This window comes from Armigeres subalbatus, unplaced genomic scaffold (assembly GCF_024139115.2).
Source record: "Armigeres subalbatus isolate Guangzhou_Male unplaced genomic scaffold, GZ_Asu_2 Contig1293, whole genome shotgun sequence".
In the NCBI taxonomy this organism is placed as follows: Eukaryota; Metazoa; Arthropoda; class Insecta; order Diptera; family Culicidae; genus Armigeres; species Armigeres subalbatus.
The window spans coordinates 8,024-80,112 of NW_026942060.1; the positions used below are offsets into that span (position 1 = coordinate 8,024).

General features: G+C 41.2%; 7 protein-coding genes across 7 annotated transcripts; 3 read left to right on the plus strand and 4 right to left on the minus strand.

Annotated features, from left to right (window-relative positions):
• Positions 1–5,778: 5,778 nt before the first annotated feature.
• LOC134202591 (uncharacterized) lies at positions 5,779–6,898 on the minus strand. The gene has a single exon (XM_062677608.1). The coding sequence runs from the start codon at positions 6,838–6,840 to the stop codon at positions 5,788–5,790; it is 1,053 nt and encodes a 350-aa protein (XP_062533592.1). The 5' UTR covers positions 6,841–6,898; the 3' UTR covers positions 5,779–5,787.
• A 337-nt stretch (positions 6,899–7,235) lies between these two features.
• LOC134202586 (origin recognition complex subunit 5-like) lies at positions 7,236–8,857 on the plus strand. The gene is made up of 2 exons (XM_062677603.1): positions 7,236–7,931; positions 7,985–8,857. Exons 1-2 carry the CDS (start codon positions 7,297–7,299, stop codon positions 8,784–8,786), a joined length of 1,437 nt encoding a protein of 478 aa, XP_062533587.1. The 5' UTR covers positions 7,236–7,296; the 3' UTR covers positions 8,787–8,857.
• LOC134202587 (DNA polymerase subunit gamma-2, mitochondrial-like) lies at positions 8,814–9,950 on the minus strand. Its single transcript, XM_062677604.1, has 2 exons — positions 9,200–9,950; positions 8,814–9,103 (listed from the first exon to the last, which is right to left on the minus strand). Exons 1-2 carry the CDS (start codon positions 9,948–9,950, stop codon positions 8,814–8,816), a joined length of 1,041 nt encoding a protein of 346 aa, XP_062533588.1.
• Positions 9,950–10,630, minus strand: LOC134202588 (glutamyl-tRNA(Gln) amidotransferase subunit C, mitochondrial-like). The gene has a single exon (XM_062677605.1). The coding sequence runs from the start codon at positions 10,484–10,486 to the stop codon at positions 9,950–9,952; it is 537 nt and encodes a 178-aa protein (XP_062533589.1). The 5' UTR covers positions 10,487–10,630.
• Positions 10,631–25,860: 15,230 nt separating this feature from the next.
• On the plus strand, positions 25,861–27,875 carry LOC134202594 (GPI transamidase component PIG-T-like). The gene is made up of 2 exons (XM_062677611.1): positions 25,861–26,138; positions 26,200–27,875. The coding sequence occupies exons 1-2, from the start codon at positions 25,967–25,969 to the stop codon at positions 27,765–27,767; spliced, it is 1,740 nt and encodes a 579-aa protein (XP_062533595.1). The 5' UTR covers positions 25,861–25,966; the 3' UTR covers positions 27,768–27,875.
• LOC134202595 (gastrula zinc finger protein XlCGF57.1-like) lies at positions 27,789–29,718 on the minus strand. Its single transcript, XM_062677612.1, has 2 exons — positions 29,512–29,718; positions 27,789–29,446 (listed from the first exon to the last, which is right to left on the minus strand). The coding sequence occupies exons 1-2, from the start codon at positions 29,674–29,676 to the stop codon at positions 27,893–27,895; spliced, it is 1,719 nt and encodes a 572-aa protein (XP_062533596.1). The 5' UTR covers positions 29,677–29,718; the 3' UTR covers positions 27,789–27,892.
• Positions 29,719–62,774: 33,056 nt separating this feature from the next.
• LOC134202592 (carnitine O-acetyltransferase-like) lies at positions 62,775–66,292 on the plus strand. The gene is made up of 2 exons (XM_062677610.1): positions 62,775–63,192; positions 64,322–66,292. Exon 2 carries the CDS (start codon positions 64,338–64,340, stop codon positions 66,183–66,185), a length of 1,848 nt encoding a protein of 615 aa, XP_062533594.1. The 5' UTR covers positions 62,775–63,192; positions 64,322–64,337; the 3' UTR covers positions 66,186–66,292.
• Positions 66,293–72,089: the final 5,797 nt, after the last annotated feature.

Consider the following 72,089-nt stretch of genomic DNA (forward strand, 5'->3'; position numbering starts at 1 on the left):
AGATATACATCTGTTGAAATCGATCCCGTTTGGATATGTCTTCGTAGAGTTGCTGGGAAATGGATTAGTGCACATACGATGCAGTGTGCCAGCCAAGAGGTTGGCATGACTTATAAAGCACATCGTATTCTACGTGAGACACGTTGTACAGAAGATCGGTATGTGGCAGTTCCTGACGGGGTTCGATTAACTATGAAGATACGCTGTGGAAACTTTGCCTGCACTTCGACTAACTCAACATGAAGTGTATCTCAGCAATTGATAAAGACTTTCGCAAACTTTGCGTTGGTGAGCAACAAAAGGAGAAATTCCGAAATGATGTAGTAAGGATACCCTCGAAGGATTTGTACTATTTGCTTCTAACATAGCTCGCTAGGGAGATTTATAGCATCGAGTTAATTCTAGAGAGCATCTATTTTTTAAACAATTCATGTTGAATAAGTGGAGAATAAATAATTATCATCATTATTTTTCATCATATAAAATGCTTTCCACAAAACCATCACAATCCGAGTTATTCTTCAGCGCTCAGAAGATTTCCATCTAACATGCATTCGACCCTGCTGCGACAGAAAGAGCATGACTGTCAACTACGAAACGAAATGAAAACAGAGAGAATTTTCTCTCTGGCAAAGAGAGCGTGACGCTTGTCAGTTTTGTTTTGTTGAATTTCTCCCTGAATTCCAGTTATAGCCTATTCGCCATTAATGACATAATAATTGGCGTTTCAGGGTAAATACGCTTTATGATGTCATTATTTACGTAATATTCCATACATTTTGCGCTGTCAAAAGATACCCGCTAAAAAGAGTTATGAAGAATTTATTACGAACAATTATTACGAGAGAGCTTTCGTAATAGCCTATTCAGATTACGCCATTAATGACATAATAATTGGCGTTTCAGGGTAAATACGCTTTATGATGTCATTATTTACGTAATATTCCATACATTTTGCACTGTCAAAAGATACCCGCTAAAAAGAGTCATAAAGAATTTATTACGAACAATTATTACGAGAGAGCTTTCGTTCTAACTGGGATGCAGGGAGAAATTCAACAAAACAAAACTGACAAGCGTCACGCTCTCTTTGCCAGAGAAAAAATTCTCTCTGTTTTCATTTCGTTTCGTAGTTGACAGTCATGCTCTTTCTGTCGCAGCAGGGTCGAATGCAGGTGGGTGGCACGACGCCATGTTTTTGCAGCCAACATCTCAGTGTAAAATTCATGATAGTATGTGTTTTGTTTACAAACATCACATTTGATTCTCATTAGGATACAGAACTGTCAGTGGGATACGGTCGCGCAATGTTGGCTGCAAAACAAGCCTATTGTGTGAGATAGGGATGCCACCGGGCTAGTCGAATGCATGTTAGATGGAAATCTTCTGAGCGCTGAAGAATAACTCGGATTGTGATGGTTTTGTGGAAAGCATTTTATATGATGAAAAATAATGATGATAATTATTTATTCTCCACTTATTCAACATGAATTGTTTAAAAAACAGATGCTCTCTAGATTTAACATGAAGTATTTAACTTAAACCTAGATTTAATAGAACAAATCGAATAAATTTTCAAAGTTCAAGGGCCAATGCGGAAGACAATTTAAAACGTAGGAATGGTTGTAAAAAGAATATATTTGATGAATAAACATGATTTCATAAATTGTTTCAATTCTGCTCCTTGAATGGCTTAATATACTTTGGATTTCAACATTTTTCACGTGGGACAACTGTACGATTTGAATGGGTTGTATATATAAAGTAGAATAACCTTAAATAAAACATGGATTGGTAATGCATTAATTCATCCAAAATCCAGTTTAAATTATATCACATTCACACGATTCGATTTTGTTAGAAGCTGTATCATTGATTGTCGAGTAGAACGCAATGGTTCAGTTTCCATTTTTGAAGAAAAAAAAATAAATTGCTGAGTTGCCCTTCATACATGGAGATACTGGTGGAAATACATTTTAGTTCGATAATATTTCTTGAAAATTGGTCCAATCGTCCTTTTTTTATTTATTTGTGAGAATTCCCAAAAGTATCTAAATTTTCCTATCAAATCTCCGTTCGATCATAGTACAGAATCAAAATACTTTTTAAACTTAAAAATAAATTGAGGAATAGTCTGATTCCCCGGAGAACGGCGCACCCAACTAATGAATGTAGCTTCGCTCATTATCCTTAATGAGAGCTTCAAATATTCTTCGAAAATCCCTTTTCATATTTTTTTTTATATTTTTTTTTTTCGTAGAAACTTTGTTCAGAAAAAAATGTTCGATTGTCGCCACACAAATGCTTGATTTCGCAAATTAAATTTTAAAACTCTCCTTGAATTCAACCCTGTATTAGCGTGCAAATGAGGAAACATGGAAACGTCAAGATATATTATCTTGCTGCAGTCTGAACACCTCGTAATAATGGATCAATCAATAAGCAAAAACTGCCGCTATGAAACGAACAGATCGAGCCACCGTAGACATGTTCTGTCAAAACAACACGAATAGAAATATGCGTATACAGTGTCGCCGATGTTTCGATGCGGTGAGTGCAAAATGAGTTACCTTGATTGATCCATTGGATACCCTCTCACTTAACAAAGTCATAAATAGCCCAATCTGAATAGGCTATTAATATTGTCTGTTTCCTTGGTAACAAAACGCGCCGACCATTTTTTAGGCACTATCAAAATCGTCGCCAACATCTTTATTCTTAAATTATGTTAGTTTTATTAGAAAATAATGTCAATCTGCATTAAAAACATCAGGGCTCAATTTTGGGAAATAATGTGATTATTTAGTATATAAAATTTTGTTCACAGTTGATTTGACAGATCTTATGGCCATTACTGCTGGCGACGATTTTGGCGTCAATTTGTTTTGCGGTGATTTCAAATCGTCGCGGCCGATAAGGTGGGAAATTGATATTGTGCATTTAGACCAAAACTGTTTATATGACGCTGATGAACTGGCAGCCAGACCCACTTCCGACGAGATTCACACGGAAAAATAAAATAAATATGCAGCACTGCACGGTGTTATCTGTCACAAAATCGAGCTTGTTTTGTCGCTGACAACGTCGCTGGCACCAAATTGAAGTTCGGAAGTCGATTTCCACACTTCCGAACGCTTTTCCGACAATGTGTTGGTAGCAAAGTCAAATTTTGTTCTGACGTTCATGATGTCGGAAGTAAGTTCGGAAGTAAAACGTCGGAAGTCGGAATACAATTTAGTGCTGGCGACCAGAGCTCAAAATATTCATCTTCATGAAGCAACTTCGGTCCGAATATTGACAAACATCGCATGAATATTCAAAACATAGAATGACATAGTCAGACGACTACTCCACGAACTCATTCATTCGACTGTCACTGAATGTGTTCACTATATGCAGAAAAAAACATAATTATCATTGTTTATGTTGATGTTTACCGCTGAAAGTGCCTCGAGGATGATAATCGGATTCAGTCCTGTGTGATAAATCACTTTACTCATTTGAAACGTGTTCAGATTTCAAATAATTTATCAATTTGTAAAATGTGCATAAATATTCAATGACTAATATTCAACTGAATATTGACTGTCCAGAGCCGACTATGAATGTGTCGGAAGTGAACTGACAAATGAAGAAAAATGGACTTCACTAAAAAATTTCGATTATTTCACACTCTGCTGGCGACACAATAATATCAATTCTTTGTTTATAAATCAGAGGTTTATTATAATCTTCAAGAAAAAAGACTGAGAAGTCACCCAAATATGGGTGAAATTTACCAATAAATTGCTCCTGTTTAGGTACCTATATATAGGTAAACTGGATTTACCCATAAATTGGTAATGACCAGTTCACCCATAGGGCACTGCACGGAAACATCTCTTTCTCTTTCGTTCCTCATAAATTTTGACGTTTACTGGCCTTGTTGTTTTCTAATTTCTTTGCAGCGAGAAAGAGACAAAGCAGTCCGTGCAATGCCCTATAGAGCTTGCTGACGTTTAATCATCTTTCTCTTTCAAGCACAAAGGCAGGATAGGATTTGTTTTCATCGGGAAACGTTTCCCGATGAAAACAAATCCTATCCTGCCTACGCGCTTGAAAGAGAAAGATGTTTAAACGTCAGCAACCCTTATATTGACACATTCACTGAAACGTATACACCGCACTTGCTGCTCATCTTGTCCATTTAAATGCCGCTCCAATGTTGCCAACATTTTTCTTGGAGTTTGGTACATATTTGTAAAAAAATCAGGAATGCTGGAAACACTGATTTGTTGAATGAAAACCAAAATAAACAGCTGTCAACTCAATTACTATAGAACCAAGTGTTTACCATTTTCTGCTAGTGCGATTCCGGACGTATTCAACATATTTATTTACTGAATATCTAGTAAGTTAAACATCACATTACAAATGGCAAGAACTGACAGATTTTCTATTTCCTATCTATAGTAAATAATGGATAATTCCTTCGGAAATCCCGAAGATAATCTGTGCGCGGAAGAGGAGGAATACTTAGACGACTCACTGGGTGATGGAGATCCATTGGCTGCTGAATGGGAATCGGCGGAACTGTATGCTGATGCTTTCAGTATGCCAGATGTAGATGTGGACGTCGAAGCAGCCAGCGAGAAGAACCAATCTGACCCGGAAAATTAAAGCCCAGGTTGAGGAAGACCCAGAACGAAAGAAGTTTTTTTTCTTAGCTGATTATGTAGTTAAAAGTATACCAGACAGAAGAGCGGTTTGTGCATCAATCTGAAGAAAAATGTGCCTGAAAATGTATCAGGAAACACCCTCTCTGAAGTTTTGCAGTGTATTTGAATTTTATTGAGCCACACCTTTGCCGCGAAATAGATGTCAGCGAATCTGATGGCATCAAGGTGTCTTGGCTGCAAAAGAAAAACCCGAGACATTCTCAAAATTTGTGTACCTGAAAGACACGAAGAGGAAGAACTTGGTTAAGATTGACCAGCTGGGAGAGGGGAAAATTATGCTGAACTGGCGAGAGAAGACAATGAATGTGTTCGTGTTTGCTTATTCACACTCGATATGTTCAGTGGCTATTTGGGACGAAGTGAATAAGTGTCTTCTTCAACCAGCGAAACCCGATAGAGCAGGAGCTCCCAGTAATGTCAACCTGGATGAACTGATTCGAGAGCTGAAGGAACAAAACTCTCATCTTGAAAGCCATGATTCCGGATGGGTACAATGGGCAACAGCTATACACGCAACTCCAGCTCACCTCCAGGAGGAAATGAAGAAACAAATGCCGCCAGCTGACATGCGGGGAATGTTTTGGTCTCTACCCACTTCTGAAAGTACCCGTTTGGAATGCACACGGCAAGGACTGACAGTAGCACAAAATATTGTGGACAACCTGTCTTCAAGCGTACTAGAGCTTTGCGATAAAGCAGATCAGCTGATGACATTTGCATTCGAAGTTAAATTGATGGCGCAAGGGATGAAAGAGAAGCTGAACATTTGTCGTGACATGGTGAGCGGCATGCAAACCTCGACTGCTCCACAAGAAACGATTCTTAGCCGATCACTACGCGAACAAGTAGGGGATATGATGGATTTTGACCATGTGTGAATAAAGTATTTTGTGATATCATACTTCTGACTTCTAAATAAATGAATTATTAAACATATATTTATTGGGATTTACTCTGCACAAAGAATTCGATTCAGGTTTTTCTCGAAAATATATCCCGATGTTTTGATCATTAACATGAAGTGTAGGAGGAAGTGGGTCAAAGTGTCCAGTATGAATGGTCGCTCAAATTAAAAGTCTTCCATTGAATGGCTCAAACCTATATTTGGATCGAAATGACCACCAGTGATGTAACCACATTTATGGAACAAATTTGTGCACGAATAATTCCTGAATTTTGCAAATGTTTCGGTGATTGTGATAGAAAGTGGTTTTTTACTATTTTCAATATAGTTACGCTTCATGTGTTTTTTACACAAACCAAATATAATTTCGATGGGATTGAACATAGGGCAATATGCGGGCAAAAATACAGGTAAAATTCCCATTGATCGAAGGTACAATATGATGTTTTTGTCACAATGAATTCTGGCACCATCCATAATCCATATGGAATGGTGTCCAGGATACGTTTCTACCTTTCGACTCTCAATAGCAAACTTTACAATGCACTCAAAAAACTTTTTCCGAGTAAATGTACCCTCGGTTCTGTATGACTCCAGCATACCCGTTTGACCCAAGAAGCAAAGATAGGATTCACGTGGCCTCCGATTAAATTCTCCACGATAGAGAACTTTCTGTCCTTTGACACCATACCCATGGCTCCGAAGCATGTCTCTGGAGTCAAACGAAACTTCATCCAGAAAAACCAATTGATGAAATTCCCAGTTGATGGAATCCAGCTCATCGGCGTACTTCAGAATATCCACTTTCCGAATCTGTATAGCTCGCCTCTCGATTTTCTTCCAAGTGAGTCCTGCCGTATGAAGTATCCGGATAATGGAAGCAGCACTGATTGTAGCATTGAAACGTTTCTGGAAGCGATCTCGTGCTTCATCGATGAAGAGAACAGGTTCGTAGTAATACAAATCTAATAGCCACTGCCGCTGGGCTACACCAAATCGTCTGTAAACCACCTTCCGTTGCTTCCGAGCAAAAGATCCATCCCGTTCATACTGGTGAATCCACTTGCACACGATGGATTTTGACTTGCCGTATATTTTGGCCAAAGAAGCTCGATCCATTCCCAAGAAATAGAAACCATAAAGACAGTGATATACTGTGTTCACACTGGCATGCCGATGCTGGACATGGGTTATTAGGTCTTCATGAACAATTTTCATTGCGGAAGGTTTTTGAATACAGAATTTATTGATTATTATTCGTTTAGCAATTATTCGTTTTCGGTTTACAACATCTACTCAGCGCGCGATGAATACTGAACAATAATATTTGTAAACATTGAATAAAATGACAGATCTGTTCATCGCGGCGAATGAGATGAGCGCGGCCGTTCCTTTCGGTCAGCATAGACCGCGTGGAATTTTGTGCAAATGCGTTAATATCTAGGTATGTGCACTTTTTGGCGATTTTAGGTACTCTTCACCCATATTTGGGTGAACTGAAGTAAGCGTGTAGGCCTAGAAAATCCTAATGTCTGTTAACATCTCTATGAATGTGGATCATGTTTAGTTCCAGTGGTACCCGCACATTCTTATTCTAGCGGCATGATCTGATCATGGCGGGAAAAATATAAACAAAAGCATATCAAACAATCAGTAGTTTATGCTGCATTTGATATGGAAGAAGTGGTGCATCAAATTAGCGCCCGTTTTCCGTGTCGCGAAAATCTCATACGCCAGCTATTTCGCTTCTACGGTGAAGACGATATTTTTCCACCGGCAGTCTACCTGTATGGGCACACTTCCACCGGTAAAACCGCGATCCTGCAGGAATTCGTACGCTACATAACCGGTACCAAGTGCGCTTTCCTAAACGCCATCGAATGCTACACGAACAAGATTTTCTTCGAGACGATCCTGAACCGGCTAGCAGACCACACACCAACTGCGGAACACGGGTATGCCTCGGTGGCCAGTGTGGATTGCATGCGGGACTTTGTTGCTCACTTGCAACACATGCATAACGAGTTGTCCTACTTGATCGTGGTAGAAAACGCCGAGAGGGTAAGAGACATGGACCACAATGTATTGCCGATGTTGTTGCGGTTGCCAGAAGTAAGCGGCCTGAACATTTCGGTAATTCTGGTGTCGGATTTGCCATTCGAGAAGTACTTCATCCGGACGGGATTGTCGCCGGTCATAAAGGTGTTTGTCGCGGAGTACAGTAAGAAGGAAATCGCGTCGATAATGATGGAGGGGTTTGATACGGTGCGGGACGAACTGCGCAGCAATTTGGAACTGACGGCTGATGGGTAAGTGTGAGATATTTTTATCAGACTCAGATGGTTGATATGCATAATTTCAGTTCAACGAAACATGCCTTATCCGAGGATGAAGTTCAGAAACGAGTCAAAGCTCTGATGGAATTGCCAAACGGTTTCTACGAGAATTATCTGAATATTTTTCTGAATATGTTCTTCAAAGTTTGTCGAGACCTCAAAGAATTGCAACTTGTTTCGTTCGAGTGTTTTCAGAAGTACTGTGAACCGGTTCTAGACGGGACAATCGCTTCGGATGATGCGATCAAACTGTGGAGACACATCGCAAAAACGTTGAAGCTGGCCTTAAGCACAATCTATATGCGAATGGGAAGCGTCAACCAGGAGATGCTTCGTCCCACGCTGGACTCGTCCGAATCGCTGGAGCAAATGCACACCATGAAACGTCTGGCACAAAACCTGGAACTTCCATTCTACGCAAAGTACCTGTTGATAGCCGCTTATCTCGCAAGTCACAACGCCGCCAAAGAGGACAAACGGCTATTTATGAAGTATCATGGCAAGCAGAGAAAGCGTATGCAGTCGGTCAACGCTAAGGCAAAAGTTACGGAGAAGATGGCGACCCAGATGGGACCGAAGTCGTTTACCATCGACCGACTGCTGGCCATCTTCTACGCCATTCTAGACGAAAAGGCCGGTTTGAACTGCAACTTGTTGGCGCAAATATCGACGTTGATTCATCTCAAGTTTCTGGTGTTTGCTTCGGGCGAGGGAAGTATTATGGACGGAAGTGCGCGACTGCAGTGCCTCGTCGGGATGGACTTCATCACGCACATCGGACGGATGGTCGGCTTCAACGTGAGGCAGTATTTGTGCGATTTCTTTTAGTCCATTCAGGAGTCAGTAGAATTTAGGCTAACTTGTTATAATTTTTAATAAATAGTTCGGCAAATCGGAAATATGAATCGTTTCGCTGAGGGTGGTGTCCCGGGAGCGTAGCTGAAATAGTCCGTTTTGTAGGCTTTGGTCTTGTAGAAGCAAGCAGTAAGGAACTGCAATGGAATCTAGATGTCGAAGTTGCTTATTGAGGGACTGCTTGCTGTTTCCAGCTTTGGTAGAGCAGTCCAGGATGGTGATGTTTGATTTTCTCAGAACGTTGCAAAGATGTTTAGCCAAATCCTGGAGCTCGTTGAGCTGTTCTGAATCTGTTCAAAAAAAAGTTTTTGTAAATTAATTTGTTTGAATATTACAGCTCAAACAATAAACAACATTGTGGATAGACGAATAAAATCCATACTCACCATTGGAAATGCACACGATCCCACACTTGTATGGGGCCAGCTTACGATGAATCCTCACACTGCTACTTCCAGAGCTCTCGAAAGCATCTAAAATCACCTCCAACGTAGCCAGTTCGGCGCATTGCCTTATCTGCAGCACATTGGGTGTGATCTTCCTGCTAGATTTTCCGACTTTCACCTGAAAGTCTTCCATAAGATCTCGCATGACATCGCCTGGCACCAATTCCAACTGTTCCAAGGCCACTTCTTCGTCTGCAAAACGAGCTTTGATGGCCACCGATTGCACTTTACTGTCCGCATTCTGACGAACATCGGATATCAAATACCGCCCGGGATCGCAAGCATATCGCATCCACCAAATCTTCCGCTGCCGTTGAACCTTGTACATGAATTCAGTGCTCATCGATGGATTCACAAAATACGAACACGTGAGCCACGACCCATTGTCTAAATGAATTTCATGATTCTCGTTTAGTCTAATCGATTTGTTAACAAACGTTTCCTCGACGGCAATTCCAAACGGAAGATCGGTCGCAAATGTTTCCCTGGCAAACCGAAGGTTCTCCCCCAAAGAAATCCCACTGCTTCCCTCATAAACAGCCATTCCAGCTTCCCCACGGCGAAATTCATCTTTCAAATTATTCCTCAGCATTCTTCCGATTGGTGTCAGCTTAAGCCCTCCCCTCAAATCTAACTCTAGAAATTTACTAACCCTACAAGATTCCAACAGGTGTCGGAATTCCAACGCCATTACTCCTTATGTTTCCCACTGGAATCCTGCTCCAAGGGAATATTTCCGGGTGGAGCCACAAAATATTCTTCCTCGGTAAGCCGTGCGTTTTTCAACACATCCTCCTGGATGTTCCCGTCCGTAACGACGTCCTCCCGCAAGGCAAGCTTTTGATCCTCCAAGACCGTATACAACGGCTCCACTCCCTCGGTATCAATCGTCAAAATACGCGACGCGAACTCTATTGAATCCTCCAGTGTTCGATGCGCCTCCTTGCTGTCCAAATCGACCAGCGACAGCCGTTCCAGCAGCTGTACCGTCTGTTCGTCCACGGTAATTCGGGACGGCTGGTTCGCCCGCTGGCGTTTATCGATCTCAGAGATGTGAGGTTTCTGAGGAACCTTGGTTGGATGGTTCAGGCGAGTCACATCCAAATCGGTACTGATTTCGTCGGTACCGGTTCCGGAGGTGGAGGCCGGTTTTACCGATGAAGTGAGTGTTCTGGTTGATATGGAGGAAAACGATCGCGGCAACTTACGAAACACAACGCTCAACATGACACGGATTTGCAGGCAGTTCACTGATAACAAGTACACATTGGATTCAGAAACTTGACTGGCAGGATATGTTGCATCATAAAACGCACAAAGCAATATTATGCTGAGCTGACAAAGAGCGCATGTTTTTTACCCACCCCCTGCACACACTTTGCTTTTGTTTTGAATTCAAAGCCCAAGTTAAAGAAAGGGCGTATGAATAAATAATCATCGAAGTAGGAGATGTGAGCCACTGATATTAAGAGCATCATTATTGGTCGCGAGCATTTTAATCACCCGCGCAGCGCTTTCATTTTATGTCGTTTTCGTTTTTGAGGTGTAGCAACACCGTTTAGTGCAGCATTTTGCACGGCAAAAACGAACGTTTTGAGTGCAGTTGGGTTTGTTTGTTATGGATACCTGTTGGATACCATAAAAAGAAAACAATAACAACGGGAGAAACTTGACAACAAACTACACTACACGACACACTCTGATTTTTTCTGGTGCTACACTGCTTGTTCCAGTGCAAGAAAAATGCTACACTGGTGTAGCACGAAAATCAAAAACGAACATTTTCGGTGCGAAAGTGTAGCACGAGTGTAGCTACACCGCAAAAACGAAAACGACATTAGTTTCGTCACCCGTTTCCGTATCGGTCACTAATCCTTTGTTTTAGATGGTGGTGTTACAGTAAAATTTCTTCTTCTTCTTCTTCATTGGCATTACATCCCCCACTGGGACATTGCCGCCTCGCAGCTTAGTGTTCGTTTAGCACTTCCACACACCCGCATAATAAAAAACAACATGTTATATGGTCAGAATCATTATTACGATGTAAGATATAGCTTCACAGTTTACGTTGCGGTTATCAAATACTTTTCGGCCGATTCAACCATAACTGATCGACGTCAACACTAAATGACAATGTATAACATGCTGTCCCGAAAATGTTTTATATTTCCTGCATTATATGTCAACATTTTATCATACTATCGAGCGAAAATTTTGCAGGCGAAAACGGCTGATTTTTTATGGTGACATAACTTAACAACCCATTCAACATATTGTTATTTGTCAAATAACCGTACCACAAACTGTTGGAGCTTTATATGAGATTGTTCATATACAGTTGTCAACAGTAAAGGATACTGTTGCCGACCGCACGGGAAAATGTCCATGTACAGTTTTTAATTATGCGGGCAGTTATTAACTGCGAGGTTTCTAAGCCAGGTTACCATTTCTGCATTCGTATATCATGAGGCTAACACGATGATACTTTTATGCCCAGGGAAGTCGAGACAATTTCCAATCCGAAAGTTGCCTAGACCGGCACCGGGAATCGAACCCAGCCACCCTCAGCATGGTCTTGCTTTGTAGCCGCGCATTTTACCGCACGGCTAAGGAGGGCCCAGTAAAATTTATGATATTTTAATTATATTTTTTATCCGGGTATACACTCAGAAATAAAGAAAATCGTAGTTAGATTAGATTTAATACTTTTTCGATATTTTTTAACTTTAAGCCAATGTAAATAAATACTAAGGTATGGAAACCCATATATTGTGTGCGTGCCTTTCGTGTATGGCGAAAAAGCTTTCACTACTACATTCGAACGAGCTCCCATAAGAAGCCGTGCAAATATGTACGTCACCATTTGCTGTTTACATTTTCCATCATCCACTAATACATTTGCATTTGGTCTTCTTCCTCACCTTCTATCTACAGTCGCGATTCGCTGGTTGGGCCACGACCTCGGCCCAACTAACGAATTCGGTTTTTTAGTTGGGTCAACTGACAGCCATTTGAACACGTGTATTTCGACTTGAACATCACAAATGATGTCCAGTGACGCCCAATCCCGTTTCCCGTGTTTACATTGAATTTTGACGTACGGTTGCTTTTTAGTTGGGCCATGGCCCAACCAGCGGAGGCTCAACTAAAAAGTGACCCAAGTATTAAGATCCCAACCAGCGAATCCCGACTGTATTGTTCGTTATAATTTTATGTTTAATGCATACTATTTTTGCATTTCTTCATTCCAGATTTTATTCGAGTGGATACAAGTCAATAGGGCACTGATTAAACTCGGAATGAATGCGGTATGTTTGGAGGCGGAATGAAGGCGGAATGTTGGAGCTCGTAACATGAGGATCATGAGACTAGTGCACAGTTCGCACTCCCGGAGGAATGTTTTTACCCTCCTTTAGATAATGCCGGCAGCTGCGGCGGAGACGGTTGTTGATCCGGCAGTATTCATGGATGTTGCTGTAGGTAATGCGGAAGTTCAACTTTGATGGTAATTAACAACGAGAAAGCCGGTGATAAATAAAGGTTGGCATCCTGAGCAGATTATCACATTGACCTCTACGTGGAGTACGTAGGTACACAGCAAAAATAATTGTAAAATGCATCGACGTAATTCACACGATGTAACGAAAAAATGATGTAAACATTGAAAAAAGATGTAATATAGCGTTTATTTTTATGTATTATTACATCGCTTATAAATTACACAAAAGAAAAATCGCCAGTCGAATTCACGTTGCATTTGTGTAATAATAGCATATTTAGGTCGAGCATCCCGGATAAAAATTTACAGTACCTCATGGCATAATCCATTGAAGTACAATAGATTGTATGGTAAACAAAATAATCTATTGTACGTTTATTGTAGTATTTTCACGGTCATACAAATCTTTTATTGTGCGTACTTTAAATACACAATAAATTTAACTGTTACCAATACATTCTATTTTGTTTTTATTTTTCGCTTATGTTTTGTATTGCTCATCCCAAAACTAAATATATTATACAAGTCTAGATTGCTTTGAGAATAGGTCGTATGTGCAAAAGAGAGATTCTCTTTGTTCACGCTCTCTTTCGCTAATAGATCGGCAAGTTTAGCATTTTCTGCTACATTTTCACTTTAGCACGCTAGACAAAGTTATTGTCTTTAGATATCTGCCAAAAAATCCAACATAAATTTGTGTATAGCTTTGTAATAATCGAAAGAGAATGTAACCGAAGAGAGGCTCTCTTTTGCACATACGACCTATTCTCAAAGCACTCTAGAATCCCACATGGAAGAATTTCTAAAAGCGAAGAGGATTCTACCTCGATAAGATACGAACCCCCTTCGTTTAGGCCCATACACTTATCTTGGTTCTGAACCACTGTACAATTCCGTATAAATTGTATTATAAGTATGCGTAAACTGCACCGGTTCGGCGCACACAAGTAAATGAAGCAACTGTCGAAAAAGCACCGGTTGGAAAAGCAGCAAACGTGTTTTCAGGTTTTTCAGCTTCCCGAAAAGTTAACTTTTACTCATGGTTTAAAGGTAATTCTTGTTTATTTCCGCTAATTGAGGTAAACTACTAATATTTTTTGTATCCACATTAATAAAAACTATTTATAATTTTCGAATAATGTAGTGTCTCGCCCTTCGCCATCCCAAAACGGCAGTACTTTCAAGGTTTTGTTCCGGAGGGATCAGTACTGCCATGCTCAACATTGGCCGCGAACCGCCCGAAAAGAATTGTCCCAGCAGGTCGAGATATCCTATCAAGAGTTCCGATAGAGTTCCACCAGAAGTTTCGAAATAATTTCACCAGGAGTTCCTAGATTTTTTCACCGAAAGTTCCGGAAGAATTTTAATCAAGAAATCCGAGAGAATTCCACCAGGAGTTCTGAGAGCTCCACAAAATCTAAAAAGATTCCATGAATTCCAAGAGAGTACCTTCAGGTAATTAGTCAGAAATCCAACAACCCTTCCAAGAAAAATCCTGGTGGAGTTCTATCGAAAGTAGCTGCAGGACTTGCAACAGAATAACTGGAGTAAGTCTCTCGGAACTTTAGGTGGAATTATCTCGTAACTCCTGGTGGAATTCCCTCAAAATAACTAAAGGAATTCTATTGCATATCCTGGGGGAATTCTTTTTTGGAGTCCAGATGAAATTTTATCGAAATAGCTGGAAGAATTTCCTCAAAATAACTGGAAAAATTCGCTTGGAATGTGTGGAGGAGAGATTCCGTTGTTAAATCTGCATTCTTTCAGGATTCCATACGATATTCTTTGAGAATTCCAAAAGGAATCATATGAATATTTCATTCGGGATAATTTTGAATTCAATTTGAACTTGTTTTATGATTTCATTTGCTATTCTTTCGGAGTTCGATTCGGTATATATACTTTTACTTTTGAGGTTCATTATGAATTCCATTCAGTAATCTCGGAAAGGTTTAGAATTGAATCATCAAAGGGTTTCGGAATTAATTCTCAAAGAATTATGAATGGAATCCTCAATCCTAGCGGAAATCAGAAATTATTCCAATCGAATCCACAAAAAAATCCTAATGAAATTCTCAAAGAATATCGAATAGAACCCTTATTTCCCGAGAAAAATTGAAATAATCCTGATGACACATCTTATACGGAAAGGATTGCGGTAGACCTAATATCAAATCTAATATAGAAAGGATCCGATAGTGTTGCATAATGTCCTTCCTGGCAAATTCTCTTCAAGCCCGTTAAAATAATCCTTTTTTTAATTCGAATAGGATCCTTCTTATGAACCAATTTCCCGTAGCCGTACCTTGGAGTGGCCAGTTTGAACGACGGCGCCATCGCCTATTTACCGTCGACGGGTTCTGTCTGCTGCGCCTCATCGATGTCATGCAGTAAACTAACCAGCTCTCGCAAAAATGTAAGAAAAATAAAATAGATATTTATAATAAAATTTAAAACAAAATGCTTAAATAGTTTCCAAAGTAAACAAACCGAAAGCAAACAAGAACAAAAAGAAGAAGAATCACTATAGGTACCCATGTCTCTACCACATCTAGCAAAAATCTAGAAGAACTGTGGTACCCTTGTCTATTAGATATCTCTGCGTTATCTAAGAGAATCGATATGTCAAATCCCTTCCGGTTCAAACGGTCTACTCGTCTAAAATTTGAGGTAGACACCGGTTTAAACGGTTGTTGCATTTGAGGCGGATTTGAGGTCTGACAGGTTCTAGAAATCGACCAAAAATATCTAGGAGACTTATTTTTTTGTCTCAGAGATATCACGGGAGATTTCTAGAAGACGTTTCCGAGTGGGAAGTATTCTAACTGGGTGATCAGAAAATCCATCTTGAAGAAAAAATTATATATAATTTTTAAACATTTAATTTGTTTATTGTATTAATGAAATAATAATTGAATACAATAGATTGTTACTCTTTTTAATTATTAATTATTTAATGAAAAAAAAAGTTTTATCGATTTTTAAATAAATGCTTTTTATTTCAGGTCTTGAAATATTCATGTTATGACCATGTGGAATTAAAAATATAAAAAGGAACGAAAACTTTTGCATATCATTTTACTCGGAGATTGGCTGGATTTATTTGAGCGTGTCCGTTTTGTGTATATGATTAGTGGTACACTGAAAACCAAAACTACCCAAAAGTGGGTTGTTTGCACTCAAAACCGTGGTTTGGGCCAATAATACTAATGACACACTGATGGTATACGTACCATGGTACAAGTTGTACCACAGGTGTGTCGCCTTGTACCATGCTGGTACAACGTGGAAAACCATGGTACAATATGTACTAGGGTATATAACCGTGGTATACCACGGTCCTTGTACCACCAGTGTGTCTTTAGTATAACCCAAATTTGAGTAAAATGACTTTTCTGGCTCTAGGTAGTTTGCCTTTAATCCCATGTAAACAATTTACCCAAAGCTGAGTTTAATTTATCCAAAGCGGACCTTAATCAACCCAAAATAGAGAATATGGAATTTACTCAAATTTGGGTTATTGGGCTGAGCAACCACGGTGAGGTGTTTGCATCTTGCTCTAGTTTTGATAGCAATCATGGGAAGGAAAGGGAAAACTACCCAAATTTGGGTAAATTTTCTCTGCGATATTCTCATGAGTGCGTATATTGAACTCAAAGTTTGGGTTGATTTATCTGTCCGTGTATGAAAAAATGAAACTGATGTTGTGGTGCAGGAAGTGTCCCTTCATTACGGATTCTGGGAGTGTGCAAGCGGCGGATCATAGGCTGCTGTATCGTGGTGAGTATCTTTAATGTTAACATCATAATACCGGATGATTTTGATGCGAGAGAACTTTTTAAAGTACCTTTAGGAAGGGGTTCTTAATTTCCACCGCCGAAGCACATTTTTTGTTAACATGTATCCTTGTTCCTTTTCAGAAGGAAGTTTATGGTAAGACCACGTAAGACTGAATATCGTTCGGCAGCTATTATTGGCCTATCTTACCAATTAGATACAATAATAACTGAGTACTTTATATAAGAAAACTGACATGCTTTTATAATTTACATTTTTTACAGGTTCATACATAACCTGATGTGTTAGAGATTGAATGAAAACTTATTTGAAATCGACCAAAAACTGGATTAAAACAAAATTTAAATTAAATTCAAATGAAATTCAAATATAATTAAAATAAATTGGAATTAAATTCAAATTATTGTTGAATCACTTTGAATTGAAATTAAAGTAAAATTAAGTTCAAACTGATTGAACATTAAGCCTATACTAAAATAAAATTAAATTGAAATCGTATAGATAAAATAAATTGTAGGACATAAAGTTGTATTGTATTTTTATTGTAATATTAGAGTAAAATGTATTCTAAATTTCATTATATTTCTACTGTAAAACAATAAAAAAAAGTGAGAGAAAACATTTAACATACATTATTTTCTATGGTTTTGTCCCTCTAAATCGTCCCATTGGAGAACCGTTGAATCAATTGTTTTGCTCTGAAAAATGTATGGAAAATTTTCGATTTTTTTATTGTAAAGATACATAACAACCCCCCTTTTTTATTGTAAAAGTCCCATTTACCATTCATTTTATCGTGGAAAACCATTATTTCCTATGTGATTTAATTGTTAAAATTCCATTATATTTAATGGTAAATCCTTTGTTTTACATGGTGTTGTTACAGTAAAATTTATGATATTTTAATTCAAGACAAAATTTTCAAAACGACTTATCTGCTTTTGTAAACAAAGATCCAAACGACGATTTGACGAATCTGATAGCACTCCCACGCAAACCAACACCATCAATAGGTAGCGGAGTCCTTCACCTACCTATTGATGGTGTTGGTTTGCGTGGGAAAGCTATCAGATTCGTCAAATCGTCGTCTGAATCTTTTTTTACAAAAGCAGATAAGTCGTTTTGAAAATTTTGTCTTGAATTATACTTTTTATCCGGGATATTACATACAAACAGATGCAACCAAGGAATTCTAATGAGATTGTGTAGTATTACACAAGTTTGATGTAAAATCACATTAGAAGATAAGGCAATTTTGAATATAGCAACACTGACTCAGACTTTGTTTTGTTCGGTCAGGTTGGCCGTTCGGTGTCATTTTTAGCGTCTCAGATTTTTTTCAAAACGGCAGCAGTATATGTATTATTTTGTCTTTAATTTAAATTATTTACATAGCTTATGGTACGGCAAATTGTTTTTTGTATACTTAACGCAATGTAACGAAAATCTGTTGAATGTTGGACAAGTCTAATGTTATGTGTACGATGTTTATAATCCCTAGCCAGCCCTGTGAATATGTTGTTGTCTATTGTATGTTGAATGTAAATAATAGTAAATAAACGACCACCGCGGAGAGCGAATCGCTTGTTTTTCTCGTCCACTTTACGCGTCCGAAATACCCCGCCGGGAGTTGTGTCGGTTCCGCTGTGTACCGTGGGAAGCCTCAGTGATAACTTCCCACAGGTTATTGGCCCAGTGATAGTGGAGAAAACGGTGGATTTCGCTGAGAAAATAGACCCGGAGTGTGAAAGTTTGCCCGCGGACGTTACCCTTTGTGCTTGTCGTTCGGCGGGAGCAAATTTGTTCCACTCGTTAGACTGTGCTGCAGTGGGTGGTTAAAGCAGCTGAGAAAGTTGTACATGGTAAATAGTGATTACCGGGAGGTGGTTAGTGTCCGGATTGCCAGCTGTGTTTCGTTCCATCGAAGCTGGATTCGGAAGCAATTAGTGCGGACTGAGAACCATTTTGTGCAACGAGCTGTAACTGTAGCCGGTGGTGATCGAAGACATTGTTGTGTACCGACTTCGTGTGTGTACGGGATTACAGTGTGCGCCATCAGAAAACGAACGATTTCAAAATGGCTGAAAAAGTTTCGATCGCGCGTTTGGGTAATAAGAATTACCAAACGTGGAAAATTAAAATTGAAATGCTTCTGATCAGTGTCGACCTGTGGCATACGGTGAATGAGAAGAAACCGGAGCCAGAGACTGCGAGATGGTCGAAAGAAGATCAGAAGGCGAGGGCAATGATTATTCTTAACGTCGAAGATAATCAGTTGCTGTTAGTGAAAGACGCCAACTCTGCGGTCGATGTGTGGAAGAAATTGAAGAAGTACCACGAAAAGGCTACGGTTACGTCGCGAGTGTCGCTTCTGAAGAAGCTGTGTAGTTTGAACTACGAAGAAGGTGCGGATATGGAACCGCATCTGTTTGTCATCGAAGAGCTTTTTGATAGGCTATCGTGTGCCGGTCAAAAGATCGAAAGTTCGCTGCAGGTCGCGATGATCTACCGGAGTTTGCCGGAGTCATACGACGGTCTGGTGACGGCGTTGGAGAGCCGGCCAGATGCGGACCAGACGATCGAGTTTGTGAAACAGCGGCTGATGGACGAGTACCACCGACGAATGGAGAAGCGTGCAGGAATGTCCCGTGAGTGTGAGGACCGGGCATTAAGTGTGCACAGAAGAAGAAGAAGAAGCGAACGTGCGAGGGAACGAATTTGTTATCAATGCCGAAAACCGGGACACATCCGGATGAATTGCCCGATGCTGCGGGAGCCGGAAGCGAAAACGGCAGCGAAGAGGGACCCCCGAATTTGTTTCGGCGTGGGAGGCGATCGGCAGCAGGGGAACTGGTACGTGGATAGTGGCTGTTCAAGCCACATGACCAGTGACCGGGCATTCTTCAGCAAAATCGACGTGTATGTGAAGCGAGATGTGACGTTGGCGGATGGTTCCACCGTGAAATCTGCCGGAGTAGGCGAAGGCACGCTGAAGTGTATCGATGGCAACGGCGAAGTGAACGAGGTAGTAATGAAGGAAGTGTTGTACGTTCCGGGACTGGACAGTGGATTGATTTCGGTCCGGAAACTGGCTCAGAAAGGACTGAGAGTGAACTTCGACAAAGCGCAGTGCGAAATAATTAGCCTCGAAAGAAGAGTGGAAGCCCTTGCTGAACTTCGGGGAGGACTATATGCCTTGAGAGTTGGAGAGGAAAGAAAGCGGAATTGGCGTACGGGTGTGCAAAGCAAAGCTAGCAATGGGCGTTCGCTTGAGGAGGAGCGCCTGATAGAAGAAACCGATTTTTATGACTGTGTGGACGAATATTGAGGAGAAACCCGATGCTGTGTGCCGGATGAGTCGTGAATAACGAAGACCAAGTGGTGAAGAAGACGAAGCAGGGGCTGACGACGCAGGGAGAGTACCGAAGACTGAGTGTCCAACTATGTAGAACTTTGTTTGACTTTGTGAGGTAATACTTTGTGGACTTTGTGATATCTGCTAATGATGATAAACCTCGAGGAGGAGTGTTGAATGTTGGACAAGTCAAATGTTATGTGTACGATGTTTATAATCCCTAGCCAGCCCTGTGAATATGTTGTTGTCTATTGAATGTTGAATGTAAATAATAGTAAATAAACGACCACCGCGGAGAGCGAATCGCTTGTTTTTCTCGTCCACTTTACGCGTCCGAAATACCCCGCCGGGAGTTGTGTCGGTTCCGCTGTGTACCGTGGGAAGCCTCAGTGATAACTTCCCACAAAATCTTTTTCTTTTACAGCTGGAAATCTTTCCGACAACGCATAAGGAATCCTTTCGGAATCACGATTGGAATTCGTGGGGTCGCAACGAGAATCCTTTTGGGATCGCTACGAGAATTCTTCTGGGATCGCAGAGAGGAATCTTTCAGGATCGCAGCGAGAAATCTTCCAGGATCGCGACGGAATCACGAAATCGTCAATCGATTTTCTTCTGGAACGCGACACGATCGCGAACGCGACAGGAATCTGTTCGGGATCGCAACGGGAAACCGTTCGGATCACGGCGAGAATTCTTTAGTGATCGTGACGGGAATCATTTCGGGAGCGCGTCGGAAACACTTTTAATATCGCGACGAAGTTCCTTTTGAGATCGCAGCGGAAATCCTTTCGTGACGGAAATCTTATCGGAATCACGACGGGAATCTTTTCGGGAACACGACGAGAATCCTCTCGGGACTTTGATGAGAATCCTTTCAGGATCACGACAGGAATCTTTTCGGGATTACGTCTTGAATCCTTTCTGAATTATGACGGACGTTTTTCCGAAATCGCCGAGCGAATACTTTCTGGAGCGCGACGGGAATCTGTTCGGGATGACGACGGGTACCATTTCGTGGGTGCGATGGAAATACTTTCAACATCGCTTTCGGATACGCTATACTAGAATCCTTTCGAAGTCGCGAAGGAAATCCTTCCGAGATCACAACGAGATTTTGATGGGAATCCTTTCAGGATCGCGACGGGAATATTTTCGGGATTGCGACGGGATTATACTTTCTGGGCCGCGTTTGAAATCGCGATGGACATTTTCCGGGATCGCCAAGCAAATTATTTCTGGAGCGCGACGGGAATCCTTTCGAGATCGCGACAGGAATTCTTTCGCGATCACGACGGGAATTCTTATGGGAGCGTGACGGAAACACTTTCAAGATCGCGACAAAACTTCTTTTGAGATCGCGACGGAAATGCTTTCAGAATCGCGAATGGAATTCTTCCGGAGTCGCGACGGAAATCCTTTTGAGATTTTGATGGGAATACTTTCAAGATCACGACGGGAATCCTTTCGAGATCGCGACGGGCCTTTTTGCGGGATCGTGGCGAGAATCCTTTAGTGATTGCGACGGGAATCATTTCGGGAACGCGACGGAAAAACTTTCAAAATCCTTACGGAATCACAGCAAGAATCCCCTTGAAATCACGATTGGAATATTTTCGGAATAGTGCAGGATTTTTTTTTTCGGAATTGCGACGGGAATCCTTTCGGATACGCGAAGGGAATCCTTTTGGGATTGCAACGGAAATCCTTTCGAAATCGTTAGAGGATTTGTTTTCGGAATCGCGACAGGAATTCTCCCGGGTCGATATGGAAAGCTTTTCGGGATCGCTAAGTGAATTTTTTCTGGATCACGACGGGAATGCTTTTAGGATCGCGACGGCATTTCATTCGGTATGGCGTTTTGAATTCTTCCGGGATCGCAACAAAACTCTTCCAGTATTGCTACAGGAATCCTTTCGGCAACGGAAACACTTTCAATGTAGTGACGAAGCTCCTTTGGAATCACTACTGGAATAGTAACGGAAATCTTTTCGGAATCGCGATGGGAATTATTTCGGGATCGCGTCTGGAATCCTTTCTGAATCGCGACAGCATTTTTCCGGGATCAGCAAGCGAATTCTTCCTGGAGCGCAATGGGGATCTGTTCGGGAGCGCGACGAAAATACTTCCAAGATCGCGACGGAAATCCTTTCGGAATCGTTATTGGAATCCTGTCGGAGTTGCGACAGGAATCCTTTCAGGATCACAACGCTGAACCTTTCAAGATCGCAACACCGGGACGGAAATCGTTTCGGGATTATACTTTCTGGGCCGCGTCTGGAATCGTCTCGGAATCCCGACGGGCATTTTCCCGGGATCTCCAAGCGAATTATTTGTGCAGCGCGATCGAATTCGCGAAGGAAATTCTTTCAAGATCGTGACGAGAATCCTTTTGGGAGCGCGACAGAAATCTTTTTGGAATCGCATTTGGAATCCTTTCCGGATTTTAATGGGATTCCTTTCATGATCGCTACGGGAATCTTTTCGAGATTGCGACGGGATTACTTTCTGAATCGCATCTGAAATCCTCATCTGAAATTTTCGTCGAGATCCCGAAAAAATTACCGTCGCGACCTCAAGAGGAAACCCGAGAGATTCCGAACCGATTCTCGTCGTTCTCCCGAAAAGATTGTCGTCGCGACCTCGAAAGGATTCCCATCGCGATCCTGAAAGGATTCCTGTCGTGATCCCAAAAGAATACCCGTTGAAATTCCGAAAAGAGTTCCCGTCGCGTTCTCGATCCTGGAAGTATTCCAATTGCGATAGCGAAAGGATTCCAGTCGCGATCCCGAAAGGATTCCTGTCGTGATTCCAAAAAGATTCCCGCCCAGATCCCGAAAGGATTCTCATCTTAATTCTGAAAATATTCCCGTAGCGATCCCAAAAGGATTCCCGTTACTTTTCCGAAAGGATCCCTGTCGCTTTCTCGAAAGGATTCCAGTCGCGCTCCAAAAGGATTCCCATTGCGTTTCCGAGAGGATTACCTTTGAGATCTTGAAAAGATGCCCGTAATGATCCCGAAAGGATTTCTGTCGAGATCCCGAGAGGATTTCCGTTGCGGTTCCGAAAGAATTACCGTCACAATCCTGGAAGGATGCCAGTCACGACCCCGAAAGGATTCCCTTCGCGATTTAAAAAGGATTCCCGTAAAGAACCCGAAAGGAATACCGTTGCGATTCGAAAAGAATTTCAGTCGCGCTGCAAAAGAATTCCCATCACGATTTCGAAAGAATTCCTGCTGCGGTCTCGAAAGTATTCTCGCCGCTATCCCGAATGGATTCCCGAAAGTATCCCTGTCGCGATTTGTACAGAATTCTCGTAGCGATTCCTGATGGAATTCCGTCGAGATTCCGTTAGGTATTCGGGAAGTGTTTCCTTTCGAATCCGGGAACTCTTTATTCGGAATCCGGTAATGATTTAAAGAGGATTTAAACCCCCATTTCGTACTAACGACATATTTGGTCAATCATTTTTTTCTGTAGGCTTGCGGTGTCAACATTCCGAGGCTGGCTACAATTGGTGCGCATGATACTCTACACGGCCAAATACAGTTCCTCCACCCGAACACTTAAACCACCAGGACAACGACCGGAGTTCGACCTGCTGATGAGCGATATGGTACACAATCTGCGTTGGTACAAGATGGCCACTGGTACTGAGGTACACATTTGCCCTGGAGAATATAAATATTTAAATACTCCCAAATACACTGTGCGGAACATTGTTTGTCCCAAACATATTTGCATATTCAATAAATAAAATATGATGTTCTAATCTGTTTTGTTTATTATTGAAAGAGCAAAATTTGTGGAATGTTTACATCTTAATTTTATTACATCGCTTTGTTTACGTTGCATTTTACTACATCGCAAATATTACATCGATTTTCTGGATTACACAGGAAGCTCGCGGGTACATCGTAGAATGTAATTTTACACAATCGATGCATTCAACGGGTTGCATCGATTTCGATGTAATATTCAACAACTTTTTTTGCTGTGTATATGCTGCTGGGGCTCAAAAATACGATGACGCGAGAATCATAGATGATCGCAGAAAATAAGTGGATGCGGAAGCGGAAGTTTTAATAAGATAAAGAAATAAAATTAATCCAATAATTCTTCCTGAGTTGCTTAATTATTTTTCCATGCGTTGAATATCAATATGCTCGTATAGACAATTTTAAACGAATCAAGAAATGAATTTTATGTCAAACATCCATTTGATTTTATTAACAAAACACGATAAAGTTAATCGGTGGTAAAAAATAAATTATATGTGTCGTCACTAATACATTTTCTATAAGGCCCACACATAAAGTGCATTTGCAAGCTATTGCAAAAATCTATATCGCTCACACACAAACTTGATATGGATTTTTTCCTCAGTGTAAGCTCGTTTATGTGGCATATTGGACTTCTATTTTAAAGAACAAAGCCTATTCGCTTCGATTCTGATGAATAATCTGCATTTGAAACATGAGTAGCAACGTCTTGAGCAGACTACAAGAAATCAGTAGTAAACTCTTGTTTTATTCATACCGAATCAGTTGTTTGTAGTATGTTCGAAATGTGTAGTGTAGTAAAGTCTCTTTTATTCATACGAATATGTTCCACAAGTGACATTTACTACTGAAAATGTAGTAAAGTTGAACTTACTAATTTTTATTCATACGACCCATTGTCTATCCGGAATAAATTTATACCGCTTTTTATACCGAAGTTGGATTTTTCTCCAGATACAGGCAACTTTTCCAACTTCGGAAGTAGTGCGCTGGATTTGCCTAAAGATGCGCTAAACAACGCATCAATTAGTTTGACAAATAAAACTTCGGAAGAAAGTTCGGTTCGGAAGTCCCGACTTCCGAATTCTAACTTGGTGCTACGCCGACAATATACGAAATCGGGGTCAACCAGGCGAATAGCCAATAAGCCATTTTATAGAAAGCTCAAATGACAGGAGACCAAATACTAATATTTACATTTTACAAGGAACATTTGCGAAAATGAAATGATGATGATGATGACAAAATGATGATGGTTTACATGCAAATTTACCAAAACAAAGACCGAGCCGTCCACTCAAAATTTCGATCAGCTGTTCGAATCTGTCTCATAAAATGGCTTATTAGAATGACTTTTTAATCTATTTAGTATTTTAGTATTTATTTTTCTATTTTAGTATTTAGGCTTTGGTCCGATTCGTGAATTAAAATCGAATTAAACTTAAAAGTGACAGTTCGGAAATTATGAAATCCCCCGCTCATAAGAATGGCTGGTGCTACCCAGCAAGACCAACAAAACATCTATCAAAAATGATTCAATATCTGTCAAAAGTAATCTTGCTCCGCGAGCAGGGTTATTTGGAAATTATTGAACTGTCATTTTTAAGTTGAATTTGATTTTAATTCGCGAATCGGACCAAAGAAAAGATATTTTAGTTACTAGATAAAGATTGTCGCTGTCGTCGCTGTCCGGAACATCTTTTGCTGGCGAGGATAGGGGAGCTAAATGTCAAAGAAGGAAAATCCATACGATTTGACAGGTATGTACCACACATGTTTCGGACAGCAGAACAAAGGGAACAGTAGCGACAATCTTTATCTAGTAACTAAAATATCTTCTGACCAGAGCCTTATACTAAAGACACACTGGTGGTACAAGGACCGTGGTATACCACGGTTATATACCCTAGTACATATTGTACCATGGTTTTCCACGTTGTACCAGCATGGTACAAGGCGACACACCTGTGGTACAACTTGTACCATGGTACGAATACCATCAGTGTGTCATTAGTATTAGATTTTTCTCAGAGTGTACGGATGTTTGAGGTTGGGTGAATTAAGGTGGTACATAATAGTTTATTTCTTCCGTGCATATATGAAAAGAGATGTGAGACGATTCATTTATGCGGGCTGTCAAAGTAACAGCTGATGGGGATGGGAGCGCTTTGATGGATGGATATCTGCGAGCGTTTGTATAATATGGTGTTGATGTTATTTCCCTTTTAAAAAAGATTCGGTGTTAAAAGCGAAGGATTATCTCCAGCCAGTATGTTCCGACCGCGTTGGACGGTCGTATTATCCCTACTCACCTTACTGCACCCGTCTCTGCAGTTTAACGACGTGTTCGACGAGGAACTTCTAATCAAGCCACTCCCCGATGGATTCGTGTACAGCTACTTCCAGTTCACAACGCGCTGGGATGTCACTCATAATGATAGCTGTGAGTAGCATTTACGAATGTAGTTTGAAACACGAGATCATTGTCTTCTGCTTTGTTTCAGTGCTGCACACCCACCTGGTGTCGCGATCGTTGACGGAACTGTTCTACCACTACGGCATTAGCGAGTTGCATCTGAGCTTCACCAACGGGATTTGGCGCTACGAGAACTGGGGCTTCCCAGTAGTAGATGCCGGACCGGGAGCAGAAGTGTGGGCATGGTTCGAACCACCGGCAGACGACGCGGGAGTAGATCAAAAATGGAAGCAGCTGTGCGGAACGCTATCCGGGTTGTTTTGCGCTTCATTGAGTTTTGTGGACAAGACTAATACCTTCAGCCCGCAGTACTCGCTGCGACCAACAACGCATCGGTTTGACGGAATGGTCCAGCCGAAGATACGCTATGCTGCGCTACCGCGTGAGATTGTCTGCACGGAGAATTTGACCCCATGGAAGAAACTGGTGCCCTGCAAGCTACGGGAGGGATTGGTCTCGCTACTGACAGCGGACCACTTGTACTCGGGCAATTATCACTCACTGGCCGTGCATATGCGGAAATTGTGTGTCGATGCAGAATGCAGTCAGTTCCAGTTAGAAGTGCGTCAAAGTGTAAGCCTGGTTCAGGATCAACGGATATTCGGGGGGAAGGATTGGTCCATTAGGAAACTGTTCGGCCAAGGGTCAGAAGGTGCGTGCGTGTTGGCCACAACCAGTAAGGTTTACGTGGACGTTACTGATAAGGATTACGAAATGTCCCAAAAGCCAACGAATGTGATTCGGTCAACCCGAGGTGGCGCAAATTCCGTTTTGTATGAATACGACTTGAAGGAGTATGAAAAGAAGCAGCGAATGTTCAATGTGGCTGCTTTGGATAAGAACGATCTCGGCGTGGTCGTAATGACACCACAACCTCCGATCTTTTCAAAACGCTACATCTCCGGAGTAGGTCAGGAACGGGGAAGAATTGTAACGCGAATAACCAACACCCATTGGGCGAGTCTGAATTTGATAATTTTCGAGAACATTCCTTGGTTCGTGCCGATCTACTTGCATACTCTCAAGGTTACTCGAGGGGATCAACGGATCGAGCCACGTACCGTTAAATACATTCCGGGTCGGCAACGGGAGCGACCATCGCACCTGGAGATCGCTTTGACCATTCCAACCCGTTCCACCATAGAGCTGTCGATCGACTTCGACTACATCTTTCTCAAGTGGCAAGAGTACCCGCCGGATGCCAGCCATGGACACTATTTGCAACCCTCGATTATCTCGGTGCTGCTCCCAGTTGCACGCAATTATACCTCCTTGCCGCGAGAGGCTTCCCTGTTCCGGGAATCGTTCAACGCAACCCAACCGAGTGGCTACTTCTTGCAAATACGAACGGAAGCGCTTCTTCTGACGCTTCCCATCCCGGACTTTAGCATGCCGTACAACGTGATCTGTTTGGCTTGCACCGTGGTCGCGTTGGCGTTCGGACCAATCCACAACATTTCCACCAAGCGAATCGTCGCCAAGAGCAAGGATCCGGCCAAACCAAAGCTGATGGATAAGATCAAATGCTGGTTTGCTAAGAAACGTAACAAGAATGAGAAGGAGAAGACTGAAAGTATTACCGAAGAAGCTAAGTAAGGATAGTTGTGCACACAAGAGTAATTCTAAGTCATTTTTAATCTATTTAAAATATGGAAGTATTTCGAAGCCTACAGACAAAACGATTACACCAATCTGAATAATTTCTCCGATTTTTTTGTTAACTAGCTATCACCTTCCAAAAACGAATCGGCAATACTAATCTCTTCCTTAACTCGCCCATCTTCAGCCAAATCACCTGTTTCCGTTTCCTCCAGGGTGCCTTCCTCCACTATAACCGTCAAGGTTCCCGTTTTTACCACCTTCGCATTCGGATGCGCCCGTAAATGCCGCTTCAGCGCGTTCGAATCGTTCAGTCTTTTGCCCACGCAAAGCCGACACTGGAAGGGACTCCCCACCGGCCCGTCGTGAATGCGCATATGGATCGTCAGGTTGCCTCGCAATGCAAACGCCTTCTTACACACCGTGCACTCAAACGGTTTCTGACCACTGTGCAGGAACTTGTGTGCCTTCAGGTGGTTCAACTGTCGGAAGGCCACATCGCACAGATCGCACTTGTACGGTCGCTCGTTCGAATGCACCAACCGGTGGGTCTTCAGCGAGGTCTCATAACCGAACTTTTTATGGCATTGGTTGCACTCGTACGGTTGCTCCTTGGTATGACTTCGCAGATGCACCTTCAGGTGCGCCATAATTTTAAAGTTCTTTCCACAGAACGTGCACGCAATTTTGGCATCCGAATGAATCAGTTTGTGGTTCTTCAGAGACATTTTACTCGAGTAGACCTTGTGGCAAACATCGCATTCCACGGGCTCCGTTTCCTGCTTCGGTTGGGACCCCTTCACGTGTCGAATAACGTGCAGCTTCAACAATTTGCTCGACTTAAACCTTTTCGGGCAAACCTCGCAAGAGTAGTTTTTCTCCTGGACGTGTGTGCTATGATGTGCTTCCAGAACTGTTTTCTGTGAAAACTCCTTCCCGCAGAGATCGCACACGAAGGGTTTTTCCCCGAGGTGAGCACTTTTCACATGCCGCCTCAAGTTGCGACTGCTCTTGTACGCACTTGGACATCTATGGCAGTGGAAATTCCTCTCTCCGGTATGGATCACTTCGTGGCTTTGCAGATGTGCCCGTCGCGAAAACCAACGATCGCATTCCTTGCACTGATATCGAGCCTTTCCATGGCTCTTAATGTGTTGATACAAATCCGTACATTTCTCAAAACCGGACCCGCAAGTATCGCAATAAAAGTGTTTATCTTTCTCGTTGCTCATTTCCTCCGGCATATGCACTTCCACTTCTTCCACGACAACCTCCGTCTGTGCGTGTTCCTCGCCTTGATCTACATCCTCATCATCTCCATCCTCCAAGTACTCTTCGATTGTGTATTTCATGGGCACAGTCTCGTACAAGAACTGCGCATCATCTACCATGCTCATAGTTTCCTCCTGAACGATCGCTATCGCCATATCGTCATCATCCACCTCCTCGTCTGATTTACTCACCACGAACTCCACTGCCGTAGCCGTTTCCTCCTCCTCATCTTCTTGGCCCATTTCTTCGATCTCGACTTTTTGATTCGGTTCCGCTTCTCCCCGGAGCGCGTCACGCAATCGCTGTTCCGACGCTTCACATCGCAGCAGGAAATCATAGGCCAAGTTTAGCGATCCAATGCACTCCAGGCAGATGCATCGCGGTAAGGAATCTTCCGGAGATATCTGCCACATACGAATGGTAATGAAAAAGAATCTACAAACGCTCAGCTTTTTTAAAATTTACTTACCCGAATGGAAGTCAAGGTGGACAGTTTTTCGGCAACGTTTTCGTTCACTTGAGTCGTAAGATCACAAAGGTTTTGCTGGGACTCGCAGATACGGCACACAGTTTGGAGGATGTCCATGTTTTTGGAATTCGGTTTTATTGCCCGTGCCCGCGAATCCGAACTCATTCGGAGAGAACGGACAAAAGGCGAGATGGATCACATTGGTCCCAGCCGTCAATTTGACAACACAAACAAAAAAAAAAGAGAACGGACAAAACGCGTTTTGTTTATAACCTTTACTGTCATCAGCAAAAAATGAAGCATCATCGAAGCATCCGATGATGATCATTTATAATGGCGGTTAACATCTCCCATACTTAACAATTAGGTTCTGCAGCGTCTGAACGTAACCTCAATCTGGTGACAGGCCAGTAGTACTTCTTGTTGGACTCAGCGACAGCCAACCAATCACGAACTCGACCCTTGTCGGAGTCAGTCGAAAGTACTACTGAACTGTCAAAAAAGTTCATTCGACGAGGACCGAATTCATTCGTGACGTCATGCTGCAGAACCTAATGGTCCAATGCACCGAGTTCATCATTGACGTTTGAGCGGTGCGCTGTTTACTAAGAATGAATACTTTTTCATTCATCGAGTTCATGCAAGTGTTCATTTTTAGTAAACAGCGCCCGTCTCAAACGTCATTGTGTTCATTCGGTGCATTGGACCATGGTCCAATGCACCGAGTTCATCATTGACGTTTGAGACGGGCGCTGTTTACTTAGAATGAATACTTTTTCATTCATCGAGTTCATGCAAGTGTTCATTTTTAGTAAACAGCGCCCGTCTCAAACGTCATTGTGTTCATTCGGTGCATTGGACCATATAGACTAACGCAAAATGAACTCCCCCAAGAAATTATGACGTTTGAGCGGGTCGCATAATGAACGCAAAATGAACTTTTGTTCGAGAAGACGACCCGCTCAAATGTCAAAATCCATCGGGTGAGTGAATTTCATGAACTCCTGCACAGGTCTAGGAAATCAAGACAAAATTTTCAAAACGACTTATCTGCTTTTGTAAACAAATCTCGCTTAACTTTTCAAAAGGACCTAAGTAACATTTTTTTCATGAATTAATTTGAATAGCGCAATCAACAGAACAACATGAAAGCTTTCGATTGCAGTACTCAAATTAATTCATGATAAAAATGTTACTTAGGTCCTTTTGAAAAGTTAAGCGAGAAATATTCAAACGACGATTTGACGAATCTGATAGCTCTCCCACGCAAACCAACACCATCAATAGGGCACTGCACGGACTGCTTCGTCTCTTTCTCGCTGCAAAGAAAATTGAAAACAACAAGGCCAGTAAACGTCAAAATATATGAGGAACGAAAGAGAAAGATATGTTTCCGTGCAGTGCCTTATAGGTAGCGGAAACCTTCACCTACCTATTGGTGGTGTTGGTTTGCGTGCGGGAGAGCTATCAGATTCGTAAAATCGTCGTTTGCATCTTTGTTTACAAAAGCAGATAAGTCGTTTTGAAAATTTTGTATTGAAATGAAACAGCCCGCGGATAAAAATGCACTATTCGTTCAATAGTGTAAACATTTGAATTACCATACAATGTACGGTATACAATATCATACATTGTTTCTTGATGGTTGCATAGATTGTATCAACACTGAGGATGCAATACATCAGCGGTTCTCAACCTGGGGTACATGTACCCCTGGGGGTACCTTCGTCGAGCCCAGGGGGTACCTCGAACAAAATGCTTAATGGCGGATGAATTACAATTTTTATCAAAACTTATTTATTGATAAAGTTTTTACAATTTTGTATTTTTTTTTTCTTTCTAAACTTTGTTTTGTACATAATATGCATGGTGATCAGTAAATCATGGCCTATTGATTCCTGACCTCCACAACCAGTACAATGGATGAAGGGCTGTGAGACAAAACAACAAAAAGGGAAAACCTCGAATGAACAAATTTTGAAAAATTTCTATGCGATCTACCAGGCCAAAACAGAATGAAATCTAGAGTCTACAGATTTGAAAGCCTCTATTTGAGAGACATGAAGACTTTTTCCTGAAAAGCTCAGTTGCTTCGTTGCAAGAGAATTGGAAGCATCCTTCTACGCTTCTCGGAAGCCTCCTTTCGAGTGACCCGGAAGCCTCATTTTAAGAGGTTCGAAAACTTTCTTTTAAAAGGCCCGGAAGCCAAGCTTTTTTCTATAAACTTTTTTTTCTGCTTTTTCTTTCAAAAGACTCGAAGCCTTCCTTTGAAATGCTCGGAATTCTTTTCTCAAGAAGTTTGGAAACTCCCATTAAAAATACTTCCGCCTTTTTTATGGCCCGGAAGACTAGCTAGTTGCACAAATCTTACTGCTTTGGTTGCCGGAGGACTTATGTGACTCGATTTGGTACTATATGAGTTACAGAAACTCGTGTATGACAAGTGTGCTACTCGGGACTTTTTAAAAAGCTCGAAAGTCTCCTTTCAAGAGGCTTAAAAGCCTCCTTTCAACAGGCTTGAAAGCCTTCTTTTAAAAGGCTCGGACGACTCTTTTAAAAAGGCTCGGAAGGCTCCTTTCAAAAGGCTCAGAAGCCTCCTTTTGAGTGGTTCGCAAGCCTCCCTCTAGGAGGCTTGGATTTTTTCCTACAAGAAGCTTGGAAGCGTCCACTCAAGATACGCCTCATTTCAAGTGGCTGAAAAGCCATCATTCAAGAGGCTCGGAAGGCTCAAAAGTGTTTATTCAAAATACTCCGAAGCCTCTTTTCAGGGGGCTCAAAAGCCGCTATTCAATAGGCTCGGAAGACTCTTTCCAAGAGGCTTGGAAGCCTTCTTTCAAGAACTCGAAAACGTCCCACCAAGATGCTTGGAATTCTTTTTTTAAGAAGCTTGGATGCGTATTTTCAAGAGGCTCACCGCTCAGATGCGTCCTTTCAAGATACTCAGAACCCTCCTTTCGAGTGACTCGGAAGCCTTCCATAAAATAACTCGTCTTTCAAGAAGCTCGGAAGCCTCCTTTCAAGAGGCTCGGAAGCCTTCTTTTAAGAGGCTCGGAAGTCTTTTTCAAGAGGCTCGGAAGCCTCCTTTCAAGAGGCTCGGAAGCCTTTTTCAAGAGGCTCGGAAGCCTCCATTCATCAGGCTCTGAAGCCTTTTTTCAAGAAGCGCGGAATCCTCCTTTAAGAGGCGCGGAAGCCTCCTTTAAGAGGCGCGGAAGCCACCCTTCAAGAGGCTCGGAAGCCTTTTTTCAAGAGGCTCGGAAGCCTCCTTTCAAAAGGCTCGAAAGCCTCCTTTCAAAAGGCTCGAAAGCCTCCTTTCAAGAGGCTCGAAAGCCTCCTTTCAAGAGGCTCGAAAGCCTCCTTTCAAGAGGCTCGAAAGCCTGCTTTCAAAAGGCTCGAAAGCCTCATTTCAAGAGGCTCGGAAGCCCCCCTTGATGAGGTTTAGAAGCCTTCTTTTGAGAGGCTCGGAACCCTCTCTTCAAAAGCCTCCTTTCAAGAGGCTCGAAAGCCTGCATTCAAAAGGCTCGAAAGCCTCATTTCAAGAGGCTCGGAAGCCCCCCTTGATGGGGTTTAGAAGCCTTCTTTCGAGAGGCTCGGAACCCTCTTTTCAAGGGGCTCGTAATTCTTTTTTCAAGCAGCTCAGAGGCTTCCTTTTAAGATGCTTTGGAATTCTTTATTTTAAGAAGCTGCGTATTTTTAAGACGCTCAGATGCGTCCTTCAAGATACTCAGAACCCTCCTTTCGATTGACTCGGATGCCTTCCATAAAATGGCTCGTAGGGTCTTTCAAGAAGCTCGGAAGCCTCCTTTCAAGAGGCTCTGAAGCCTTCTTTTAAGAGGCTCGGAAGCCTTTTTCAAGAGGCTCGGAAGCCTCCTTTCAAGAGGCGCGGAAGCTACCTTTCAAGAGACTCGGAAGTCTTTTTTCAAGAGGCTCGGAAGCCTCCTTTCAAGAGGCTAGGAAGCCTCCTTTCAAGTGGCTCGGAAGCCTCCTTTCAAGAGGCTCGGAAGCCTCCATTCATCAGGCTCTGAAGCCTTTTTCAAAGGCTCGGAAGCCCCCATTCATCAGGCTCTGAAGCCTTTTTTCAAGAATCGCGGAAGCCTCCTTTAAGAGGCGCGGAAGCCACCTTTCAAGAGGCTCGGAAGCCTTTTTTCAAGAGGTTCGGAAGCCTCCTTTCAAGAGGTTCTAAAGCCTCCTTTCAAATGGTTCGGAAGCCTCAAGAGGCTCGAAAGCCTCATTTCAAGAGTCTCGGAAACGTATTTTCAAGACACTCGGAAGCCTCCTTTCAACATGCTTGGAAGCCTTCAATAGTCAACACAGTCCTTACAGTCAGTCCCTCGATGTAAGAACTTAATTTTAATTGGAAAGTGAGAATTGGAAAAAATGAAAATTTTAGAAAAGTTTATGGAGAGCCATATATTCCGTTAGGTTTCAAGTCCATTTTCATAAACTTGAAGAGTCACGATTATTTTCATTTACAGCAAAAAATCATAGGGGGTACCTCAATTAATACAAAAGTTCATAGGGATACCTCTCAAGAAAAAGGTTGAGAACCGCTGCAATACATCAACATATTTCTCTAATGTAACAATACTTGCAATTGTTTTTGAAACGTTTTCGTACATTAGATTAAAACATTGATAACTTTTGAAACGTTTCTTTACATTGCATTGTTAAACAGTAAAGCTGTCTCAACTGAGAAATCAAAAATCGTATTGTTTTACTATACAAATACAATACAATTCATTGTATTTTGAACAGTTTTGTTCGGATATTTCAACAATATATTAACCATACACTCTATTGTGTGACGAAAAAAATGTATGGAAAAATCTCAGATTTTGTATCCAGTTTTCCGCGAGCGGTAATGACTGCCAGCTTGCCTGCGGCTCAGTCTCTGATTTGACGTTTCTGGAGGTCAACTGCACCCACCGCTCCGAGCATTTTGACCAATGTTGCATATAAGAAGGTGCTGATTCAGTGAATTCAAGCCTTCTTATATACCACATTGGTCAAAATGCTTGAATGGTGCAGTTGACCTCCAGAAACGTCAAATCAGAGACTGACCCGCAGGCAAGCTGGCGGCCATTACCGCTCGCGGAAAACTGGATAATTTCGATACTTAACAACCCGTACATTCTATTGCGAAAACTTCATTCACATTTGAATAAATGGTTCATAACAATGCATTCTAATGTATTTCTATGGTTTCATTTACAATATAATCTATTGCTAATTTAATGTTATTAATGGTAGTGTTACAATAAATTGTATTGTTGTTCTACTGTATTTTTTATTAGGGAAGACTGATTACAATGATACTGACATTGCATGAATAGAAATAATATTTTTTATAATAATAATATCAATTTGTATTGGATATTTATTCATATTATAAAATACAATTTAACTGAGAGTTTCAGTAAATCGATGTAAACAAACAAAATACTGAGAAAGACAGTAATAAAATTTACCGACTAACTCGGTTGCTTTTGACATTTGAAATATTTTCAACTATACCAAGTTTTCGGTAACTTGAAAAATTATCGAGTTAAGAACATCATTATTGGTCGCGAGCATTTTATTATAAATTCAGTAGAAAACCGAATTATAGGGCACTGCACGAAAAGATCTCTTTCTCTTTTGTTCTTCATAAATTTTGACATTTACTGGCCTTGTTGTTTTCTAATTTCTTTGCAGCGAGAAAGAGACAAAGCAGCCCGTGCAGTGCCCTATAGCCGCTATCAAAATTGGATTTTTCTCACAATCCATACGTTAAACCTAATTTCGGAAGTGGTGCGCTGTATAGACGAATCCAAGTAAAAATAAGAAGAAGACACACGACGGTGTTAACTTTGACAGATCCTACAGGACAACATTGGGAGATCATTTTAAAATGCTTAAAATAAATTCTATCCAGCTTTTTACGCGACGGTGCCATAATGCTTTGAATAACCCCTCTTGACACATGAACTGGTGCCAGCGAAAGTGGTACATGTTACATTGAGTAAATTTTTCAGGAGACGCATTTTCCCAAAAACATCGAATAATAAATTCATATTTGCATTTTTCTGCAACTAAACTGTACCAACATGTTATGACTGATGTGCCTAAAGATAGTAGTGAAAAATAAGCACATTTTATGACAAATTCCAAGATTATTAGAACAAATTGCACATGTACCACTATTAATGGGAGCAAAAGGAAACAGAAACCAAAAAACGTTGACAGTAAAAGTGGTACATGTACATTTTTAAAATCATTCTAAACGGCAGTAAACTATCTTGAAATTCAAAATAGGACTAAAATCTGTTGTGAAAACAATCATGTTGCTGAATTTTCTTTTAAATAAGCTGATTTTAGTGGGTGGAACTGTACATGTACCACTTTTTCTGGCAACGAAATGGCCATTGTGATATATACCAGAAAATAAAATGTGCATATCTCCAGATTTAGTTGCCAAAAATCACTTTTTCGTTATTACCTTGCTAGATCTTTGCAAATAGAAGCAGTTGGTGTAAAAAACTCAAAATTGACAAAAATGGTTTATGTACCACTTTCGCTGGCACCGGTTCACATGCCGTGTCCACTATAATTTGTTTATGGGTCAATCTTAGCAACCTGTGACTCGTTTGAATTTTCTATCAAAACATAAATCTGTCATAATTTTGCAAGCAACTCGAGAATGCTCCTGAGTAGTTAAATATTGCGATCACTTATTTTCTCATGAAGTATATTTCTTTATTTTTCTTTTTAGGTTTTCAAGCGAATATAAGGGGGTACGGATAATTAATTCAGATGGATTTAAGGATATTAAGCTCCACGTAATCGCACATTTTACGGATCTCATACAAACATGAATGTTCCGGAATTTGTGAACCGGAGGGTTACCATATTGATTGATAGTTATCAAAAATGATTTCACCCAATTCCAATTACATTTTAAATGTTTTACATCTTGTTCATTGTCTTTGGTTCAATTTTTTAACCTTCTCCTGTTTTACACAATACTTGGAAAACTTGCTTTGAAATTATCTAATTTTAATCGTTAATATATCATTGAAATAGAGGTGATCCAGCCAAGGACTGAATACCTCTCAAATAAAGCCAAAAAAATATCATTGAAATCCCGTCCTATCTGCTTGCCAATTAGAATAGAATGCTACTAGAAAAACGTATCAGTCGTCGCGTAAACCGACATTGTGAAACGACCAGTAATGCAATCTAATGCTATGTACATAACAACTAGTTCTGATTAGTAGCGCGAAAAGCGGAAATCAACGACGGGAGGCGTTCTTGATCCTAAGAGAATCCACCAACGCAGTTTCCGGAACTAATCACCATTCGATGTAACACCCATTGGTTACAGCTTACAAACCGTCGCGTCGTTGCATGTTTTTACCAAATACTAATTCAAGACAGAAATTGAAATTAATTGCGGAATACCTAAAATATAGAAAATCATTAAAAAAAAACATCAAAACAAATCATTTACCGTGAATTATAAACATCTGCAATTTATTGACAATGAGGCCTTAAGCGTAGTTATAAAAAATTTTGCCTTAATAAATCCTATAACGACACAGCTAAATAAATAATTATAATAAATAATTATAATATTATACTGCGTGGGCAGCAGGGACTATCTCCAAGGGCTTGACGACCCCTCCCCAGGCCATCTGCGAGTTGTGGGGCTTGCCTAGGATGTGGTGGGCTTTGACAGTGGGCCCTGTTAAACCTCTATAAAAAGCTGCATGTATCTGCAAGTAGGCCCCACCAAAGCGACCGTGTGCCGCTCAAACCGCACAAGCCCAAGTCCTGGTGTTAGGTGGGACGCTAAACAGCCCTGACACGACGGCCCTCCGACGAGACAGGAGGTTTGCGCAGGCCCAATAAGCCGCCTGGAAAACCAATCATTACGAACAATATAAGTGATAATGCGACTCGATATAATCGGCAAAGACCTAGGCGACGAATACAGGATCACGATTGGAAGCTTGGAACATGGAATTGCAAGTCGCTAGGTTTCGCAGGTTGCGACAGGATGATTTACGATGAATTACATCCCCGCAACTTCGACGTCGTGGTGCTGCAGGAGATTTGCTGGACAGGACAGAAAGTGTGGAAAAGCGGGCATCGAGCGGCTACCTTCTACCAAAGCTGTGGCACCACCAACGAGTTGGGAACCGGCTTCATAGTGCTGGGTAAGATGCGCCAACGCGTGATTGGGTGGCAGCCAATCAACGCAAGGATGTGCAAGTTGAGGATTAAAGGCCGTTTCTTCAACTATAGCATCATCAACGTGCACTGCCCACACGAAGGAAGACCCGACGACGAGAAAGAAGCGTTCTATGCACAGCTGGAGCAGACATACGATGGATGCCCACTGCGGGACGTCAAAATCGTCATCGGTGACATGAACGCACAGGTAGGAAGTGAGGAAATGTATAGACCGGTCATCGGACCGGATAGTCTGCACACCGTATCGAATGACAACGGCCAACGATGCATAAACTTCGCAGCCTCCCGCGGAATAGTAGTCCGAAGCACCCGCAAAAATATCCACAAGGCCACATGGAGATCACCTAACCAAGAAACGGAAAACCAAATCGACCACGTTCTAATCGACGGTAAATTCTTCTCCGACATCACGAACGTCCGCACTTACCGCAGTGCGAATATTGAATCCGACCACTACCTCGTTGCAGTATGCCTGCGCTCAAAACTCTCGACGGTGTACAACACGCGTAGAAGTCGGACGCCGCGGCTTAACATTGGGCGGCTACAAGACGGTAGACTAGCCCAAGAATACGCGCAGCAGCTGGAAGTGGCACTTCCAACGGAAGAGCAGCTAGGCGCAGCGTCTCTTGAAGATGGCTGGAGAGATATTCGATCCGCCATTGGTAGCACCGCAACCGCTGCACTTGACACGGTGCCCCCGGGTCAGAGAAACGACTGGTATGACGGCGAATGTGAGCTGTTAGTGGAAGAGAAGAATGCAGCCAGTGTTGTGCTTAATCATTATCAGACGATCATGATTGCAATTTTCATGTGAAAACTTCTCACGTGAAAACAGTAGGCGAGTTGTCACCGGCGACAACTTCTCAAATTTTGTACTCAAACGATAGTAAACACAGAATTTTCATTCAATCATTAATCTTCACTAATAATAGCTAATTGTTAACAGTCCCGTTATATCTTCTATTTGGCGTTATAGCTTCATGCTAGTGAGGAAAAAGAGTTCAAAATGTAACGGTAAATGCTTCAAATCAAGATACGATTTTCAAACGATTCTTAATCGCCGGCGAGTTTTAATCACTTGATAATTTAAAAGTAAAATCGCGGGTGAGTTTGATCATTCTCGATTTTTCGGAAATTTGATTTTTCCCAACCCTGAATGCAGCATGGGCGAGATTGCTGCAACACCGCACGAGGGCGAACGAGGCACGATATAAGCAGACGCGGATCAGACAAAACTCGATTTTCCGGAGGAAAAAGCGCCAGCAGGAAGATCGAGACCGTGAAGAGACGGAGCAACTCTACCATGCTAATAACACACGAAAGTTCTATGAGAAGCTAAACCGTTCACATAAGGGCCACGTGCCACAGCCTGATATGTGCAAGGACATAAACGGGAACCTTCTTACGAACGAGCGTGAGGTGATCCAAAGGTGGCGGCAGCACTACGAAGAACACCTGAATGGCGATGTGGCAGACGAAGATGGCTGTATGGTGATGGACCTGGGAGATCGCGTGCAGGACATAATTTTACCGGCTCCGGATCTCCAGGAAATCCAGGAGGAGATTGGCCGGCTGAAGAACAACAAAGCCCCTGTGGTTGACCAACTACCGTGGACCCCCGGTAATATGACCACTTTTAATCTGAACACTTTTTAATTTGAACCCCGTTCGTTTGAACATCGTTCAAATTAAAAATGGTTCAAACGTCATTTAACACGTGGAATCGAGGAAAGAAAAATGGAACATCGTGAAACGGAATGCAGAATCAAAACAAACCAGCAAAGAGAGCAGCCAGAAACAAGTTTTTCTGATGCAAATAGAGTAACCAGAAGTTCAAATTAAAAATGAACCCCGTTAATTTGAATGAGGTACCGTTCAAATTATCGGGGGTCCACGGTACCAGGAGAGCTATTTAAACACGGTGGTGAGGCACTGGCTAGAGCGCTGCACTGGGTCATTACCAAGATTTGGGAAGAGGAAGTTTTGCCGCAGGAGTGGATGGAAGGTGTCGTGTGTCCCATCTACAAAAAGGGCGATGAGCTAGATTGTAGCAGCTACCGCGCAATCACATTGCTGAACGCCGCCTACAAGGTACTCTCCCAAATTTTATGCCGTCGACTAGCACCAACTGCAAGGGAGTTCGTGGAGCAGTACCAGGCGGGTTTTATGGGCGAACGGTCCACCACGGACCAGGTGTTCGCCATTCGCCAAGTACCGCAGAAATGCCGTGAATACAACGTGCCCACACATCATCTATTCATCGACTTCAAAGCCGCATATGATACAATCGATCGGGACCAGCTATGGCAGCTAATGCACGAACACGGTTTTCCGGATAAACTGACACGGTTGATCAAAACGACGATGGATCGGGTGATGTGCGTAGTTCAAGTTTCAGGGGCATTCTCGAGTCCCTTCGAAACCCGCAGAGGGTTCGGCAAGGTGATGGTCTTTCGTGTCTGCTATTCAACATCGCTTTGGAAGGGGTAATACGAAGAGCAGGGATTAACACGAGTGGTACAATTTTCAATAAGTCCGTCCAGCTATTTGGCTTCGCCGACGACATAGATATTATGGCACGTAACTTTGAGAAGATGGAGGAAGCCTACATCAGACTGAAGAGGTAAGCTAAGCGGATCGGACTAGTCATCAACGGACTAGTCACTAGTCATCAAGACAAAGTACATGATAGGAAGAGGTTCAAGAGAAGAAAATGTGAGCCACCCACCGCTAGTTGGCATCGGGCATCGAGATGGTAGAAGAATTTGTGTACTTCGGCTCACTGGTGACTGCCGAAAATGACACCAGCAGATAAATTCGGAGACGCATAGTGGCTGGAAATCGTACGTACTTTGGACTCCGCAAGACGCTCCGATCGAATAGAGTTCGCCGCCGTACCAAACTGACAATCTTCAAAACGCTCATTAGACCGGTAGTCCTCTACGGACAAGATACCTGGACGATGCTCGTGGAGGACCAACGCGCACTTGGAGTTTTCGAAAGGAAAGTGCTGCGTACCATCTATGGTGGGGTGCAGATGGTGGACGGTACGTGGAGGAGGCGAATGAACCACGAGTTGCATCAGCTGTTGGAAGAACCATCCATCGTTCACACCGCGAAAATCGGACGACTGCGGTGGGCCGGGCACTTAGCCAGAATGTCGGACAGTAACCCGGTGAAAATGGTTCTCGACAACGATCCGACGGGCACAAGAAGGCGAGGTGCGCAGCGGGCAAGGTGGATCGATCAGGTGGAAGATGACTTGCGGACCCTCCGTAGACTGCGTGGTTGGCGACGTGTAGCCATGGACCGAGCCGAATGGAGAAGACTCTTATATACCGCACAGGCCACTTCGACCTTAGTCTGAATAAATAATAATAATAATATTATACTGCATGATTAATTGTTTATGCACAATGCTTCGCCGATTCATTGTTTGCTAATGTTTTGGCATTTTTCTTTTCCAGAGCCAGACAAGGCCAGATCTTTTATCATCGGATTTAAAATGCTCTTCAGTTTTGACGAGAAACATCGACATGCAAAATGGTTTCGCAGAAAATATCTTTCTGCCCCTTCCGATTTACTAGTTATCGTTATTTACTAGTGGGCTGCGAAATGGTGAGTTGACATCCGGGAAGGGGCGCCTAACATAGCTCTGGTCCTCACAAGTTCCAATACTCACGCTTCCACGGGTCTTCCGATGACAATTGACCGCCAGCTAAGGGTTGCGTACTTAGCTGGTAGTGCAGCCTGGGCACTGTTGTCCTTCTGACATCAGCTAGAGTGAGAGGGTGCGTACTGTGGGGTCTGCCTAGGATGTGGTGGGGTTCGACAGTGGGCTCTGTTGAACTTCTATAAAAAGCTGCATGTGTCCCCAAGCAGGCCCTATCAAAGCGACCGTGTGCCGCTCAAAGCGCACTAGCCTAGTCCTGGTGTTGGGTGGGACTTTAAACAAATTTGACCCGACTGATCGAGCGTCTGTCCACCAAGGAGGTGCGGCTCCAACAGCGTCTGTTCTGGTATCCAGCGGCTGAGTATGTAATGCTATTCCCGGAAGCTTAACCTAAGATGGCAGCCCCATCCCGGTGGATAGGGAACCTTGGGCCAACAACCTACTGTTCCCGAAACATCAATTTGTTCGAGAATCCGATAATGAAAGAATACGGACTGATTTTACGGCGACGACTCTTAGCGCGAAACAACGGGCACGAATAGGAACATGGAACGTTTAACCCTAGCCCAGCAGGGTAAATTGGCACAACTTGCCAATTAGGTACGCCGCAAGCTTGAGCTTGAGATCCTGGGACTGAGTGAAGTCCGTTGACCAAACTTTGGAGCACACAGAACGCCGTCAGGACAAGTTATGCTATATGTACTCTGGTTTACGAGGTGAACACGCTCCCGGCATCGCGGAGTTGGCTTCCTACTAAGCGCTCAGGCACACTCTGCGCTTATGAAGTGGGAACCTATAAGTGAAAGGATAATCGTTGCCAGATTTAGAACACGGGTCCGAAACCTTACTATAATCCAATGTTATGCGCCAACCGATGCTGCCGATCTGCAAGACAAAGAGAACTTCTACAGTCAACTCAATGCCGTCGTAGATAGAATTCCGAAGGGTGATATCAAGATCTGTTTGGGCGACTTCAATGCGAAGATCGGATCCGACAACTCGAACCATGAGCGCATTATGGGACGCCATGGTCTCGGAGAAATGAGCGAAAACGGAGAGCTGTTCGCAGAATTTTGTGGTAATAACGACATGGTGATCGGGGGATCGCTCTTCCCTCATCGACCGGTTCACAAGGTCACGGCTTTACAGAAAATCAAATCGACCACATCTGCATCAGCCGAAAATGGAAACGGAGCCTTCTTGATGTACGGAATAAACGTAGTGCCGATATCGCGTCTGATCATCACCTCCTCATCGGCGAAATACGCCTGCGCATTGCGCGGATTCGTCGGCAGGAGGAAAGAGTTGGACGACGATTCAACACACGCCGACTGGAAGATGCCACGGTGAAACGGTCCTTCGTTGAAGAACTGGAGACGCGTGCTGCAGATATTCCGGAAGGTGGCAACGTGGAAGATCAATGGACCGCCGTCAAGAATGCCTTCATCGCCACCAGCAAGAATAACATGGGTGAACTTCGCACCCAAAGGAAACAATGAATCACCGATGAAATCTGGAAGAAGTGAAAGGAGCGAAGAGGGACCAAAGCCGCGATAGAGCGAACAAAAACCAGAGAAGCCAGAGTCTTAGCCCGTCAACGATACTCGGCTCTGGAGAAGGAAATGAAACGCTCATGTCGACAGGACAAGCGTGCGAGGGCAGACTCTCTGACCGACGAAGGAGAGAGAGCCGCAGCAACCGGGGACATTCGCCTCCTCTATCTCTCGACACTTTGGCGAGGCGAAGATGAATGCAACGATGCCTGTGAAGACGCGAATGATCAGTTATTGACCGACCCAACTGACCAGCTGAAACGCTGGTTCGAGCACTTCGAACAACTTTTCAAGTGCCAACCAGGCCATCACCACCTCGGCATGATCTGCCTAGGATCCGACGTATAACACGTGTCAATACCGAAGCTCCATCACTGCTAGAGATTCAAACAGCCATCCAAAGCATGAAATCGAATAAAGCCCCAGGGGTCGACCGCATATCAGCCGAGATGCTCAAAGCTGACCCCATGACATCCGCTCAACTACTGCATCGTTTATTTCGTAATATCTGGGACACCGCAACTTTCCCGGTCGACTGGATGCAAGGTATCTTAGTGAAGGTGCCCAAAAAGGGTGACCTGACTGTATGCGATAACTGGCGAGGCATTATGTTGTGGTGGATACCAGCCTTACTGCCACTTTGATATACACGATCAGCATAAATGCGCAACCGTCCAAAGTTCCACGAACGGACGGCGATTGCCCTTTATGCTGATCCTAGCACAAAGCGTCACGTAGGCAGCGCGTTAGTTGTACGACGAGAAGTTAAATAAAAATATATGGGGACACTCTCCTCTGAACCGTGCATGAGTACACTACACTCTGTTTAAGATATCACCCCCCAAAGAAGGTCAAAACATGGCGATCCTGCCAGGAGAGCCTGTTCCTGTTGGAAAAAGTAGTAGTTAATTATCCACCCGCAGTGCGCAGAACGAACAACACTCTCAGCTTAGTGAAAAACGTTCCGGTTCAATCAAAATGATTGGTTAATTATCTTCTCACAGTGCTAGGAAGAAACAATGCGAAGCGCAAGTGAAATCTGTCAGTAGTGAAATCTGCAAGGAGCAAAGCGTTTGTGGTATTTGGACATTTGGACTTATATGTATACAGTGCCCTGGTGATAATAATGGGTTTCTTCTCGGCCGACGAAATCGTCGCGCCAGTGATAGATAGTGCGTCACATACTACCGCCCAAACCGTGGCAATTTGTGTGATTGCCGCCGTCGCGGTGGGATACTTATTACTTCGCGGACTCACAAAATTGCACCGTCAGCACACCGAAAGGGTTGCTGAACGCGTAGCTCGCCGGTCGACTGTCGATGTTTAATTTAATCTGTGCGATGCGTAAAGCATAGAGGAATCAAATCGGAGACTGTTGTTTAATTTATGAGCTGGATGAAAAATGTGAAAAGTGCAGTGAAAACGATGCTCAACCGATGGAACCGATGAATGGTGTGAAAAGTGCAGGAGGACGATGCTTAACCGATGGACCCGTTGCTGCGTAAGCATGTTTAACCGATGGATCTGAGAGGACGATGCTTAACCGATGGAACCGCTGAAGGAGCTGGATAGACAACACAGGAAGGAGTCTTGGAAGTGCGAACGTGTACATCAGCCCTCTTATGGATCGACAATGACATTGTTGCGTAAATATGCTGGGACGTATCTATGACACGTTACCAAAATGTTAGAAACTAATCCAAATCAATTCTTTTAGGTTTACCAAAGATATCTATCTGAACAAGTGGTAGGAGTGTTAAATCGGAAGCAAATATTTCCAGAAATAAGAAACCAATTTCCAAAAGATGTCAGGTATGTCCTAAATGGATACATTTTTCGAAATAGGCGATAAAATAAAACATTTACATACAACAATCCTCAAAAACAAACCACATGCACGTAAAACGCGAAACATAAAGATAAAAATTTTAAAGGAATATTTACTTAGTTTAAAATGCATAGTGCTTGATGCTCAAGGTGATACATTTTTTGGTTTGAGAAAAAGGTATATCGTTTTGAAAAATATAGTCCGAGAGTGTATGGATATTTTAAATGAGGAACATCTTAACATTACCCCGTTAGAAGAATCAGAGGAAGAGGAAGATACAGAAGTAAAGGAAGAAGTAGTTTTTGATATTGAAGAAGTAGAGTCGTTCCTTAGTTCAGACGAAGAAACTGGCAACAACATGGCTAACAGATTAGATTTGACTCTTGCTTTAAAACTTGTCGATAAATATAATGGCGAGGCAGAGAAATTAGCAGGATTCTTCGAATCCATTGACCTTCTAAAGGACTATTCAGAAGAAGTAGCTGAATTGGAAATTATTAAATTCATAAAAACCAGACTAACTGGACCAGCACATGGTGTTATTAACACCGCTGTTACTCTAGTTAGACGATCCCCACCGATGTGTATCCAAATGAGTGTCTAGTATAGGAACGAAATGCGTTCATATTTTATTTATGCATTTGATCTCGCACCGGTTGTTTCTATCAAGGTTGTTGAAGTGCAATCATGCTTCGCACCGGTGGTGAATATCCGGTTGCTATTGAGGCAAACACGGAAATAAATAAAATCAGGAAAAAAATATTATTTATTTTCAAATCTTTCAGAACTCGCTCCAACTTTTGTAATATAAATATGTGCGTAATGCATTTTGGGATTATCAGATTAGCTAGACACACATCTGCTAGGTGGCGCTAGCTTATATGCAATAATTTAGTGAGGTGGATATCTCGAGATCTATAAGACTTAGAAAGATTTTGTCTTCTACAAAGTTGTTCGGGTAGCCATAACATTTATGATAGAGACTATTTTAGTTTGGAATTCATACGCATAGCGGCGCTAGTGTATGAGTAATAACCTGTGAGGTTAAATATTTCTAAATCCGTTAGAGTTAGAAAGTGGCTATCTTCTACAAAGTTATCCGAATTATCTGTTAGGTTGGTTATTATGTAAGATTTAAAAGGGTAGTCCAAACCAGAAGTTTAGTTTGAAACCGCAATACTCGTTGGCGCTCGAGTTAAGTCGAATCGAGTCAAGTACGAGACACTGAAGATGGCCTTACTGTAGAAGTCGAAATAAGTATCTGTCGAAGGTACAACCAGGTGGTGGAATTAAATGGAATTGTACGAACTCGTCTTATGGCAAGTAGCTTTGTAGAATACGGCAATATTCTGAAAATTCCAGATTTTGAGATATTTAACCTATCAGTTTATTTCTTATACACTAGCGTCGCTAAGCGATTGTGTTTAAAACTAAACTTGCTTGCATCATGACGCTTTTCACCACCCGAACAACTTTGTGGAATACGGCAATATTCTAAAAATTTTAGTTTTCGAAATATCTAACCTAGAAGGTTATTTCTTATACACTAGCACCACCAAGCGGTTATATCTTAATCTAAACATGCGTTGGTCATAATGGTTTTGACCACCCGAACAACTTTGTAGAAGACGCCAATATTCTAAAAATTCCAGATTTCGAGATATCTAACTAAGGTTATTTCATATGCACTAGCGCCGCCAATCAGTTGAAATCCAAACTAAACTGACTTCCATCACAATGGTTTTGATGATGAATAATCGAACAATTTTTCAGAAGACGGCACATTTTTTATTTATGCGTTACTCTATATTTCCGTGTGATGGTTTGGCAACGGTTGGAGCGGGTCGCCAAATTTGCCAACTCGCTATTCACCGAAGGTTGCGTTTACATTTCCCAAACCCGTTTACCAACGACCGGTGCGAGTTCGCATCATGATAGAGGTTTCTATTTTGGCTTTATTTACGCACTGGTGGGGATCGTCTTAATGCTAAAGCTTTACTCAAAGCAAAATTTGCTGTTCGATTTAGCCCTCAGGCAATAGAGGCAGAGATGGCGAGTATCAAACAACATAAACTATCTTTGAGTGAATACGGCCAACAGATTCATGATTTAGCAGCGAAGCTTGCTGCTGCTCATGTATCTAGAGGTACTTTTAATGATGAAGCGGCAGCAGACGCTATTGTCCAGCCTGTCGCTATAAAAGCTTTCACCAACGGACTAAAGGATCCGAAAGCTCAATTTTTCATCAAAGCCCGTAACCCAGAAACTTTGACTAAGGCTATCAGTGATGCCTTAGAGGTAAATAATACTGATGGAGAAACTGTTCACATAACATTTCACCAGACACCAAAATACACTGGATATAACCATAACCAGCATAATTCATACAGAGGTTATCGAGATAACAGAGGTTATCGCGGCAACCGAGGTTTTCGAGGTAGAGGTAGATTTGGCTACCGTGGTTTTGATTACAATTATCAATCAAATCAAAATATGCCTCAATACCATAGTACTCGAGGAAATCGTGGGAATCGAGGAATTCATAATCCACGATATCAGTCAAATCATCATCAACGAGGAAACCAACATTCGGTGAATGTAGCCGAACCAACACAGGAAAATCGTCAAACCAATCAAACACAAACACCACGCCCAGATCATGAAGCAAATCTAATTGATTTTTTTCGTTGATTTAAATCAACACAAACTTAAATCGTCTCCCAGAACAATTTTTACAGTATTCAAAAACAATATTACTTTCATTATTGATAGTGGTGCGTCATGTAGCGTGATAGATAGTAAATTTATCCCAAAAGATGCACAAATCAATACTAATGATATAATTTCGATCAAAGGAATAAATGGAATAACAAAATCACTAGGATCCATAGATACTACTCTGCATTTTGGAAATGATACTTTTAATATTAAATTCAATGTGGTACCGAATCTGCCTAGTAATATAGCAGGTTTGGTAGGCACAGATTTTACAACAACTACAAAGCGAATATTGACTTCGAAACATTAATTTTAACACTGAGAAAAAGCAACCATGCTATTCACAAAATACCTTTGACGCTTGACGGTACTGTGTCAATCGTTATACCTCCGCGTACAGAAGTTACAACATATGTTAAAACTAAATTTGTAAACACATGTGTCGTGCTTAATCAACAAATTACACCGCATGTTTACGTTGCGAATTCAGTTGGACAACCATCGAACGGAATGATCCCAGTTCGTGTAGTCAACTTCAAAAATAAACCGGTTGCAATTGATCATTTTGAACCACATATAGAATCAGCTTCAAATTACAACATCATTGAACTTCGTAATAATAACAATAATATTGATAAAGTTCGAGCGAGTAAACTTTTAAACGAATTAAAATTAAATCATTTGTCAGGATCTGACGAAAAAACGATCAAGCAAATTTGCCTGAAATATGCTGATATCTTCTGTTTGGAAGGAGATAGGCTTGAAACAACCAATGTGTATTCCCCCACAATAACTGTTAAACCCAATAGTCAACCTTCATACAGCAAGCCATATCGAATTCCCCATTCACAAAAGAAGGAAGTTTGTAGACAAGTTAGAAAAATGTTACAAGATGAAATTATAGAGGAAACTAAATCTGAGTGGAACAGTCCTTTATTACTTGTTCCTAAAAAATCTGATACTGATGTGAAGAAGTGGAGATTAGTGATTGATTACCGAAAGGTCAACACGACTCTCCAAGATGATAAATTTCCGCTCCCAAATATAGAGGAAGTAATTGACTCACTAGCAGGAGCTCAATACTTCACACATTTAGATCTATCACAAGGATATTACCAATGTAAATTAAAACCTGAAGATAGACCAATTACGGCATTTTCAACTCCATCGGGTCAATATCAAATGACGAGATTGCCCATGGGTCTGAAAATAAGCCCCTCAAGTTTTTCAAGGTTGATGACCGTAGCGATGTCAGGTTTAAACCTTGAAAGATGTTTAGTATACCTAGATGATATTATTGTGTTCGGTAAAACTTTTGATGAGCACAATAAAAATCTAATTTCCGTATTTCAAAGGTTACGAGATGTAAACTTAAAGCTAAACCCCAGTAAGTGCAATTTTCTAAAACAGGAATTACTTTATTTAGGTCATTTTATTTCGAAAGAAGGAGTACTGCCTGACCCTTCAAAAATTGAAATCATTAAAAATTGGAGCAGCCCAGTTTCTGCTGATGAAGTGAAAAGGTTTGTAGCCTTTTCAAACTATTATAGAAAACATATCCGAGATTTCGCAAAAATATGTGCCCCCTTAAATTGCTTAACCAGAAAAGGCGTTGTATTTAACTGGACTCCTGAATGCGAAGCGGCATTCCAAAAACTGAAAACCTTATTCATAAACCCCCCAGTTTTAGATTACCCAAACTTTGATGATGAAAATATTTTTAAATTACATACTGATGCTTCAGGATATGGACTTGGAGCAGTACTTAGCAATATGAATGATAGACCGATAGCATTTGCTAGCAAAATGCTGAATCCAGCCGAGAAAAACTATTCAACGATAGAAAAGGAACTACTGGCAATGGTGTGGGCAATCCGACATTTTCGTTCATACTTACATGGACGAAAGTTTCAACTGTATACCGACCATCGACCATTAGTTTACCTTTTCACACTAACCGATCCTTCAAGTAGACTGACGAAGTTTCGTCTGGCACTTGAAGAATACAAATTCGATGTCTTTTACAAGAAAGGTTCTGAAAATGCAGTAGCGGACGCGCTATCGCGTATTTCTGTGACCGAGTTAAAGGACATGCACAACAAACTTACACACGAAGCATTCGTAACAACCCGTATGCAAACCCAAAATGAGGAATCACAACGTTCTCCTAATAATGAAGTAGTCACTGGCCATGACTCTTCAAACTCTTCTAACATGAGAACAGTACAAATTTTAGTCAAGGATAATAACTTAAAAGAAAATGTAATATGGGTCCCAGAAAAAGAGATAATAATGATCAAGCCAACGGAAACCTTGGTTTCGTTACGACGAACAAGGGATGAACTTGGTAAAATATGTAAAAGATACAAAGTCGACGAATTATTTATGAAAATCAATGATCAATGTGCGCACAAATTTTATGAACAAATAATAAAGAATGGTCTAGACAAAGGGATACCGAAAATAATAAGGATTTCCAATAAAATAAAATTTATAGAAGATGACTTGACTAAAAAATTGATTCTAAATGACTATCATTTGCTACCCACTGCTGGTCACGCAGGTATGAAAAGAACTATGAGTACAATAAGGCAAAAGTACTACTGGAAAGGTATGAAACAAGATGTAGAAGCTATGATTAAGGCTTGTGAAAAATGTCAAAAATACAAATCAATTAATACGCCAAAACCGGAAATGACAATAACCACAACAGCTGAAACAGCTTTTGAGAAAATATATTTAGACCTAGTAGGACCATTAATTCCTTCTGAAGGTAATGAATATATTTTGACAAGCCAATGTGAACTGACAAAGTTCATAACGGCAACTCCTCTCAAAAATAAGGCAACCACCACAGTTGCCAAAGCCTTTGTAGAAAATTTCATTTTGAAATATGGAGTTCCTGAACGAATTGCTACTGACAGAGGAACTGAGTTTATGTCAGAATTGTTCAGTTCAGTAGCAAAACTTTTAAGTATAGAAAAACTAAATAGTACCGCTTACCATCACGAAACAATAGGAGCTTTAGAAAACACTCACAAAAGCCTTGGGAATTTCCTGAGAATTCAATGTGACAGTAAATTGTTTTCCTGGGTAAAGTGGGTACCATACTATGAATTTGCGTATAATAATACAATACACACGAAAACAAATTATACACCATTTCATTTAGTTTATGGCAAACTATCGAAAATGCCATCCAATTTAACAGACATTGAACCAGAACCTATTTATAATTATGAAAACTATTGCAAGGTATTGAAATCAAAATTGCAAATTTGTCACAATGAGGTGAGAAATCGTTTAATTGAAGAAAAAACGAAAAGAACTGCGAATATTAACAGAAATGCCAAACTTCAAATGTACAAGCCAGGAGATCTAGTGTGGCTAAAGAACGAAACTGCTAAAAAATTAGAAGCAAGATATTTTGGACCATACAAAGTAGTTGCAGATTTGAACCCAAACGTAAAAATTTTGATTAAGAGAAAAGAAGATTTAGTTCACAAATGTAGAATCAAACCGTACGAAAGAATAGTAGAAGATTAGGAAAGACGTGTGGTGGATATATGGACATGAATAGATAAATAATTAAATCATGGTTATTATTAATTCAATTATATCTTATAAACAATATATATTATATAATCTTTAACTTTTGTATTACATTTCTATAAAATATTATTATCATCTAATTTTAGTAATATATGTAAACATTATTCTTTTGTAGATTTAAAATTTAACTGCAGCAAATTTTAAATTTCATTAGGTAAGGCGTGTGGTGGATACCAGCCTTACTGCCACTTTGATATACACGATCAGCATAAATGCGCAACCGTCCAAAGTTCCACGAACGGACGGCGATTGCCCTTTATGCTGATCCTAGCACAAAGCGTCACGTAGGCAGCGCGTTAGTTGTACGACGAGAAGTTAAATAAAAATATATGGGGACACTCTCCTCTGAACCGTGCATGAGTACACTACACTCTGTTTAAGATATCACCCCCCAAAGAAGGTCGAAACAATGTTGCTGTGTACCGTTCTCAAAGTTCTGTGCAAAATTATCCTAGCCCGGATTCAGGAGAAGATCGATGCGACTCTCCGGCGGCAGCAAGCCGGATTCCGTGCCGGAAGATCCTGTGTGGACCATATTGTCACGCTCCGCATCATTTTGGAGCAGGTCAACGAATTCCAAGAGTCCCTTTACTTGGTATTCATTGACTACGAAAAAGCTTTCGACCGTCTCAATCACGAGAATATGTGGGGCGCCCTGAGACGCAAGGGGGTTCCTGAGAAAATCATCGGCCTCATCGAAGCACAGTACGAGGCCTTTTCGTGTAGAGTGCTGCACAATGGGGTCCTGTCCGACCCTATCCGGGTCGTAGCTGGTGTGAGGCAAGGATGTATTCTATCACCGTTACTGTTCCTCATCGTAATCGATGAGATTCTGGTAGATGCGATTGACCGTGAACCAAACCGCGGGCTGTTATGGCAGCCTATAACCATGGAGCACCTAAACGACTTCGAATTGGCGGACGACGTTGCACTACTCGCGCAACGGCGCTCTGATATGCAGAGTAAGCTCAACGACCTTGCCGATCGCTCCTCCTCGGCAGGTTTAGTCATCAACGTCAACAAAACCAAATCGTTGGATGTAAACACGGTGACTCCTTCCAGTTTCACAGTAGCCGGGCAACCAGTGGAGAATGTTGAAAGCTTCCAATATCTTGGTAGCCAAATGGCGTCAGACGGCGGTACCAAGATCGACATAGGCGCACGGATCAAGAAAGCAAGGGCTGCCTTTGCGAGTTTAAGAAATATCTGGAAAAACAGGCAGATAAGTGAACGCACCAAAATACGAATTTTCAACTCTAACGTAAAATCTGTGCTGTTATACGCTAGCGAAACATGGTGTGTATCAGTGGAGAACACTCAACGGCTGCAGGTGTTCATTAACAGATGCCTGCGGTATATAATTCGGGCCTGGTGGCCTCACAACTGGATCTCAAACAACGAGCTCCATCGTCGTTGTCACCAGAGGCCGATAACAACAGAAATTCGGGATCGGAAGTGGGGCTGGGTCGGCCACACTCTACGTAGGGGCGGAAACGAAATCTGTAAGCAAGCATTAGACTGGAACCCAGCGGGACATCGCAGCAGAGGCAGACCCAGAGGCTCATGGCGGAGAAGCCTCAATAAAGAATTAAAAGAAGTCGACCGAAATCTAACCTGGCAACAGGTTAAAGCGATAGCCGGGCATCGCTCAGGATGGAGATCTTTCAAGTCGGCCCTTTGCACCACCGGAGGTGTACAGGATCCATAAGTAAAAGTAAGCGGTCGAGTTATTAACGATGCGGACGGGAATAGGGGGTGCTGCTCAAATGGTCCCGCTCCCTACATAGCATGAATAAGCCCGCATGAGCGTTTCATGACCGTACACTTATTACGTAAGCACTTATGAAAGGAGTACTATCATTTTCTCCATTTTCTCCATTCTCTCCATATAAATATAAAATAATGTGTAAGAAAAAAAATTTACATTGGAGGGGGTTTCGAAAAACACAGAAAAATGCACCGTAATAAGTGTACGGCCCCACAACAGCCCGTAGCTAGTGATTAAAATTTAATACTCCGCCCAAGTTAACGTGCAGTAATTCCAATCAATCAAAAAAGTATCGAATGTTCCTTAATTGCTCCTAATGTAGGATATACGCTTAAATAAAATTCCGTATTTCTCTTATACATAAAATATTGCAGTCAAATAACCGTCTATCAGGCAATTGCTAGAAACGGTGTACCGGTTAAAATCCACTGAAGTCGATATTTACGCGGACGATTGATTGTACTGCGTAAGTCAAAACCAGGTAAATTACAAAAACCGTGTAAAAATGACTTAATCAAAAATCGCTGTTTCGTATGCTCCGATTTTTTTTTCAAATCCACTTGAACAAAATTGGTTAACCCTTTATAAGGCAGATGAATCTAAACAATAAATTAACAAAAACAACAATAGGACACAATGTTGACATGGTATTAAACTCAAATGTATGTTTGTTATACATTAAACAGTTCAGAAACATTGAAAAATTGGTGGCAATATAGTTGCCACTGCCCGCCAAGCGGGACAACATTGGTGGCAATATAGTTGCCACTGCCCGGCAAGCGGGAAAACAGGCAACAACAAAAATATAAAAAGATTTTAAAAAAATTGGTTTTACGTACCAGTCAAATCAAGGTACGTTACATTTTTTGGTGAAGAGTCCCAGTCAGAAAACGCATTATAAGTGAAAAAAAAAATTTCGCGTTTTTTCTCCCAGGGGGACCCTTTTGAAAAAAACACAATTTCGTCAAAAATCCAAAAACCAAATATACAGAAAGGCAAAGCTTTTTTCACGCTAATCACGTAGTAATCTAACACAGGAGATTCAAAATAACGGGTAAAAATATATCTTTGTCGTTTTTTTAACGAATTATAACTGAAAATCCTTCTTCCACTCGAAACTTACGATCTGTTCGTGAAAAAACTGTTCTCAAATTGACATTTCAATTTTTTTGTGGCTCAAATTCATCTGGGGTGTTACTAGGAAGCAAATAAAGTCACTACATGTGAAATAATAAGTAGAGCTCTTGTTAATAAATAGAAAAACATATTATTTGTTGGTGGCAATATAGTTGCCACTGCCTTATAAAGGGTTAAAAAAACAGCATCAATGCAAAACCCGCTTGAAATGTACGAAAACTCCATAAACCGCGAGCAAACTTGCGTTGCGTTAAATGGTTCAGTTATTCTACACTGGGGGATCTTTCTCTGTTCAAGAGACACTTGTTTTTTTTGTTTATGTTATTCTACATTGGGGGATCTTTCTCTGTGCAAGAGACACTTGTTTTTTTGTTTATGTATTATTATGTAACAACGCAAAAATTGAATAAAATGTCTTATTTCTACACAGAAAATCTGTCAAGAGAACAAAGAAATAATTAATTATAAAGGGCTCTTTTCAGTATGATATTTCAAATTTGTCCGCTGCTATTGCTCCTTCACGCAGATGGACAACCAGGAGATGCGACATAACTTACTTTCGGGACCAATGTTGTGTCGTGCACAGAGCCGAAAGTGTATGCGTTGTCATTCTTTTGTCGCAGATGTGTGCTCTAACAAGACATACAACAAAAGCAAATTGTCGCGGTTAGAAAAAGTTGTCATCTGGTCGTGGGGATCCAGTCGTGCGACGGAAAATTGGAAGTTGACAAGTTTTTTTTGACTGACCATGTTTTTATGTATCTTGTCAGGTGTCACTGACAAACGCGACAATTCCCAGGCCTGCTGGCAACCATTGTGCTCTTTCTGTCGGACAACCAAATGAACTTGGTGAAGGACGTCACTACGGCTCGTGATGCATGGATAAATCTCAAGAATTACCATGAGGAGAAAACTCGCTTAACTTTTCAAAAGGACCTAAGTAACTTTTTTCATGAATTAATTTGAATAGCGCAATCAACAGAACAACATGAAAGCTATTGATTGCGCTATTCAAATTAATTCATGAAAACATGTTACTTAGGTCCTTTTGAAAAGTTATGCGAGAAAAGTATGACGTCACGAGTGTTGCTGCTAAAACGAATTTGCAGCCTAAACATGACAGAAGGACGGGACATGGAGAAACATATTTTTGAACTGGAGGAGCTGTTTGATCGGTTGCTGTGCGCAGGTCAGGAAGTGGAAACGCCGCTGAAGATAGCATTGGTTTTGCGGAGTCTTCCGGATTCGTATGATGGCTTGGTGACGGCCTTGGAGAGTCGGCCAGATGCAGATTTGACAATTGTGCTAGTCAAGCAAAAGCTGAAGGACGAATGGCAACGACGGACGGAACGACGGGGAATTTCTGACGATTGCGGCGAGAAGGCTTTAAGATCGGACACAAAGCGACAGGAGGAGAAAATCTGTTACTACTGTAGAAAGCCGGGTCATTTTAAAAGGAATTGCCGATTGTTCAAGAAGCAGCAAGGTGGAAATGACGGTAGTGGAGGTGTCGCTAATGCAAAGCAAGCTGCGGAGGTGGATAATCCGATTTGTTTCACGGTGGGAAGTGGCCGATGTTCTGTAGATGGTTTGTTGACAGTGGGTGCTCTACTCATATGACCAACGATCGACGATTTTTTAAAGAACTGGACGAAAGTATAAGACGTTCGAAATCCGCTGGAGTCGGATCCGGGTTTCTAAAATGTATCGGAAATGATGGGAAACTACACGAAATCATGGTGAAGGAGGTGATGTACGTACCAGGGCTGTACAGTGGATTACTCTCCGTTCGAAGATTAACCCAAAAAGGTTTTCGAGTACAGTTTGGAGCATCAAGGTGCAACATTATCGGACCATCAAGGATGGTAGTGGCTGTAGGTGAACTCAATGACAACCTGTATGAGTTGAAGACGGAAGAGACGGTGAAAGCAAAGAGCGGTTTACGAAGTCTCTATGGTAATCAACGGCATTAACAACCCTGCGATGCTTGGACGTGAATGGTCTTAAGGAGGATGTCTGTTTTGGAACAACGAGCGATGATACACAACGAGTTATTGTTATTGAATTACTTATCTGAAGCTGTTACGCTGGCGTAGAAGTTTATGCATTTGTGATTGGAAGTGTATGTGTTCGCATTTCATGTAATCGGAAAATTAGTGTACAGTGTCAGCTAAGAATGTAAAAATCGAGGAGAAGTGTTGGTGGGAGCGATGTTTTCATCGGCCGCCACTGTACTGATTCATATGCTCACTTTCGTGAGTGCAAGATACAACACGTATACGGACGTGTCCCGGTGTGAATCCGCAGTTTCCCTAAGTTCTCCTGGTTCTATTTCTGTCCGCCGAATAACCTGTCCCGTCGGAAGAATCCAACAGATTTGACAGTTCTACAATTTTATTTCGACAGTTCAAACTTTTAATTTCAATTTTCGAAGTCGAAGCAAAATTCTTCACACAAACAATGACAGTTCTTTATGGGATTTTACAGTAGAGCAACAGAGAGGAGGAGATGGCGGCCATGTTTCACTCAAACTCTGACAGATAGCAATGCGATTTCCCATAGGAGGGAAGAGCAGAATTTGCTTCGACTTCGCGAATTGGAACAAAATTCATCTGTCATTCCCATACAAAATCGCGTTCCAAACAAGCAGGAGACCTGTCAAATGCGGAGACATGTCGCCACTCTTAATTACATATACACTCTGGCCAATTTTCCAAAAGTTAACTCCTAGTGTGCCGCTGTAAGCACGCTCAAAGCAAGCGATTCATTGCAAAAAAAGGTTTTTTTTTGTATCAGTGTAGCAATTATTCCGCTTGAAACAAAGCAAAAAAAAAGGCATTCTCGCACCAACCAGCAACGTGGACAGAGCGGAAAGTAAAAGCTAAGTCTTGATTTTTTGTTCAATCGCGAATACGAAATTGTTTCTTGGAATAATTTCAAAGTTTAATCTTTCATTTTTCGGATGCCGATAGTGTAAATATCATATCAGACGCGTTTTTTTTTTATATATTCCATTAGTTTTAGTTTTCTCCAGTTAATTAGCATAAGTGGTGTTGGTTAGGATAATTTAAATATAAGTTAGAGTTAAGTGAGAAAAAGTGGTGTAAATAGTGGATGAACAGTGATGTGGACAATGACATAGGAATCGAGTTCCACTCGAATTCCCAAGGTAGGTTAGATGAAGAAAGACACAAACGGAAACTCAATGAAAAAGACAACGAAATAGATCCAAAACGCATTCAGACAGAAATGGGACGCTCAAAGAAAATGGCGGAAAACAGGTAGGCCCAGACGATTTTGCGGATGCCAATATGGCGGACGCGAAACAGTGAAATTCATTACACACTAACACAGAAAAACGATACGGTAAAAGAACACACACAAAACAAGACGAACAAACGCAGACACACACACAGCAACAAGACAGCCAGATGACAGACGATAAAAATGAACAAAAGCGGAAAGGGAAAAATAAGAACACGAATTCTGGGTCGAACGCGTGGGAAAAAAATACTACACATACAGTTTTTTTCATGGAGAGACAAAACAAAGACGACAAACCGATTCACCCCATGATGTTAGCAAAAATGTTGTTCAATGCAGGTGTGAAACAATACAAGGAACTCAAAAGTGCGGGATATGGCAGGTTCAGAATCTCTTTTAACAAACCAAGGGACGCGGAAGTTTTGTTAAACTCGACAATACTCAAAGACAATTACAAATTCAACATCTACATACCAAATATGCTCAAACAAACGATAGGAGTTATTCGTAACGTTCCACCAACAATCACAGCGGACGAGATCTTGAAAAACATCTATGCAGGGAAAAAGAAAGTCACTCAAGTTGAGCGAATTTGCAAGATGAACAAAATAGAAGGCAGAAGTGTGCTAGTACCAACGTATTCTATAAAAATATATGTAGAAGGACAAGAACTTCCGGAAGAAGTGTCAATTTACGGAATAGTAGCGAAGGTAGATTTCTACATCTTTCCTGTAAAACTATGTGTTAGGTGTTGGAGGTTTGGACACAGGGTTAAGACATGCAGGAGTTCAAAACCGAGATGCGTTGTATGTGGGTTGGATCACGAAGGCGAAGTTTGCTGGGATGCTCCAAATTGCGTGCATTGCCAAGGGAATCACAAAGCGAATGATAGGAATTGCCCAGAAAGAATAAGACAGGACATGATACTTCAAGTAATGGCTAGGGAAAAACTTACTTTCGCTGAAGCAAATCTCAAATTCCCCCGAAACAAAACAGTACAAGGTAGGATACAACCAACATTAAACTCTCTCCAAGATTTTCCAACTCTTCCATCAAATCCAGAAACGGCACACAACCCTTACACACAAAAACCATCAAATGCAACTAAACAAGTAATCACAAATCAGAATGTAAACCAAATCGCAAACATTGAGGAAATAGTAAATCGAGTCAAAACCGAACTAATTAAGCAACTAAACCTTGACACAATAATGGACAAAATTAAGACTATCCAGGAAACGATTACGACTAACAATCAACTCAAACAATCAGGAAAGAAATCTAAGGATGCCCAAACATTGCTCACAGAAATTGTAAATCAGATGAAATCAATATCTAATCCGGAAGTGAAGATAGACCCAATTAGTCACCCAATCCCAATTCAAGATGGACAGGTACCGGAATCTCAAATTCATACAACATAACATAACCAGTATCATACCAGTAGAAACCGAAAAATACTCAACCACTTCCTCACAACAAATAGTATAGATATAGCAGTTTTGCAAGAAATATGGATGAAACAAAACGAGGAATTTAAATTTCCAGGATACAATTTCATAAAATCTCTAAGAACAAATGGCTACGGTGGTGTAGGCATTTTAGTTAAAAACAACATTAGATACGAAGAAATAAAACTCCCGAAATTATCTCCCATAGAAGCAGTTGCAATCAAAACTCTGAATACTCTTAATGAAATAATAATAATATCAATATACATACCCCCACTCCCCATTAGAAATGAAGAAATCAAAGAACCACTTAAAAAACTCTTAGATAACATAAGCCTTTGGAACAGATGTACTATACTAGCAGGAGACTTTAACGCGCACAATAAAATTTGGAATTCTAAACAAAATGACTGTGCTAGAGGTAAGCTACTATCGAGCCTAATAGATATGACAGACCTTGTAATATTAAACGACGGAAGCCCAACACTAATCAAGGCACCAGGAACCTCACCATCAACCATTGACTTGACAATAGTTACCCCAGAAATTGCAGGAAAAATAGAATGGAAAGTAATAGATGACGAGCTAGCTAGTAACCATAAAATTATAGAATTTGAAATTCAAAACACAGTTAAACAACAAACAATACAAACTAAATTCTTGAATAAAAAAGCTGCCATTGAAAAAATAAACAATATAGATGCTAACGAAATAGAAAACCAATATCAACTCATACCTAAATTCCATGAACAAATTGAAAACGCCAAATACATTCCCAGAAACCAAACCTTCAAACCAAAAACCTGGTGGAATGAAGAAATAAATAATTTATACAAAACTAAAAACAATAACCTAATCGAATATTTCAGAAATCAAACATATGAAAAATTTATTAAAATTCAGGAAATCTAAAGCTAAACTAAAGCAAATAATTAGAAAAGAAACACGAAAAAGTTGGAATACATTAATAGAAACAATAAACCCAGATATGGATCAAAGAAATTTATGGAATACAGTTAGAAGAATAAGTGGAGGTTTTCCAAGCAAAATAATTTACAGCTTCTAAATGACGTTAATTTGGCTACGGATTTCATGATGACGAATTTTCCTAACACCATTACAGATCTAGAATACATACCCAAGATAACAGAAGATAGAATTACTATAACAAATAGAGAAGTTTACCAGTTAATACATTCTAAAAAAGATAGTTCAAGTCCCGGTGTAGATGAAATCTCGTTTCACATTTTAAAAAATATCAATGCATCATTGCTAGATAAAATAGTTGAAATTTTGAACCAGGTAGCAAATAGTGGGGAAATACCCGAGGAATGGAGACATTAAAATCATTCCGATCCTTAAACCCTCGAAAAATGCAAACAACGTCAACTCCTATAGACCGCTGTCAATGCTTTGTGTAATACTAAAATTAATAAATTTTGCATTAAAAACAGCTAAATTCGTACTTGGAAAATAGCCAAATTATCCCAAAATACTCATTCAGTTCAGAAAGAAAACTTCGGCAGTTAATTGCGTCAACACATTGATTTCACATATTCACAAAGCGAAAAGAGACAAGGAGGTTGTTATTGCAACATTCTTGGACCTTACGAAGGCTTTCGATAATGTAGACATTAAAATACTACTACAAATAATAACTGACGTAAAAGTACCAACGGTCATTACTAATTGGATATATCATTATTTAAGAAGTAGAAAAGTTAACTTAAATCTTGCTGATGGAAGTATCTTAACTGCAACAACAAATAAGGGGCTACCCCAAGGGTGCCCCCTTTCTCCTTTATTATTTAACATATACACTACTAAATTGCACACAATAGCATCACATAACAAAATACTAATTCAATTTGCTGACGATTTCACCGCGGTAGTAATAGCCAAAAATCTGCAATTAGCTGCCGAAAGAATGATTTTTTTTTTAAATGAAATAACCACAATGCTCAACAACTTAGGAATGATAGTTAATGCAGACAAATGTGCCACAATAATTTTTACAAATAAATTCCATCCCAATACTAATATTACCATAAATAACACTCCTATTGAAATAAAAGCATTTCATAAATTTCTGGGCATCCATATCGACCACAAACTTAATTTTAAAACACATATAGATAAAACAATAGTCAAAGCTAAAAAGAAAATTAATGTTTTAAAAAATGATAGGAAACGCAGAAATGGTGCACATCCAGAAACAATGTTGAAAATAGCTAAAGCAATAGTACAGCCACATTTAGATTACGGATTAACAATAATAGCCAGAACGTCAAAACAGTCTTTACAAAACTAGAAACAGTTCAACACCTGTACATAAGAACAAGTATGAGATTCTTAAAGTCCACGCCAAATCACGTAATACTAGCAGAAAGTGGAATTTTACCTCTAAAAGAACGAGCAGAATACCTAGCATTAAAAGAAATAGTCAAAAATCTTTACTACCGAAATACACCAATAGTAGACTATTTACAAGAACTAATAACATCAGATGAATTGCCAAAACAAACTTCATTTCTAGAAAAAATAGCCTCAATTAATAATTTCCATCTTCTACAAATGGGCCACTACATACCTTATGAAAATACAACCAAATTAACAGTATATACCGAAATAGAAGGGTTAAGGAAAAATAAAACTCCATTAACAGTTCAAAAACAACTAGCTTTAGATATGATATCAAACAAATACAAAAACGAATATATAATGTATACAGATGGATCCAAAATATGTGGTAAAACAGGGTATGGATTTTATGATAGCATCGAAAAAACTTCGTATAACGGCAGGTTAAAACTCAATTTACAATAATGAACGCAGAGATTTTTGCAATTTTAAAAGCTATAGAATACGTTGATATTAGAAACATTAAATCCGCAATAATACTAACTGATTCTAAGAGTGCAGCACAAGCCATTAAAAATAATACAACCAATGATAACTACTTGATAAGCCAAATAATACATAATATAAATAATTCACAAATACAAAACATTACAATACAGTGGATACCGGGACATACGGGACTAATAGGAAATGATAAAGCAGATATCGCGGCAAAAATAGGGACAAATAGACAGCAAATAGATAATACACCATTGACTAAAGACGATCTGATATTAAATTTAAAAACGGAAACTAGATGCTTTTGGAACCAAAGATACAAAACGATATCCGAGGAAAAAGGAATATATCACTTTAAAATAGCACAAAACGTTCAAAAGAAACCCTGGTTTTCAGAAATGAGACTTTCTACGCATCATACTATTATTGTCGGGCCGCCACCAAACCGGACCGCGCGATTGAGCACTCGCGCTGCGACGCGAGTCGCGACAATTTGAAATATTTCATTAGTAGTGCGCATTATGCATGCATGGATGTACTATCATGCGCACTAATCAGAAATGAGTTGCGACGTCTGATAACTGCAGATATTTCATTTTATTGAAAACAAATTTTCGATTTTCTACTATACACGGAATACTATTAATCGACTCAGAACAGGACATTTAGCAACAAAAGACCGACTAAACAGCTGGGGACTTGTTCCCAGTGATAAATGCGAACAATGTGACGTTAAAGAAGATATCATCCACATTTTACACTACTGCACTAAATTTAACCATATACGTTGCAAATATCCAATACTGTACAATAGACACGAATTAATAAATATCCTAACAAGCACAGATCTGCAAAAAATAAAGCAAATAGCTCAATTCATTGGAGAGACTGAAATTACTGTTTGAATAATGACGATGTTTCCTAAAATGTTTAAACTGAAACAAAACAAAAACTGATATGACATTACCCGGCACTGAAAATAACTGCAAGAAAATAACTTTGATCGGTCGTTAAGTTACGGTAGAGTGACGAAATGTAGTCACACTTTCCTACAAGACTTGGCTGTTATGGACCAAACAGGTCTGCGCCATAAAGCGAGAAAAAAAAAAAAAAGCAAAAAAGGGTTTGCTTTGTTTACCACCCGCTACCACCCACCTCAACGACTTCAACATGATTAATGAAGTTAGGAATGTTTATTCCGTTTATTCTCTTCGGTTCTATTTGTCAAACTTTTTAAGTTGTGTTCCAGAAAAGTTATTTTTTATATAATTTTACATAATTATACAATAAACTCAACAATAGCTTGTTTGAACAGTGTTTCAAAAAAATAGAATTCGCTGAAGCCGTAGCATTCTGAAGAATCAAGTTGCATTCCAGTTATTCCAGTTCCGCTCATAGCCGCTGTGAACGCTGCCACCTTTCACTTTTCTTCAGAGGAAGAAAAAACAAGTTACACACCCACAAAACTGTTTACGTGATTGTGGAGACTGCTGTTGACGTGGTAAAGTGGCAAAATTTATCAGTCCCGAAAAGATTCGCATCGAATTCAGCTGCTTCAGATAGCTACGCGTGTGTTCACATTAGCGGTGAGTTATTTATATACCTAACTTTTCATATTATTCAATCGTGAGCACTGTGTTTCCTGAGACCAAAGTGTGTGATCAAAATAATAGGGGGATTCAGTTAACGGCGTAGGTTGCTGTGTATCTGTTTATGGAAATGTTTCAGCAGAATATTGCGCTTCGGCACACCCCTCTAAAGCCGTTTTTAGGTTTGATTTCAACACGTGAATTGAACGTCTAAGCTTTTTTTCTCTACCAGAAATTGCAACTCAAGCATAAAATCTGAAGTCTTACAGAGATTCCCCTGAAAATTCTATAATTCTCTGCGATAATCAATTTAGGAGGTTATTGAGATGTAGGAAGCCAAAATGTATGTAGATTGAAGGGACTGAGGAAACCATCGACATAGGGAGAGATATCGAGATAATAAATAAAACATCAAGATGTAGAGAGTCGACTGTATATCGGGACTGATTTGCGATTTGGGCGTAACTTATTTTGTAAACAAACATTGCTTCATGAATTCCGGAGAATGCAAGCGTTTTCATCCTAAACTAATTCCCTTATCTGGTAGAGGAAAGCTTAATCTATCGGATCCATACCGTGGTTTCCTCATGAAATGCTTGTTTTGGCAGGAATTCGCCTTCCAATATTTGTTTACAAAATAAGTTACGCCCAAATCGCAAAGCGGTCCCGATATGGAAAAATCTGCAGATTGGCCAGATAATTCTTTTTATCAGAAACATGATCAAATTTAATAATTATATTGTACTTTTATGAACTTTACGATTCCCTTTACCCACTTGCCCCACTGTGCCTTGATTAAGCAAAAACACGAAAAGTTTTCCCTCTCAAATTGACCAATTATTTTAAAAATTAATTAAAAATTTAGTTTTACCATTATAAAAATTTATTGATTTTTTTTTTCAATTTTCCACCACCTTCATTATCAGAAGACCAACATCTATCTGAAGAAAATCATATTTGTTCCGGCCAAAGCTAAAATACTATTTTCAATAGTAAAACATTTTTGATCGCAAATGTGTGTCTCTGGATGCACTGTGCACATCGCTTCTATCTGAGTATCAGTGCGCAAAGTCCAAGACCTAATTGAAGCAAAGTAAGTAACTAATCAGTAATTTCGTATTTACAGAACGAACATCATCATCATGATGCGACTGCTGCAGACGAAAACAATCCCGGTTGTGGGCAATCCAATGCTGCGGAGAATGCTCACCGCGGTCAGCAATCCTAACCTTCCGGCTTTACCCCTGCCGAAGCTTGCCGACACCATGAATAAACTGCTCGTCACAATCGAACCACACGTCACCAAGGATGGCTATCAGCGTAGCAAGTCGGCGGTGGAGAAGTTCCTGGCCCCCGGAGGGGACGGTGCCAAGCTGCAGAAGCTGCTGGAGGAGCATGCTTCTCGCAAAAAGAACTGGCTTTCGGACTGGTGGTTGCAATCAGCTTATCTGCAGTATCGCGACCCTGTGATTATCTATTCAAGCCCGGGACTGGTATTCCCCAAGTTGAAGTATGTCAAGGTAGAAGACCAGTTGAAGACTGCCGCCAGGATAACGTTCGGGGCATTGCTGTACAAAAGGATGATCGACCGGGGTCAAATGCGGCCCGAAATGATGGGAAAGGCTCCATTGGACATGCAACAGTACAATAAGATCTTTGGAACGTGCAGAGTACCTGGATTGCCTGCGGATTCACTGCAGTTCCACCCGGATTCGACGCACATTGTAGTTGCGTCAAACAATCAATTCTTCAAGGTTGAGGTGGGAAATTCCGACAACATTTTCGGTGAGGACAAAATACTCACAATGCTTCGCCAATGCTACGACATGTCGCGTCAGAAAGCCGAACCGATTGGGATGCTGTCTGCTCTCCCTAGAGACAGTTGGCACGAAGCCTACGAGGTGTTGATCGCCGATCCAACCAACAAGGAAACAATCAAAACTATTCAAAGTTCATTATTTGTATTGTCGTTAGACTACACTATCGGAAACCCCTCGGGGGATGACGCCGTAGATGCTTGCCATATGTTGATTCACGGAGGGGGATCAAACGCTAACTCCGGCAATCGCTGGTACGATAAAACCCTCCAACTTGTGGTTGGTCCGAATGGCGTCAACGGTCTCACCTATGAACATTCTCCCGCGGAAGGACAACCAATTGCGGTACTGACAGACTTCATCATCAATCATATCGCTAAGGGCGACCAAGGTGGATCGGTTCGTGAAGCCCCAGTCCCTTCAAAGCTCGCTTTCAACCTGTCTCCAAAAGCGCACGAACTTCTGCAGAAAGCCTCCGCAAGCCACGACAAACTGATCAAGGACTTAGATATGAACTACCTCCACTATACCGGATACGGCAAGAACTTCATCAAAACCCAGAAGATGAGTCCGGACAGTTTTATCCAAATGGCAATCCAGTACGCGTTCTATAAGCTCCATCGTACCCCCGGTGCCCATTACGAGTCCGCTCAGACTCGACTGTACGAAGGTGGTCGAACGGAAACCATTCGATCCTGTTCGAACGAATCCATTGCGTTCGCCCAAACCATGCTGGAACCGTTCCGCAGCAATCGGGAGAAAGCGTCAAAGCTCAAATCCGCTGTCGACGCACACAAGCAGTACGCTTCGAAGGCGGTTCAAGGTTTTGGTGTTGATCGCCACCTGCTCGGTCTGAAACTGATCGCCAAGGAAAATAACATACCGCTGCCGGAGCTGTTCAAGGATGAGGGTCTGCTGGCCAGTCAGCACATGCGTCTGTCGACCAGTCAAGTGGCTTCCCGGTACGATGCGTTCATGTGCTACGGTCCATTGACCGGTGATGGGTACGGCTGTTGCTACAATCCCAAGGATAACGACATGTGGTTCGGCCTTTCCTCGTGGAAATCCAATCCCATTACGGATTCGACGGCATTCCGGAACTGTCTGCAGCAGGCCCTGGACGAGATGTTTGAGGTGCTGAGTGCGTCCAGTGTACCGAGTAGCAAGCTGTAGGGGGAGTCATTGCGGAATGTTATGTGTGGAATATGTTGACTGATTATAGGTATTGAAAAATTATATTCTGAGGTATTTGATAAATCGGTGACGGTTTTATTTTTTTAGCGTTTGTGCAAAGTCATTTTTGTATAGAGAATTTTCTTAATTATTTAATTCCTTAATAACTCACCAAATCTTGAATGGCTGAAATGGTCGCATATTGTTGAACGCCTTTGCATCCTTTTTGGATGTTGAGAAATACCAAGCTGTTTCTATATGTTCTGAGCGGTGAGTGAATAAAAGTCTTCGATGTATTTTCCCAAGAATTTCCTAGGGCTGAAAACCTCTCAAATAAAGACAAAAAAGACAGTCCTTGGTGATCCTCAGTGAGGCTCAGCTACTATTAAAACTTCACAGGAGTTGGAACGTATGGTGCATACTTATTTAGATGTTAAATTTGATTTTTTTTGCTGAAACTCTTATCCGAACAATTGGCACTCTACGACGAAATTTTGAAAGCTTTGGCACCAAAAGAAGGGTTAGGAGCTTGGAACATATAATTGTAATCCAGTATCATCAATCAAAATCAATCATCAAAAGCTATTTTAATTTCAACTGTGCTTCTCAGCGCTCAGGTGATTCGATTTATGCGAACAAGCGAAGGATTCCGCCAAGTTTTCTGGATTTTGGAATGAAATTTTGATTGACCTTCGGGGGATCAAGGTTCCAGTTCAGATTGCCAGGAAGGGCGACTGCCGCGTTTTGCCAGGATCCTTTGACGATCGCAAACGTCTTCTTCAATATTTAACTGAAAAGCGTCATAGATTTTTCACTTTACGGCGACAAAACTGAACGTCTGTTCAAAGTCATCTTTTGAAAATTCTCTCCAGTGATCATTGGATGAGATCAATATTGAGATCGAACAATTACTTGGATTTACACCAAGTAATTAAGATGAAAAAGCGAAATTTCTGTTATTCTGTTATTATCAACACGTCTACCTTTGGAGTTCAGTGTAGGATTTGTGCTGAAACCTATCAGCACAGCCTGAACCACCTTGGACAGGACTGGTAGGTCGCAATGCCTCGCACAGCCTTCGGTGACATAGTGCAATCTGCCAAAAATTATACAGATAAGATAAAATATTGTGTAAATGTAAAATGTAATAATCTACACCCAATATTTTTTTTACACGGTTGGTATTCTTTAATTTACCGGTAAACCTGATTTTTCACAGCTTTTTAAATACCACCTGAATTTTCTTTTATTTTTTGTGAATTTTTTCATGGGGTTAACTCATAGTTTCTTCAACGCTGAAGGTCGTAATCAACTAAAACCCACCCGTGTAAAAAAAGAACCGGGTGTACTACATGTAGCTTTTGGCAAATCACACCAGTGATTATTGATTGTTGCACTAATTCTTTCTAATTCATTAATAGGTATCAAATGGAATTATATTTCATAAGAAATAAATGTGTCGTTGGTTGATGATAGGCTGCTGAACCGGCTGAACCTATATTTGGCGCTGTAGGCATAAAACACGCTGATCAATTTTCACTCAATATGGACATGAAAAAGGCATGGCAAATGCTGGGTAAAACGTACCATTGGTACTTCGCGTACCTGAAGGAATAAAATAGAATATGGTCGTATTTTTTATCTTCTTCCTAAGCAATGGAGGGGGAATCTGCTCAACAGACATCCTTGGTTGGACGTCCAGGAAGTGCGGGATTAGGGACCACCTCCATCAGCAAACGAGGGAGGCAGGACTACATACCCGACCCGCTAAACAGGCCCGCCCAACCTTTTCAAGTCATGGGTCAATTTTTAGAATTTACACTTGCTGGCGGACCATAAAATATTCGGTACATAACTTTTTGAATATTTTCAAAATTATCAGTGTTTTTTTTTTTATTTTCTAAAAAACTAAACACGATTTTATTGCTTTCAAACAACCATTTTTGTTTATATGACCCTTGATCCCGGATCGATCCATTTGAAACATTTCAGGTAAATTATTCACATCGGTGAACGGTGTTGAAAAATGGGAATTTCGTTACTTTATCAGCATATTGAACAGATTTGCATGAACTGTTTTCAACATGATGAGAGAAATGTACCAGATTTCAGCAACCCACTGTGCCATAGTGCTTTATGTTCAAGTCATTGAGATGTTTGGCGATATCTGCTAAAAAGGCCAAGCCTCTTGTACTGGCCAAAAATAATTTCTTTTTGAAAAAAATATCTCTCAAGCATGGTACCAAGGCTTAGTCAATGAACTTCGCAATAATACAGCAAGTCTCCGTATTCGCCATTTCCATCAAAATCATTTATAACTGGTGGTGGTTGAGTTCCCTAACGTTGATAAAGTTGATTGTCTTAATAACAAGCGCCAATACTTCAGGAATATTGATCGTTTTCGCATATCGATTGTTTTGGTAAATATGCAATATGGAAGGGAAATATGGCCATATCTTTGTGATTGCTTCCCCATTCTTAGAATTGTCACAACGCCATTGTTATTTCCAATCATTGATTGCAAGCGCTCCATCAATCGTAAGGTCATTTAAGTTTTCGAAGGAGAAAAAAAGTTCCTTCAGCTGTCAAAGCTGCCAATTTCTCTCTCATTCGAAGATGACAGAGGAACTGATGGTGTTCCTCTTATGAAGATAGCCACCTTTGCCACGTTTTTCACGTCAGTATTTTCATCGTTTGCGAGAGAGTAGAATATGAAGCAGGCGGCTTTTTCACGTAACGTAGCTTATCAAATCTTCTGCAAGAACTTGTACACTTCACCGTGTACCGTGCGAACTAGTGCTACTGAAAAGGCTATTTCCTTAGGACACACGATGTAAACAAAAATCGAAATGCTTTAGTTAACAAGCTCTCCGTACCTGAGCCTTTTCAAATATCATATTTCATAGAATGCTTGGATTCTGATTTTATTCCTTCAATATGACAAAACTTTCAGAACAAATTAAGCAAACCGGCCTTCCTTTTTTGAACGTGAACATAAACTGCTCGTGCAAATCTTTATTGAAAACGCGATGTTCCACATCAACTTGGGATCGCTCAACGCAATCATTTTAAATTATGTAAAATATTATTTTTCGTTTCGAGCTTTGATTTGAAACTTACGTATTTAATTATGAACAAAATAAAAAAGAGTATCTCGAGCCAAATAGAAAAGCTGGTGGGCCGAATCTGAGTTTATTTTTCTTACACGTCGCGGGCCACAAAAAATGGAGCCGAGGGCCGCATCCGGCCCGCGGGCCTTACGTTGGGCAGCCCTGCGCTAAACCGTTTCCATTGCCGCCAGCCCATCGTCCCTTCGGTACAACCAGAAAGTAATGCTTCAAAGGTGGGCCAGTGCACAACGCACCCTCGAGGTTAGCTGCGTGTCCTTGCAGTACCGAACATCGTGACTCGCTTTTTCAGAAGAACACCATGGTATCGTGCCAGCGCATTGCCGGCTTTCCAGGTGGCCTTACCACGCCCTATGTCCTCGGAAGGTGGGGAGGGCGGACTTCGCGCCTGCTTCCCTCTGCACGGCTGGTATCAAGAATGATGATGCCTCGTGCACCCCAAATTGACCTCTCTGCGATAGGGCCAATGGATCAATCAAGGTAACTTATTTTACACTCACCGCATCAAAACAACGGCGGCACTGTATAGGGGTGATCGGGGCAATATGGGCCACCTAAGGTAAGGATATCGTCCCGAAAAGGGCTGAAAAGCTCTAAAAAACATCGTTCAAATGTAGTTGACTTATACTAGAGAATGTTACCTTTCATATTATGTCGATGAATGACGAAAAATGCGTTTGGAAATTGTTGGAATGCACTTTTGAAAATTTATTGATTTCAATGTGTGTTCCCGACTATACGGGGCAATATGAGCCACCATTTGGGGCAGTATGAGCCACCCTTCCAAAACCTTTATTTAGGCGAAAAAAGTATCGTAATATGGAAGATATTCCTACAACAGTTGTGAGTATTCCATACCAAATAAAATGAAAAAACTGCACAACAGCGGGCTGAACTGATTTGCCACTCTTCACCGTTTGAACAGCCACATTTCAATTGGTCAATGGTCATTTTTTCTGTTTCTATCGCAGTAATGCGCTGTTGTAATTTTTCCGTAATGAATCTTACATATATGATAATATTCTTGTATTTGACTACTGAAATTTGAACTTGTTCGCATTTTGAGGCCAGATATCTTGTTCTATGCAGGTATGCCCATATTGCCCCATAGAGACTGGTTTTGGGAAAAAAAAGTTTTATGATAAATTCTGATTTGTATCAATATAAACATGTGTGCACAATATTCAATTTTAATATATCTTTTGATTGTGGTGTATTTTTGACCTGTATTTTTATCAGTTTTGTGTCAAAACCTTATTTATAAAATTGAAATCTTATAATAATTTTGCCTATGCATCGAAAATTTGCATTTTCAAGTGTATTTTTATGTTTGAATTGAATTTTAATGCGGTTTTCACGTTGATGCATACGTGGAGCATCCTCTTAAAGATCATATAACTTTTACATGATAAAACTTGTCAATAAGCTCAAAATGAGGGTGGCTCATATTGCCCCGTATGTTCATATTGCCCCTACTGCCCCTACGCATATTTCTATACATGTGTGTTTGACAGAACATGTCTATGGTGGCGCGATCTGCTCATTTCATAGCGGCAGTTTTTGCTTATTGATTGGTCCTTTCGCCAGCACACAGAGGGACTTGCCGACGCGATGCCTACGCCTGCTCTAGCATTGACGGGGACCACTTTCCGTCCCCGGGCTCGGAACCCACCCGGTTGACCGACGCCGCGAAAGCGACGATACCATGTTGTTCTTCGCGCAGCCACTTGTTCGATAAAAGGATCGAGTTCGACCACAGGGCACCAGTATGACCCATGAAGCCGACTCCGAACCCTTGGACCACCTCTTATTTGCGCCTGAACTAGCCATTCCTCGAGTCCACGCGCTGCCTTGTCCGGGGTACTGTCCAGATCACATGTGGCAAGCATGTGGTCACGCATTGCGCGAAAACGTGGACACACGAACAATACGTGTTCCGCCGTTTCCTCTAAACCTATCTCCGGTATTAATCTATTTGTCCATCTACCCTTAGTGGAGCTGTCCCACGCATGGTGCCATTTGACCGTTGAGGCCAATCTGACAGTCCTACGGATGCCTCTCGTGCCGCGCATTTCGAAGCACTCTATGTCTTCACCGATAACGATGTCAATAGGCATCATACCGGTGATGACGCAAAGTGCATCGTGCGACACGGTACGGTACGCGCTCCCAACTCTTAGGCACATGAGCCTATACGTACTTTCTAACTTCGTTCTGTAGCAGTTAATACGCAGAGCCGTGCCCCAAGCTGGCCCCCCATACCTCAGTATGGACAGAGGGACACTAGCCAGAAGCTTTCGCTTGCTGGCATAAACAGCAGAGCTATTGGACATCATCCGGGACAATGCCATTATAGCTGTGGAGGCACCCTTGCAGGCGTAATTGACGTGGCTATCAGAGGTGAGCTTATCGTCGATCATTTCCCCCAAGAGCTTGATGGAGCGTTCAGTGGTGACCACGCAGTGGCCTGCCCTTATCACCGCTTGTTGCTCCGACTTTCGGTTGTTAACAACAACCACCTCAGTCTTGTGATGAGCCAGTTCTAACTTCCTGGAACTTATCCACTCCTCCACAATTGCGATCGAGTGGGCTGCAGTCAACTCCACATCTTCGATCGATTCGCCGTAGACCTCCAGCGTAATATCACAGATAACAGATGTTGAGGCTAGCATCCCATACGTGTGTAAACATCCGCAACCGTTAATTCAAATGTATTTTAAATTGGGACCGCGTTTGGCAATCGATTGGAGATGGCGCAAGAATCATTGTTATTGAA

Bases quoted from the DNA above. Each gene is read 5' to 3' on its own strand.
- LOC134202595 (XM_062677612.1), bottom strand. From the start codon at position 29,676: ATGAGTTCGGATTCGCGGGCACGGGCAATAAAACCGAATTCCAAAAAC. The intron at 29,447-29,511 runs GTAAGTAAATTT...CGTATGTGGCAG, and splicing joins CCACCTTGACTTCCATTCGG to ATATCTCCGGAAGATTCCTT.
- LOC134202587 (XM_062677604.1), bottom strand. From the start codon at position 9,950: ATGGCGTTGGAATTCCGACACCTGTTGGAATCTTGTAGGGTTAGTAAA. The intron at 9,104-9,199 runs GTGAGTATGGAT...TTTTTTGAACAG, and splicing joins GATCGTGTGCATTTCCAATG to ATTCAGAACAGCTCAACGAG.
- LOC134202586 (XM_062677603.1), top strand. From the start codon at position 7,297: ATGGAAGAAGTGGTGCATCAAATTAGCGCCCGTTTTCCGTGTCGCGAA. The intron at 7,932-7,984 runs GTAAGTGTGAGA...GCATAATTTCAG, and splicing joins TTGGAACTGACGGCTGATGG to TTCAACGAAACATGCCTTAT.
- LOC134202591 (XM_062677608.1), bottom strand. From the start codon at position 6,840: ATGAAAATTGTTCATGAAGACCTAATAACCCATGTCCAGCATCGGCAT.
- LOC134202592 (XM_062677610.1), top strand. From the start codon at position 64,338: ATGATGCGACTGCTGCAGACGAAAACAATCCCGGTTGTGGGCAATCCA.
- LOC134202594 (XM_062677611.1), top strand. From the start codon at position 25,967: ATGTTCCGACCGCGTTGGACGGTCGTATTATCCCTACTCACCTTACTG. The intron at 26,139-26,199 runs GTGAGTAGCATT...GCTTTGTTTCAG, and splicing joins TGTCACTCATAATGATAGCT to TGCTGCACACCCACCTGGTG.
- LOC134202588 (XM_062677605.1), bottom strand. From the start codon at position 10,486: ATGTTGAGCGTTGTGTTTCGTAAGTTGCCGCGATCGTTTTCCTCCATA.